The sequence below is a fragment of the Megalobrama amblycephala genome, linkage group LG4 (assembly GCF_018812025.1).
Source record: "Megalobrama amblycephala isolate DHTTF-2021 linkage group LG4, ASM1881202v1, whole genome shotgun sequence".
NCBI lineage: Eukaryota > Metazoa > Chordata > Actinopteri > Cypriniformes > Xenocyprididae > Megalobrama > Megalobrama amblycephala.
This window is the reverse complement of record NC_063047.1, coordinates 42,179,027-42,251,115: the sequence shown is the minus strand read 5'-3', so window position 1 is coordinate 42,251,115 and position 72,089 is coordinate 42,179,027. Positions and strand designations below refer to the sequence as shown.

The 72,089-nt window shown below is 39.2% G+C and overlaps 4 protein-coding genes and 1 pseudogene across 9 annotated transcripts in view; 4 read left to right on the top strand and 1 right to left on the bottom strand.

Annotated features, from left to right (window-relative positions):
* Positions 1 to 15,071: 15,071 nt before the first annotated feature.
* Positions 15,072 to 28,611, bottom strand: dnajc25 (DnaJ (Hsp40) homolog, subfamily C, member 25). Its single transcript, XM_048189483.1, has 4 exons — positions 28,286 to 28,611; positions 19,964 to 20,116; positions 16,146 to 16,616; positions 15,072 to 15,636 (listed from the first exon to the last, which is right to left on the bottom strand). The coding sequence occupies exons 1-4, from the start codon at positions 28,571 to 28,573 to the stop codon at positions 15,514 to 15,516; spliced, it is 1,035 nt and encodes a 344-aa protein (XP_048045440.1). The 5' UTR covers positions 28,574 to 28,611; the 3' UTR covers positions 15,072 to 15,513.
* A 1,285-nt stretch (positions 28,612 to 29,896) lies between these two features.
* LOC125267642 lies at positions 29,897 to 40,678 on the top strand (annotated as a pseudogene).
* A 2,378-nt stretch (positions 40,679 to 43,056) lies between these two features.
* On the top strand, positions 43,057 to 54,355 carry LOC125267641 (UDP-glucuronosyltransferase 2A1-like). Of its 3 annotated transcripts, none has more exons than XM_048189480.1 (7): positions 43,057 to 43,823; positions 46,807 to 47,430; positions 52,037 to 52,185; positions 52,410 to 52,541; positions 52,832 to 52,919; positions 53,003 to 53,222; positions 53,382 to 54,355. In XM_048189480.1, exons 1-7 carry the CDS (start codon positions 43,097 to 43,099, stop codon positions 53,677 to 53,679), a joined length of 2,238 nt encoding a protein of 745 aa, XP_048045437.1. In that variant the 5' UTR covers positions 43,057 to 43,096; the 3' UTR covers positions 53,680 to 54,355. The 3 variants fall into 3 exon arrangements, with proteins under 3 accessions (XP_048045437.1, XP_048045436.1, XP_048045438.1); XM_048189481.1 differs by lacking the exon at positions 43,057 to 43,823 and adding an exon at positions 51,380 to 51,893 and having other exon boundaries at positions 46,631 to 46,937; XM_048189479.1 differs by lacking the exon at positions 46,807 to 47,430 and having other exon boundaries at positions 43,059 to 43,823.
* Positions 54,356 to 58,715: 4,360 nt separating this feature from the next.
* On the top strand, positions 58,716 to 64,594 carry ugt2a5 (UDP glucuronosyltransferase 2 family, polypeptide A5). The gene is made up of 6 exons (XM_048189482.1): positions 58,716 to 59,511; positions 59,656 to 59,804; positions 60,727 to 60,858; positions 61,470 to 61,557; positions 63,940 to 64,159; positions 64,284 to 64,594. Exons 1-6 carry the CDS (start codon positions 58,809 to 58,811, stop codon positions 64,579 to 64,581), a joined length of 1,590 nt encoding a protein of 529 aa, XP_048045439.1. The 5' UTR covers positions 58,716 to 58,808; the 3' UTR covers positions 64,582 to 64,594.
* Positions 64,595 to 68,601: 4,007 nt separating this feature from the next.
* ythdc1 (YTH domain containing 1) overlaps positions 68,602 to 72,089 on the top strand; it is an 18,986-nt gene continuing 15,498 nt past the window's right edge. The window contains exons 1-3 of one of the 4 annotated variants that reach the window (XM_048189473.1): positions 68,602 to 68,811; positions 69,470 to 69,571; positions 70,067 to 70,359. In XM_048189473.1, coding sequence (XP_048045430.1) covers positions 68,784 to 68,811; positions 69,470 to 69,571; positions 70,067 to 70,359 — 423 coding nt within the window. In that variant the 5' untranslated portion in view covers positions 68,602 to 68,783. The remainder of the gene's footprint in view (positions 68,812 to 69,469; positions 69,572 to 70,066; positions 70,360 to 72,089) is intronic. The other 3 variants (XM_048189472.1, XM_048189474.1, XM_048189475.1) reach the window with 3 other exon arrangements.

Genomic DNA, 72,089 nt, shown 5'->3' with positions numbered 1-72,089 from the left:
TGACATCAGGAGTTGTTGAGTCCTGTTATCTCAAACACAGCCAGAGAAAATGTAATAAATACATTTTTAAAAAATAATAATAATTAAATAGCCTAAATATAATTTATATTCCAAATAATTCATCCAAGGGGGATAAAATGCAATGACAAAGACAATCTTCCACCTCACCAAAATAAAAGTGACGTTGATCTAAAGGCATATAAAGACTCACAGAGACACAGACGGATCCTCACCTGATCAGCGCTGATGTTCAGACAGATGTGGAATATTCCCTCAAACACTTTCAGCATGTGTTGCTGCTGCTGTTTGTCTGAGCGAACGCTACAGCGGGAGTGTGTGTGTGTGTGTGTGTGTGTGTGTGTGATTCTTGATGTTTGGCTTGTCTGACTCCCTCCCTTCCTCCATTCTCTCTCTCTCTCTCTCTCTCTCTCTCTCTCATGTTTAGTCCTGCCTACATTCTCTCGTTGCCTGTTTTTACATTACTTTAATACTCATCAAAATAATTTAAGCAATTTCAACTTTTTTAATAAGTTATAACTTCATTTTTCTTAAGTCAGTTTAATATAATTTAAGTTTAAATGACTTGTACAACAAAATTGATTTTATACTTAAAAATTTAAGGCAGCAAACTTGAGATTTTAAGTTAAAATTGGTGTAAATTTTTGACAGTGAAGCATTTCTGTGTCCTGTTATAGTTTAATTTCATTTTCAATTTGTCATTTCAGTTGATTTTATTCTGTTCTGTGTGATCCAGTGTTATTTTTGTTTTAGTTTTACTAATGTTTTGAATTAGATAATTAGTCATTTTGTTATGTCCTTTTGTTATTTTAAGAGTTGTTTTTTTTTTAATATTGTTATTATGTTTAATTTATTTTTATTTCAGCTTTAGTTTTAGTTTTCATTTATTACCAGATAATAATTTAGTGCTTCAACTTAGTTCAGTTTATTGCCAATGCAATATATATTTTTCATTTAATTTACGATTTTCAACTTATATATATATATATATATATATATATATTCAGCTTTATTTCAAATAACAGAAATGTTTCACTAGCATTAATAACCCTGGTGTGGACGTCTGCTCAAGCATCATGGTGACTGAGCAGAGTTTTCATTTTTGGATTTTGGATATTTTTAATGTTTTGTTTTGTGGCCGAAGGCAAGCGTGTGATGTTCTCTTGTGTTCAGTCACACAGATTCATGCTTCAGTCTGATTTATTCTGCAGCAAGTCAAACAGAAGAATGCTAACAAATATAACTGTCATGATCACCAGTGAGAGTGCCCTTTCAGCCACTAGAGGGCACTCCATCCCGGACTCTCTGTTCACCCATTTCATGGACTACATTTCCCATACACACTCCCTGGACTAATCACCATTCATCATTGCACTCAGCTGTTTTGTGTTTCATTATCAGTGTCTGTCTATTTAGTCTCAGTTGTTTCTGTCCTTGGTTGTGGTTTGTTATATTCTGTTATGTGCACATTTTGTACCGCTGGCTTTTGTTTTCTGTGGACTGTCACTCTGGATTTTGACCCATGCCTGTGCTGGATGTATGATTTTGGATTTCCCTTTTATTAAACTGCTGCACTTGGATCTTACCATCTTGTTTCTGTGTGCAACCGTGACAATAACCCCCTCTATTAATATACATCCAAAGAATTACATTTTGTTTTATTAAAATCAGTTATATGTAGGAGGATTAGAACTGGGAAACACAAAAAGCAAAAAAAGCAACAATGTTACCAGTGGAACCTAATCCCACACTCTCTATAAATACAAATAAATCTATGTGACGTATATCCACTGACCAAGAGAGTCCTGATAGTGGAAGATTTAAGGATTTGTTTTCATTTTAAACACTTCAGGAGGAATGAATCGTGAATCATTAGTGTATAACGATTTAATGACAACTAAAAAGAAATAGGCATTCAACAGAGTATTAAAATATAATTTCCATTATTCTTGTACATTTCTAATTCTAATTCACGAACCCCAACTTGTATTTATGCCTGTAAAATATGCTACAGCAATAAACCTCGTGATCAGAGCTTTTTTGTGCCAAACAGATTTGATCCCATGAACAAGGACAATAATCGTCTGTAAAAGCATCTTAACGGAGCGGACGGATATCTGCAGGCGGTGGAGGAGGGGAGAGAGAGAGAGAGAGAGGGATACGGACTGACAGATGTCAGCCTGAGACTGAGAGAAAACAGAAGATAATAGAAGAGAGGAAGAGGCAGGAGGTGAATGGAGAACTGCTGGAGTCTCTCTGTGATCCTCATATAATCTGCTAATTAGTAAATTAAGGCAATTAAATATTCATTCAGCCAGATGCAGGCTCCAACATAATCACTCTCAACCCACTCATTCACAGAAGAATATAACATTCATCATGTCAGTTTATTTATTCATCTTGTTTTTAAGGTTCATGCCCTGATTGTGTCACTGTAAATGTTATATGTCACACTTTCATTCATGCTATTTCTGTAAAAATGCATTAAAAAGTTATAAATAAAACAGATTATTTTACTATTTCACTTGAATTATTTTTAAAATATAGGCTATTTTTTATTATATTTTACTATAAAGAAAAAATAATTTCAATCTTACTTTCACATTTAATTCAGACCTTATTCGCCAGAGACACGAGCGCAGACATCTTCATGATTCTGAACTGGTAGATCTGTATATTTCCATCTCTGTCAAAGAGTAATTAGCTGGTGTAATTAGTGGATTTACTCACTGTAGAGTTAATGAAAGTTATCATGAGCATTGTAATGTCTGAAGCGGATGTCAGAACAAACATCGTTCATTCATAAATCTGTAAGATCTTCACATCATGCTGTGGAAATACAAACCAGAAGACAGAACAGACCAGAACAGAAGCTCTATACTTGTCATTTCTTTATAATTATTATTATTATTTTTATTCTCTTTAAAAGTCAAAAAGTCATACTGTTTTATAACAAATCACAAACACTTACAAATGTTTTGTTTCAAACTCACCAATGATCACATGATCTCATATAGACTTCCATCATCTAAGCTAGCATGTCCTTTTATCTTCTATTTATGATCCAGAGATTTTTAGTTTGAGGATATTAATGTAGTATTTGGTCACAGAGCCTTAGTAAGGACAGTGAATAAAAGGCTGTTCTATAGTTTGCACACCAGTTACTTTCAAAATATCCTCTCTCGAGTATAATTAAATGTTTTAATTTCACATTTAACATTATCATTTTCACACATTACCCATACTTCAGCTTAGGAACAAATTCTCTGTGCTTCTTCTACTCTTATTTCTGTTATCTGTGAGACTTCTTCTGAGAGTTTCTCACTGTTATCCAGATACACACAGTATACATCCATCCACAGAGATTCACATCAAACCATCATCCCATCATCGTTCAGAATCTGGCTTTCTTCTCTGGCTTTAGGCGAGAGCACAAACATGTCTTCATTATTCCACAGGTGTGAGTGACTTTATATAGTATTCTGATGGAAAGGAGCCTCGTTCACATTGTACAAAACCAGGAAAGTTGAAGAATTATGAGAAGTTTCCAGCCCTTGCCCCTCAAAGTCATAAATCTGATATGCAATAATAACTTTATGGAACAGTATAAGAAATCAACATCTTTATATAAAAACACGTTTGATGCCTCTAAAGATCAAGATCGGCCCTTAAAGTTGGAACATTTCAAAAGCAAGTAAAGAAAGCTTTTCTCCATGACAGACCGAGATGAGTTTTTCTGCTCCATGTTTTTCTTCTTTAGGGATTTGGTATTCTGTTCTTTTTCTGTGTTCAGTTTTAATATTCTTGATGGATTATTTTAGCCCCTTAAATTTACAACCCAATGTAGTTTTAATTGCATTAAAAGCACTGTCACGGTTCAACTAGGGATCCCGTCTGGAATTCGTTAAATGCCAAATTTTTCTTTTTATTTAGTTTTCTCCCAGGTGCAAAAACAGGTGCAAAGGGGAAAAACACTTCAGAAGCTCTGTGACAAGCACCAAACCGGAGCACAGCGCTGACATGCATGAAAATCTCAAACAGACTGTAATGCATGAGTTTAACACCTCAAGACATTGTTCAGATGTTGTATTTCAAGACATTTGTCGGGTTTTTGTCCTTAAAACGCTCGCGTGTGGGACTAATTTCTTACGCATCTCATCCCTGTAATGAACTGCTCCAAAACTTGAAGGTTGGGGATCCAAACGCAGTATTTATTTAGAAGGTAATCCACAATCGTAATCAAAAAGCCAGGCAAAGATCAAAACACAGGTGGACAATCCTAACAAAGATAAAGCCTCATGTATAAAACTTTCCCTAGAATCTGCACAAAATTCCTTTTATAAAACCCAGTCAGCAGAAGATTGTGCGTACATGAATCTCCACCCCGTCTCCTCCCTGAAATAACCATATATGGAGCTTACCACGCCCAGTTTTACTATGCATTACCTCATCTGCATATAATTTCCATACATATTCCCATCCATGTGACACCATGTTTAACGGTACAAGACATTAGGAAAATATGACAATAAATGGCATCACATTACATTGCTAAAAATAATTCACTATCCTTCTCTTTTTTTTAGAAATAAATAAATAAATAAATCAAACTTGTATAAAATACAGTTCAGAGAAAGTTTTGGTTACACTTTATTTTAAGGTGTCTTTGTTACATTGTTATTATACATTTAAGTACTGAGTAATATTAAATAAACTACATGTACTTACTATAGCTTTACGATTAGGTTTTGGTTTGGTTTAGGTTTAGTTGCATGTAATTATGCATAATTTATAGTTATTACAATAGTAACATATGTAACAATGACACTGTAAAATAAAGTGTTACCAGTTTTCAGTGAAGAGTTATTCTCATTCTTTTCCACTGGCCAAATAGTATTTTTATTTGTTTTAAGCAAATTAAATTTATGCAATTTTGCCTATAAGGTAAACATATATTTTAGGATGTTTATATTTGAATATGGAAACGGATAGGCCTTATTTTTGAATTGTAAATAATTGTCTGACTCAGCGCGTCGCTGACAAATCATTTTAAAAATAAAAAGTAGGGCCTATATATCTTAACGTTTCCTTCAAAAAAAAAATGAGTCAGTGTTCAGCAGCAGCGTCTCTACTGAGAGTGAAACTGTAAGTTTATCTGCTTCAAGAACAGTGCTGTTATTACCTCACCAGTGAGAAATCACATGAAGCTTTTAAGCTGTTGAACTATTTCACTGATAAACTTGTCAGAGCAGCGCTGACCACATGTTTCTGTGTGTGTGTGTGTGTGTGTGTGTGTGTGTGTGTGTGTGTGTGTGTGTGTGTGTGTGTGTGTGTGTGTGTGTGTGTGTGTGTTTGAGTGGGAGAGAGAGAGTATGTGCTTTCCATGCATAATAAAACCTAATTTTGTGGCAAAAACATGGAAATAATTTGTGATTTTTATCCCATTGTTTACTATATTTATCTGCGTGGTCAGTGTCGCTGTTGTTGTCGGCTGTGAGGACCTTTGAAATAAATAACAAAAAACTGAAATCGTTTGGTGAAGTGATACGGAACTGTAATCCGGTCAAGAAGATCTGCCTGGAACTACTTTATCCGTGTGTTTCCCTGAAAATAACTGCACACCTCAGGACGTTCCTCGACCAATCAGATTCAAGCATTCAACAGACCTGTACTATAATATGTTACAGTGTATTTCTCCACTTAGTACGAGATGGACATCTGTTTTACTGTGTGTATGTGTGTGTGTGTGTGTGTGTGTGTGTGTGTGTGTGTGTGTGTGTGTGTGTGTGTGTGTGTGTGTGTGATTATATTGTGTATATAATGCACTGCAATCTTATTAATGCAAAAAAATGCATGGCATTTTTCCAAACAAATTTGTATTAAAGTGCATGAAATGCTCAGAGCTTCAGCTTCAAGAATTGACAGACTCTGTGCCAGCTGTGGAATTAGAGCACAGTAAATGTGGCACAATTGGGGGAGGTGAAGGGGAAAACCCTGCAGTCTTCGCTTGTGTAATCTTCACACACACACACACACACACACACACACACACACACAGGTCAGGAGAGGTGGCTGCTCTCTGAGGCATTATGATGTCAGGCTCCGGTGCTTCGGCTGAGCGGGAGCCGATAGTATTCCCAGATTTCCATGACAAACAAGAGCAATGAACCCAGCAGAGCTGAAGCATCAGACATGTACTGTTGGATCGTTCCTCATTAAACATACAACAAACGCATAAAGAAAGCCAAATTTATACCTAATAATCGGCTAGTGTTGAATTTTATTTTTGCACAGACAGGCGCTGTATAAAGCATGAAAAGTGAAATGTCTGTTCATTTGACAAATATTGCATCTAATCCACTTGAGCCCAAATTAAACATCTAATCTTTAGGATTACAAAAAAAAAAAAAAAAAAAAAATAGAGGCATGTGAGTTAATTAAAGTTGGAGCTAAACTCTGCAGGACAGTTTTGAAGAACCTTGGATTAAAGGAAAATAAATTGGACTCCTTCCCAATCTCCCGAATGAATTATTTGTATTCGAGGCCCTCGGGGGAGATCGAGGAGACATAATGAGTTGTCTGGTCTGTTGTGGGAAATGATGTTTTTGTGAAACGTGTATATTTTTGGCTTGTAATGTATGTAGTGCCCTAAAGTATAGTGTGGGATCATGTAAGCAGAGCTTCAGCTGATCTGAATGAGGTACTGCATCATGTACCGCCAAATCAACATTACATTATTGATGAGGAGGTCTTTTGAAGCCTGTGATCTCTAACTGATAGCAGCATTAATGATTGATCGATTTTAAAGATAGAGGTTCCTAATTGCTTCCTAATAACTGCTCAATTTTTTAACAGACTTTAAAAAGAGGTGGGACAGTGAGCGTCGTGGGCGCACAAATTAATCTGTATTTGCATTTGAAAGCAACAAATTGCCGCATGATAAAATATCTGAAGATAATATAGCTCAGCCGTGAAAGCGTATAATTACAGTGGAGGATCTCTCTGAATTCCCAGATTGAGCATCAGAAATAATGATTTAAAGTTGACATGACAGACTGCAGTAAAGGGTTAAAAAGGAAAGATGGAGCAAGATATTCAATTTTGATGAAGAATTAAGAAAGGAAATAGGGTCAATTTTGATTTAATCTCTAAGATAATATTTATGAACCAGAGATAATGAACTGCAGAAACTAAATTAATAACATGACATTGCTGGAAGAGCTGAAATTTAAAAGCTTGAAGGGAACTTTTTTATTCATTAACGCATTAATCCAGAGAACGTAGTAAAATCAAGCTCGACTCATTAAAAAAATGTCTGCTGTTGCTAAAAATGTTTGATTCTCCAGCATTTAACCTCATAGTGACATCAAATGATGATTTATTAACAGTGTGAATTGGGGAGAAATTGCTGGAACTCTTGCAACACGGAGCCGTTTGGAGCAACAGACCAACACGACTGACCATTTCATTCACTGTCACTGCGTCTGACAATAAAGAGGTAAACGCTGAACGCACCTGTTCTGAGGCATGCGTCAGCCTGAATTTAAACTGCTGTCACATCAATACTGTAAGTATTTTAAATGCCAATGGAGTACATTAGTGGGAAAATACACCCTGAACCAATACTGTCTTGCTCTGCTTTTGCCTTTAAGATTTGTATGTAGAAGTCGCCACACAAATGCATATATACATTATAACTTGATTGTACAGCTCAAATAAGAATGTTAACCAGGGCTGGATTGGTATTATCCATCATATCGGGCATTTTAAGTTGTTTGTTTGTTTTTTGGGACAGCATCCCATTTGTTTGTGTAATATATAATATATGTGTGCATGCTAGTGTCATCAAAAATATAGATATTTTGTTATGTATTGATACCAAGCGGCAACCTTCTGTTCTCTCTCTTGAATCCAATACGGAAGTGACTTAAACTGCAATTCATTGACTGGCCACTAGAGACAGGCTCCAAAAGGGAGTCTATCCCATGTTAAAATGCCCAACTTTACAGCAGAAAAAAACATGTTTACAGCCTGGTACAAAAAATGGTTTTGGTCTATACTGCTAATTTTGCCCTTCATGACAACTGTGAGGGGGGTGAATTTTTTTAGAACTCATCCATTTAAATTATATTAAGCCTTAAAGTTCTGCATAATTAAGGGTGTGGTCACTTGAGTGACAGGTGGATTGCGCTGCTGTCTGTGAGCCGTCACCTCAGCTAATTCCAGCCGCTGGACTTGGCATCTCTGCCGTGTTTGTGCTTTTTTCAGGATTATTTCATACAGTTATCACATAATATGGCTTGTTATGCGGTTAATTGTACTAACAGACCGTCCGAGAAGTCTGAGCTCCATTTTTTCCGGTGAGTGAAATTCAAATTTATTTAAAATTATTTATTATTTTATTTAAAACGTTGCTACACTCCAGAATCTGTCAGACTGTGATTAGCTGTAGACAGCTGAAACGTTGTCATATAATGTTACGCCTGCATTTCATAAATAGCGTAACATTTACTAACGCAGATTATATTGGAAGTATTTGTTTTAATTGTTGACATGTCCTCAAAAATATGTGTAGGAAATAGGCCTGTACTTACTCAAGAACAGACAGTGCAACAGAACAGAATGAGGACTGTGATGTCCACCACCTTTTTTTAAGCTAAAATACATTTATTTTGACCTTTTGGACACTATAGAAATTTAAGTTGTATTGTTTGCATGTAAAGTAGACTGTGAAGTAGCATATAGCATTAGCTCCTTAGCCTGAGCTAACTTGGTCACAGCGAGCTAAGTGGGCGTGGTTTCAGCAATCAGGCACCTCAGCTCCACCCACGTCCCGCCTCTTTGCCCATTTTTGGTTATCAAACGGCTAACTAGTACCAAATTTAGTTCTTTTTCATGGCTTACTGCACTTAAATGGTCAAATACACACAAAATTATGTCAAAATGCCCATCTTGGCAAGTATTCAGGTAAACACAGTCCATTTTGGCATATACAGTTGTGGTCAGAATTATTAGCCCCCTTCATAAACATGATCAAAGATGACTCTAAAAATAAATCTGCATTGTTTATCCTTTTGATCTTTAATTCATAAAATTAGCAAAAATCTAACCTTTCATTGAAGGAAAAGAATTGAAAGTGGGGGGAAAATAACATTAAGAAATAAATGTTTTTCTCCAAAACATGTTGCCCACAATTATTAGCACCCCTAGAATTTTTTATGAGTAAAATATCTCTGAAGTATATTCCCATTCATATTTAATTTTTTTTAGCTCACCAGGGTGATCATGAACATGAAATTGTCCAGCCATGACTTCCTGTTCCACAGGAGTATAAACATGAGGAAATACAAAGGCCAAATTCCCTTAATCATTCATCACAATGAGAAAAACCAAAGAATATAGTTCTGATGTGCAGCAAAAGATCGTCAAGCTTCACAAAATAGAAAGTGGCTGTAAGAAAATAGCTAAAGCATTGAAAATCCCCATTTCCACCATCAGGGCAATAATTAAGAAGTTCCAATAAACTAAAGATGTTACAAATCTGCCTGGAAGAGGACGCGTGTCTAAATCGTCCTAATGCACAGTGAGGAGGAAAGTTTGAGTGGACAAAGACTCTCCAAGGATCACAGCTGGAGAATTGCAGAGATTAGTTGAGTCTTGAATCTCAGAAAGCCTAAAATTTTTTTTATCAAAATCACCTACATCCCCACAAGTTGTTCGGGAGGGTTTCAAGAAAAATCCTCTGCTCTCATCCAGAAACAATCTCCAGCATATTCAGTTGTCAGACACGGCTGGAACTTCAAACGGGACGAGCTTCTATGGTCAGATGAAACTAAAAAAAGAGCTTCTTGGCAGCAAACCCACCAGATGGGTTTGGTGCACACATGGATAAAAAGTGCCCCATGCCCACGGTTAAATATACTGCTGGATCTTTAATGTTGTGGGCCTATTTTTGTGCTGGAGGTCCTGGACAACTTGTTCAGATATATGGTATCATGGATTCTATCAAATACCAACAGATAAAAAATAAAAACCTGACCACTTCTGCTAGAAATCTTATAATGGGCTGTGGGTGGATCATCCGTCAGGACAATGATCCAAAACAAACATCAAAACCAACAAAAAAATGTGTCACTGAGCCCAAAATGAAGCTTCTGCCATGGCCATCCCAGTCCTCTGACCTGAACCCTAAAGAGAATGAGTGGAGTGAACTGAAGAGAAGAAGCACCAACATGGAGCAGGAATCTGAAGGATCTGGAGAGATTCTGTATGAAGGAATTGTCTCTGATCTCTTCTCAGGTGTTCTCCAAACTCATCAGACCTTATAGATAAAGACTCAGAGCTGTTCTCTTGGCAAAAGGAGGTTGCAAAAAGTATTGAATAAAAGGGTGCTAATAATTGTGGGCAACGTGTTTTGGAGAAAAACATTTATTTCATAATGTTATTTACCCCCCACTTTCAATTCTTTTCCTTCAATGAAAGGTTAGATTTTTGCTAATTTTATAAATTAAAGATCAAAAGGATAATCAATGCAGATTTATTTTTAGAGTCATCTTTGATCATATTTATGAAGGGGGCTAATAATTTTGGCCACAACTGTAAACAGCTGAGAAAGAAATCGCACGCTGTGTAACAGTATACTGGATCTGTGCATTCGCTCTTAAAGTGACAGCAGCCTAATATTCCTGCTGCTCATGTCAATCAAAGAACAAAAGACACTGAGGAATCACTCACTGCTTTTGACTGAATAACTTTATATATATATGGATGGTGTCCAAAAATGCCAGGGCTGATTTTGTTGTCCCAGTCCAGCTCTGAAATTAACCCAGGGTTTAGGAATGTACCCAGGGTTAATAATTAATTGTGAGCAATATGAAACGTGACGCAAGATAACCCAGGATTCTGTTTACCCGGAGTTTAGAAAGACCCAGGGTTAACTAGTTCAAGTGTGAAAATCCCTAATGTGAATGAACACTAGGCTACAGGACAAACTGATAAAGGATTCTTCATTTCATCTTGGGTACAATAATGTACAATAAGGAACAATTCTGTATTATCAGTGACGGATGACATCCCCATCCTGGACATCTCTACAAATAATGCAATTATTCACATTGAGATTTACCTCATTTCTTTTAAGTACACTCAAGCTGTTTTAATGAAGGAAGCGTATGTATTTGGACATATGGTCAAATCTCAGCTGTCCACTGACGAGAAGAAGGATCTGGTGATTTTGTTCAACACCTAAGATATCCACCAAACATGCTCGTTAGTATAAGCAGTAAATGATGATTTCACAGTTAATGTATTTTTACAACCAGTTGCATGTTTAAATTACATTTAGCACAGTTGGTTTCCCTTTTGTATGAGAACAGACTTGCGACCCTCCATATATTTTATTTGTTATACAAAAATATTTTAAATATCAGTTACCTACCAATATTGCAATACCAAAATTTTGTTAATATGCTAAATTACGTTTTGAAATTGCTCAATCATGTTCAGTGCTTATTAAAGAAACAGAGATTATGTATGTTGTTTTCATCAGACTGATGTTTGTGTGGTACACTGACCCGCCAGTGACCGGAATTACAGTAGAAGAGAGAGAGACTTTAATCCTGATTACACACACACTCCATCATTCAATCCTCAAGATGGAAAACACTGAACCATCAACAATAATCTCAGATCTTCCATCTGACGGACACATAGCCGACTTTAATAACAGCATATACAAAAAATACGGGTGAGTTTCATTATCCAGAGCTTAAAAATTAAATATGATTTTGAGACAGAAGCGTGTGTGGCACTACACATACAGCACAGAATATGTTTGTATCATCTCTGCTCCACGACAATATCTGCATCACATGCAAATTATTTTTTAGGAATTCACAATAAACTTGCAGTTTAAGTTCAAATCAGTCTCACAGGCTTTGCAGTCGTGTGATTATGAGTTATTATGAGTCTCAGTAAACACAAAGTGAAACACGACAACAATGTACTAAGAACAGAAACGTTTTTTCTTTGCGTTTTTCGCGTACGGACAACAACATTGTCAAAATAATCCCCGTTCACAAGGATCCGCGAAAACAACTAAAAACGCTGTATTCTGCTGCCAGGCCAGTAGATGGCGATGTCACTTTGTAAAGAAACACTACATGCCTATAGACTGAACATGTAATACACATGCGGATGATGTCACCGTTTTGACAGATACACAAGGAGGCGATAACGTTACTGTTTTCAAAAACTTGCACTTTGAAACCCGTTTTCAAAAGTTTATGTTTTCAGGCTCCTAAAACACAGTTGTTGTGTAAATGAACAGGCAAAATGCACACAAAGTTTTCAGTTTTTCATTGAAAATGTTGTCGTGTAAACAGCCCCAAAGTGCACGTTTTTGAAAACGATACCGTTGTTGTCTCCGTGTGTAAACTACACAAACCCACACTGGTGACATCATGCGTATTACGTGTTCGGTCTACAGGTGTGTAGAGTTTCTTTACAAAGTGATATCGCCATCTACTGGCCTGGAGGCAGAATACAGCATTTTTAGTCGTTTTCATGGATCCGTGTGAACGGGGACCGTTTTGACAACGTTGTACGCGAAAAGCACAATGGAAGAACTTTTCCATTTTTAGTACATCGCCATTGTTGTGTAAATGTACCCTAAGAAATGAACACTGAATTCTTCTAAATTCTGTGATTCGTGAGATTGATTTCTATTTAACAATGACTTTTGAAGATTATCATGAATTCTGCCAACCTCTGCCATCTGAAACGTTGCCATGTGATCTGAATATTCCTAAATCTCTTTCACAAGCATCAGTCATGAAATATTTCTGTGTGGATTCTGCAATGTGTGTTCAGACGCATATACTGGGGTTTTGCCTCGAGACACTCAATGGTCTCCGTCTCCCCTTCATTCAGTTGATTGTCTGATAATTGCAATAGTGACCTCAAGTGGTGATCTGGGTGCACAGCAGACCAACACTCTCTCAACTGTGCACTCATATTCTGGGTTCAACTGTCCATTACTACAATTTATAATAAAAGATCATGTTTCCTTTTTCAAAGATATATCAGCAGGATTTGTGGGCTGCGTTCACTACAGAACACAGACTCGCTGCTCAAACAGAACCGTGTTCACAGTAATGCACTTGCATTGGAAGTCTGTTGGGAAAGCAGTCTGACTCTGGGAGGCTTTAAAGCAGAAATGCGTCATGTCGTCGCCGACGGTGTTGTGGTGAAATGCAAGAGTCTTAGAACCTTTTATTTTGCTCACTCTTTTATCCAAAGCGACATATAAATTACATTTATTTATTTCAGAGTTCAGCTCCAACCCCAGTTAAACACACCTGAACCAGCTAATCAAGGTTTGGACACCCCTGTGTTACGGCTACACTTTAAAGTGCCCCTATTATGCTATTTTAAAGGCTCCTAATCTGTTTTGGAGTCTCCTAGAATGTTTACATGCATTCAAGGTCAAAAAACACTAAGTTTCACATCCTCTGCAGCTCTTTTCTCAGCACACAAAACATATGGACAGTAACGATGGCGTTGTTTTTACCGCATCATTTCAAGCGTGAGTCTCATCTTTTAGAAGTGCATCAAAGTGGATTTGCTTTCGCAGCAGAGAAAACAGTGTCTTCGACATGAACAACACAAGCCAAACTTAAACTACCATGTTTGAGGGCGGAGCAAAGCAGACGCTGATCACGTGATCAGCACGACATGTGTGTGTGATACTGACGCAGGAGCCAGCCAATCCGGAGTCACGTTCTGACGTAGAACCTGGAAGTGCTGAGCTGTCTATACAACGTAAACAGCGTAGGAGACTAACAGAGAAAAGAAGAAATTGTTGAATAAAGTCGTGATTTTTGAATAAAGTCACTATTTTAATGACGTTTTTACAACTTTTCTGGATCTTGAATGTGGTAATTACATTGCTTTCTATGGAGGACAAATAAAAACTCTCAGATTTCATCAAAAATATCTTAATCTGTGTTCTGAAGATGAACAAAGATCTTACGGGTGTGGAACGACATGAGGGCGAGTCATTAATGACAGAATTTTTCCTTTCCTTCCTTCAATGAAATTAAGAATAGATTAACTTTCAAATCAATAAATGCATCTGAAATCTATTTAATGTGTCAAAGATCTACGCTATATCTCCTCTGGAAAGTGTTCCCGACCGACTGAACCAGGGTAACAACCATTAGACTCATGAATTTAGGTGGGCTTTTGAACGAGATAATATGCAAACAATCACTTTTTGTGATCTCTTCTCTCACACCTCAGTCCTGTTTTTGTTCTGAACTGCATGAAATACTAAAATTGTATGGAAAAAAGACGAACCAAGATATACTTCAAAATTTCTTTTTGTGCTCCTTTTTTAAAAAATTGTGGAACTGAATGCAAAATGCATTTATTTCATACTAAGTATACTACAAATCTATTAACATATTTACTGACATATCGCTTGACACAAACTGATATAATTATTATAATAAAACATTATTTGGAGTACTTCTATATTGCACAATGCAAATTTCTTAATATTAAGCCTAAAACGTGTTTTAATATCACTATTATTAAGGATGGTATGATCATTGTCTATAAATGCAAAACATTACCTAAAGTATACTTGCAATAGTTCCATTTTAGCACAATCAAATACACTTCTTTACATCTTTAGTTGGACCTCAGCACTACTTCTGGATAACTAAAGTGCATTAAATAAAAAAAATTAGTTGTTCCAATTTAGTTGTATACCAATTTAGTATACCAAAAGTAGAATTGCAGTGTATTTATATTAAGTGTATAGTATACTTAGCATAAAATAAATGAATTTCAAATACATTTTGGTATATTTATTTTTCACCAGGGTTTATAGAAGGCATATATGACAAGTCTTTGGATGAGAGATCGCTTTATGTGCATCTGTGTTTATGCACTGAGAACTATATAATAAATTAAATAATAAACATATTGATCTACTGTATGGCAGCCTTTCTTTATAGTGACATCAACAAAGTCTTCCTAACCAAACCTTGAACTATAAAACTTTATTGAAGTACCATGTAACGAAACAATTAGATATGACTTCATATATGCAAAATAAAAGAGGAATAGAGAGATAAAAACAGCACTGGATGACGTGACATTTATGTAGAAAGAAACAGAGACAGAAACTTCAGTGATTGAAATGAGGCATTCCTGGGTTTCTACAGCCTGTGATCACATTCCTCCAGTTATTTTTCTTTACGTTTCCAAAACAGTCTCAACTGATCCTCTTAAACAGACTGACAAATCACATGATCCTCCATAGGTACAATCAAAACGCCTTTATCGTCTTATATCATATGAGAAAAGGCAGCAGGTGCACATCGTCAGTCCTTTGTAAACGAGGCGCAGAGAGCCGAGTGTAATCACACACCAACGAGCTCAGGCCGTTTGGACGTGCATCTGGGACGGCACCGTGTGCGCGTGAGGTCAATCGTCAGCAAAAGTGATGCGTCCGGGACCCTCGCTCCTCATCCAGCGCCTGTAGCGTTTCCATCGCGAGTCTGTGGCCATCTTCATCTTCATCTCCTCCTCCTGCTCCTCTCGGTAGGCCTTTCACAAACACACAGTATGATCAGTCTGTCTGTCGTCCTAAACACACCACACACTCACGATTAAAATGATGAAGAAACAGCTTTCTATACTGGGCCGAGGGAATCTGATTATTAATCATGTTTTAAATTATTTACAGAAAAACGACTGTGCAAATATATATATAAGTAGTGGTCAGAATTATTGGCAAATATGATCAGTGAAAATAAATCTACAATGTTATCCTTTTGATATTTCATTTAAAAAAATGCACAAAAAATCTAAACTTTCATTGAAGTAAAACAAATTAAAGTGTGGGGGGGGGTCTCTTTATGATATAAATGTTTTTCTCTGATACACATTGGTCAGAATTATTGGCACCCCCCATAAAATATCAGAACTATGGTTTTTAAAAATAAGTTTTAAATGTATGTGTTAACTTTCAGAGCGCTAGAAAACTGTGACAAATACTCATCCGTTTTTTGAGACCGTGTGTAGCATTTCGTGTATGAAAGAAATCTTGTCCAAACCTCATAGTTCTCTTTGATCCAGAGCTGCTGCTTCAGGAAAGTGTCTCTCAGGCCGTGGTCCAGACTGTCAAACTGAGCCTGTGACATCTTCATGTACCTGCGGATGATGTAAAGTCTCTCCTCGTCCCCATACTCCTCCCCGCGGACGGTGAAGCGGTAAAACCACGAGCAGTGCCACGCCACGTAGGTGCACAGATGGTACGGGAACAGAATGATTTTACAGAGCAGGATGTCTGATATATTGGGCTTCTGATAGCCGCCCTTGATGTCGATCTTGTTCTTGATGATGTCTCTGATGATCTGCTCCTCCTCCTCGCGGATCTCCTCTTTGGATCGCCGGTTCTTGCCCTTCTCTTTGGTTCTGTTCAGCAGTCCTTGCTGCTTGGCCAGTTGGGTAGCCTGGATGCGATATTTGGGAACGGTCATCAGGTAGTTGATGGCTTCTGTGTAGCTGCTCCACCAGCTGTAATACTGCAAACACATAAAAACATCTGCTTGTTAAAAGGACAGCTCTTGCTCTAACCGCTGACGGTGTGAGCCATATTCTACATATTAACGTGCCGACTGTCATCAATCTACGGCTCTTCAGCACCGGTCCTGGAGGTCCTACAGCATTTAGCTCTAATCTTAGTCAAACAGAAGGTTCAGGTTTGGAGAAGACAGATGTCCTTCAGGAGCAATGACCTGCAGTGGATGAAATATATTCCTTAGTGAATTATTAAAGCGGATGAAGAGTTTGGTCCCAAAACACGATAAACAGCAAGATATTTTTTTTTTTTATTGAGTTTCCACCAAAATCAGTATTGTATTATTAATTTTGCACTTAATGCGATATCCATCGTGTTATTCTGTCATGTTTTCTCCCTTTCTTTCCAAAACGAGACAAACGTCAGTCTAACTTCTCTGCAGAACGCGATATATCCGCTCAACCAATCACAGCGCTCCATTCCACACACTAAACAGTAATGGCGGCGCTCTGAATACACCCGGCATCCTAGTTTTCCTCATCTGCTTTGTGCTTTTTGATCAACAAAAACAGAAAAATGAATAATTTTGACTGCATTGATGAACCTGTGGTGGTTTCTGCGGTGGGGAAGAAACGCGAGTCGTGGAAATGTAATCATTTACGTGAGGAGATTCAGAAAATTGCCATTAACAGATTACTTTGTTGTGTATTTTCAATATGAAAAATAACTTATATATTGATGGATTAATTGCATTTTGAAAGAAAAAAAAAAAAGTGTCATGGATTTATTGCATTTGGGGGAAAAAAATAATCCGTTTTTATAATAAACCTTTTAAAATCAAAATGTAGATTTGAATTTTTAATGTTTTTATAACCAAAATATGCTATGTGAAAGTTTGAAACAGAAAATTGTTTTCATCTTGCCGCAAGCATTTTTACTCGAATTAATCAAAATGGATTTATCGCGTTTTGGAACCAAACTCTTCATATCTTCATTGAGCATTATCAATCAGTTTCTTGTCTTCGTCGATTGCCCTTGTTCGCAAATGTAAATGTCATTTGGCTGTTAAGAATTTTCCTCCACTAACACACAAGTAACGACATGAGGGTAAGTAAATGACAACATTTACATTTTTGGGTGAAATATCCCTTTAAGGTGAGTGTTTAATTACAAAAGATTGAAAAGACAAATAAAATTAAACTAGAGCTGGTCTTGTAGTCACTCATTAAAAGACCACAATCTCAATTCAAACACCCACACAATCTTATTCCTAAATGTTCTTATCCTGAACATTCAGATCTGATCCAGAGAGAGTCGCTGTCACGTATAGATATGAAACAGCTTTAACCTCACAGTATCATTATTTCTGTCTTACAATCATTCAAATTATCACAGAAGTTCTGGGATAAAAGTTTATAGTTCAGATATAAACACTGATGTCTACAGTAGTGATCAAAATAGAGGAAATCACCTTTTGAAAGAAACTTGATGCTTCGAATAACAATTGTATCAATTACATCGTTACACCAGTAGGTGGCGACAAGTGACTGTTAAAAAAATGTGTCATTAAAGGGTTAATTCAGCCAAAAATGAAATTTCTGTCATTAATTACTCACGCTCACGTCCTTCCAAACACGTAACTTTCGACTTTCATTCATCTTCAGAACACAAATTAAGATATTTTTGATGAAATCCGAGAGCTTTGTGACCTCTGATAGAATGCAACGTTATCATCACTTTTAAGGCCCAGAAAGGTAGTAAAGACATCGTTAAAATAGTCAATGTGACTGCAGTGGTTCAACCTTAATGTTATGAAGAGACGAGAATACTTTTTGTGCGCAAAAACAAAACAAAAATAACAACTTTATTCAACAATGTCTTCTCTTCCCTGTCAGTCTCCATGTTTTCCGTCAGAACGCGACTCTGTTTTGGGCGGCTCCTGCGTCATCACACACACACACGCCTTGTGCTGATCACATGAACAGCCCATACCGAGTCATGTCCTGAAGCGCTGCACTGTCTATACAATGTAAACAGCGTAAGAGTCTTTATGAATGAGTCGTTGAATCATTCATTCAACCAGATTTCTTAAATATTTTAAATTACTTATAATTTTTTTACTCATAATCTTTATTTTGAAGTGAACAAAAAAAATCATGATTCTTAATTTATTCAGAATCTTGCAGCTCTACCTTAAACCAAGGATACAATGATATTGGATCTTTGGCCCCGTTTTGGTCGATCGGGTCACAAGTGGGCGAGGAAGACACGTATCCGTTTACACCTGGTACTTTAATTGATCTCTTTTGTCCACTTTCAACTGCTTCTGTCCTGATTTCTTCGAGGGGAGGGTTTATGGGGGGGTAAATGTATGGGGTTTTTTTTTTTTTTTTTTTCAAATCTTTCGATCTAATGAACAAAATAAGCTCATGCAATTTACACATGAACATGTCCGGAGGTAACGGAAAAACATACGGAGAGCAGCAGCTTTCGTTTCCGCCCTGACAGCCGCAAGATCGGCCGAACGCTGTGAGCGTGTGTTAGAAATCAGGAACGGTGAGAGAACATGGTGCTTGGTACATTTTTCATTTTCAAACCAAACGGGTCCTTCAGCAGACCAAGTTTAAATCCGTCTGGCTAGCGCGCTCTTACCTAACGCATTAGGCCAGTAGGTGGAGAGCGTTTTCAACTCCCTCTGGAAGTGGTCGAAAGTGGACAAGCTCAAAACGTTTTACACCTGTATTAGCGTCATCCACTTGTGATCCAATTACCAGGTGGAAACAGGGCCTTTAACTCTGTGACTTGAGGTTCAGAAGTTATAGCCCACAATGCATTTGCTTTTTCAAGGAGAGTCTATCCGAGCAGTGGGTAATAACACTTCAAATCCCACCAGGTTTCAAAGTCTCTATAGGCCTTACAGTTTGGGATCCACAACAATTTTAGCAAAGAACAGCCTTTGTACTGCGTGTGTTGCTGTGAACCCAATTAGTGCAATTTAAAATTTGGTGTACATCTGGTGTAGTTCTGAAGGACAGTCAGAAGACGCAGTTCAAATAGTCAAAATGGTTGACGATTGTATTGCCTCCTATCTGATGAACCAAATTCTTTTGGCATTTTGTCATGAGGGTCTGTAAACGATTGAGATTTACAGAATCTTATTTAGAGCAGAAAAATAAACTCATCTGAAGCTACGTTTACACGGACACCTTTTGTTTGTGATGAATCCGATACAATCAGATTATTAGGGTCCATGTAAATGCAGCTAGTATGTTGGCCAATGGCAATGAATGAAGTGAGTGAGCCGTAAGTGATCAGGATATAAGGAGCATTTTGTGATTGCGGTGAACTTACCTGAAACAGTGAGATTGCACAAATCGTTACGAGAATCACTATCCTAACGTCTACTTTGGGAGCGAGTCTTCTCCTGTAGTAGGTGTAGTAGTGGCTGTAATATTCCTCCGGGTGGTCCAGCATGTAGTCATAGTCCTTGCGTAACTCTTCATCCTGAAAATCACAGAAAATTACAGATCTTACAGTCTATGTAAATGACTAGGAAGCACACCATGAGTTATATTAGCAACACTTCAAAGTTCCAGCAGATCTCCATTATTTTTTAATTAATTTTACAAAACAAAAAGCTTAAAGTTTGAATAGCTCTGCTCCCAAACACTAGAATATGGGAATAACTTCCACTGTACCTTCTGATTACACTGGAAAAAAAATTATGTTCTTTTTCAGTAGTTTTGTCTTGTTTTCCAGTGCAAATACCCAAACGATTCGTAAATCAAGAAACTTTTACTTGAGAAGCCAAATGACATAAGATAAGAAATCTTGTGAAATCTTGATAAAGTGTTTTTATGATTAAAACGAGAACAAATATCTGCCAGTGGGTTCAGAAAAATCAACTTAATTCAATTGAAAAAGCCCACTGATTTTAAGAATATTTTTAAGCATATACTTGCTTAATTTTGTTCCTTGGAAACAAGACTTAATTTCTTCATTCTGCATCTCAAGTAAATGTATCTTGATTTTAGGGTGTTTATATATTTGAACTGAAGAACTAAAATCCTGAGAAAGTTTTTTTTTGCAATTTAATTTTGAAATTTAATTCAGGGCCCTATGAAATCCATTTTATTTTATATTTATAGTTTTAATGGTTAAATTAAATTGTATTAGTCAAAAAGTCTAATTAGTCTAATTAATTAATCATGAAATATATACAATTTAACAGCAATTTAAAGGTTTAACCAAAACAAATAGATATTTAGGGCCTTAAGAAATAAGTTTAATTTTTCCTAAAATTCCGTTTTATTTTTTACCAAATTCTGTTTTCTGTTTTTGGGTGAACTATTTCCTCACATGAGGGTGAGTAAATGATGACAGAATTTTAATTTTTGGGTGAACGATCCCTTTAAGTGTACTGTCCTGCTTTTGATTTATTCATCTAAAAGTTGACAAATTCCACGACATTTCGTATCATACAGTAAATTCCATTTTTATGAATGGATTCTGCGATTCTATACGTTTTCCATACTTATAGACTTTCAATTAAGAGACAGAAATCTCTCCATTGAATTTCTCTCTTGAACAAAATCCAGTCGTTTCAATAGCAATGCACGTTCAGGAATTTCTCATGAGGGAAAAAGATTTCCACATGCAAATTTCACATCGGGTTGAAGTTGGTCACATGATTTTTCCAGCTGAAATTAGCTATTGTGAACAACTTTACTAGGACTTTGCCCATTTGACTCTGCTGATGTCAGAAATTACTATGTTCATGCGATGGAGAAGAATGTATTCTTTGGGCTTAAAGGTAGGGTAGGCAATTGTTTTTATACAAAACAATTGGGTATTGGCAATTTTCACAATTCGATTCGATTACTATTCACATACTTTTGATTCGATTATGATTTCGATTCGATTATTTTGGATGCAGTATTTCAGTTTCAGCACATGGCAAATTTTCTTGAGGAAAAAAAAAAATCTCTCCACTAATGCTGTAAACTACACATGAGAGTCAGTCGGTACTACTATAATAATACTGAAGGTTAAATTAACTTATTTATATACAAACACTTAAATAACACTCAATGATGTTTTTATTATAAATAAAGTTTAGAATTATATAATCATATTTCTACTCCAATTCGTTTTTTTTTAAATATAAACATTTAAATCGTGGCTGTCATAACTGATTTATTCAAACATGCATTAAATATTGAAGAACATTAAAAATTATAATGAATATGTAACGGTGCATAGCTATATTTATCATTCTAGAGTTCACTTTTCTAGCTGACTAATGAGTTTATGGTCACTGAATGTGTTTTTCTGAGGTAAATGTGACGTCACGTGACATTGTTCGCAAGCTGTTTTATTGACGTCTTTCCGAGGTTGAAGCACTGATTGAGCGATTACACGAGACATGATACGGATTTCAGTAAGTTGTACTGTATATTTTAACATACCTTCAGATGTTCATGTTTATTTCGCTGTAACTGGTATTAAAGCGGAGGAGAGGATGATCACATGCTTCTCTTTAACTGAGGCGCTAAAGCGATCCGTCACGCCACATTAAACAGCGCCAAAACGGTATTTATTTTTTGAGTCTCATAATAAGATGGACGTCATTTGAAATCTGAGACTTTGCTTCATATCAAAAGTAACAAGGCACAAAGATTATTGCGATTTATTGGATGGGAGGCGCTACATATTCTGCTCATTCATCAACTGAAAACAGACTAGACTAATCGATTCTTGGGATTTAAGAATCGATAACGGTTCGTAAAAATGAGAATCGATTAAAATCGAGACATCAATATTTTTTACCCAGCCCTAATAGTAATAATAATAATAATAATAGAAGGGGTCTAAATATTAAAACATGTACTTATATCTTCTGTGGAAGTCTCAGGACCAAAAAACGTACATCCAATCAATGCATTCGGTCCGAATATAGCACAGACATCACACATCATCAGCGCGTTCTGTGAGGCGATGCAGAGTACAGTCACTAAACAGCAGCGCCTTTTACTGCTCCTCCTGAACCAAAACAACCAGCTTATGCTGCGTTCACGCCTTAACTACCGTAATTAACTACCTAGTAGGGCTGAAAAGATTAGTCGACATTATCGACAACGTCGACAATAAAAAATTGTCGACAAATATTTGTGTTGTCGACAGGGGCGTCGGACTGGGGGGGTAAAGGGTACCGAGTACCCAGGGCCCGAGGCAGGGGGGGCCCCCTTAGAAGTCAGTTTTCTATACATGCATATACATACACTAACATTTGTATAGCATTTATGTACAAATAAAAAAGCTCCTGTGCAAAACTAAACTTGTAGTTAGACACTGGTTTGGTATAAAAAAAAATCATTTTCATGCTGTGCAGGGCCCCACCACCCCTCTCGAATCAATGTAAATGGTACGACCCGCAAGTCAGGTGCTTCTGCTGCGGACCTGCGGTGAATCAGTTAATGAGACAGGAGCTAGAGTTAGCCGTGATATGAACTAGGAAGACAGGGGAAGAGTCATGTCTTTCCTTAAGAAAGGAAAATCAGGGGCTCAAAAACGAAAAGAAAAGAAGATTAAAGAGAGAAAGGCAAATGAGGGCAAGCAGTTGCTCACTCAGTTTTTTGAAAAGAAAGGTGAGCTCCAAATGCATCAGAGCATTGACATTGTTTTAACATAAATATCTACTCCAGGTAGAATAGCATACATTTATGTTCGTACTCTATTTGAATAATATACCAATACTTTATAGTATCACACCCTACATGGCGAGCAAACAATATTTCTGAGTAAATAACGGAGTGAGAAGCAGACGGAGGCGGAGCTGGGAGCTCAACACACAGCCACTCCAGGCAGCTGAGCAGCTTGTCTCCTCTTCTGCTGCAGTTCTCCCCAGAGTCAGAAGTTTACATGAAAACACTGCATATTTCCCTCCATTGTCAAAATCTAACACCCGCGAAAACACAGATCGTTAGCGCCTATTTTACTGCATTGTTATGCAAATTAGCTCGCGCACGCTCTTACATTAAGTACAGGATTGTTCTCAGTTTAATGCACATCTTAATGATTGAAAATGACTTATTTTAAAAAGTAATTCAAAGACTGAATGTTTAGTTTGGCGGTTAGTGTACCCTGTGATTCTATAGTCTGCATTTATTTTAAACAGACAAATAATCAGCTATTAACTTGTACTTAGCCTACACTTTAAAAAAGGTATTGTGACAATAAAGGATATTTTAGCAACCATTTAAAGCCATATATTTCAGTTTCAGACAAAAAATATATTAATCAGAGTGTGGCTTATTTTGTTTACATTTTAAAGGTGCCCTAGAATCAAAAATTGAATTTACCTTGGCATAGTTGAATAACAAGAGTTCAGTAGCCTACATGGAAAAGACATACATTGAGTTTCAAACCCCATTGCTTCCTCTTTCTTATGTAAATCTCATTTGTTTAAAAGACTTCCGGAAAACACACGGATCTCAACATAACACCGACTGTTACGTAACAGTCGGGATCATTAATATGTACGCCCCCAATATTTCCATATATGCCAGCCCATGTTCGAGCGTTAGACAAGGAAAGGCAGTATTGACGTCTGGATCTGTGCACAGACAAGGTAAGCAAGCAAGAACAACAGCGAAAAATGGCAGATAGAGCAATAATAACTGACATGATCCATGATAGGATGATATTTTTAGTGATATTTGTAAATTGTCTTTCTAAATGTTTCGTTAGCATGTTGCTAATGTACTGTTAAATGTGGTTAAAGTTACCATCGTTTCTTACTGAATTCACGGAGACAAGAGCCGTCGCTATTTTCATTATTAAACACTTGCAGTCTGTATAATGCATAAACACAACTTCATTCTTTATAAATCTCTCCAACAGTGTAGCATTAGCCGTTAGCCACAAAGCATAGCCTCAAACTCAGAGAATCAAATGTAAACATCAAAATAAATACTTTACTCACATGATTCGATGTATGCACACAGCATGCATGATGAACATCTTGTAAAGATCCATTTGAGGGTTATATTAGCTGTGTGAACTTTGTAAATGTGCTGTAATATAGTGGAGAGCTCGTGTGGCAGGGAGCACGCGATTTAAAGGGGCGGCGCGCTGAAAAAATCAGTGTATAGTTAATGATGCCCCAAAATAGGCAGTTAAAAAAATTAATTTAAAAAAATCTATGGGGTATTTTGAGCTGAAACTTAACAGACACATTCAGGAGACACCTTAGACTTATATTACATCTTGTAAAAAAGCATTCTTGGGCACCTTTAAGTGTTATTATGATAAAAATGCAATACCCCTCCCATTGGTATCACTATGGTATTTGGTACGGGGGCCCAGCAAGATGGTTTGTACCCAGGGCCCAAAATTTGGTGCTACGCCCCTGGTTGTCGAATAGTCTCTTGATCTCATACGACCTATTTGAAGGGCCTGCAATAACGCGGTGTAACCAGTGGGGCGCTGTAGCGCAATACTGTAATGCAGCCCTCCGGGATCCAATCCAATAAAAGAAGTCAGTGCTTTGGAGAGCATAGTGCAAACGACGTCGAACCCGTGAAATGTGGGAGATTAACATAGCATAAACATAACAAACATAACGTTTAGCATAACTACAGAATACTGTCATGCAGGGCCACCAACTCTCATTCAAACTCACTGTTCTCACGCCACACGTTCATTTTCTCACACAGTGAAAGATGCATCGCAGAGCAAAGAGGACACAGACAACGGCAACGCACCGACAGATCAGGTTACTTTTGATATAAAACTAAGTCTAAGCTTTTAAATTCAGTCAATATTACTACGGAATTCAAACAATACTTGTGGTGGTGACTCTGTTTAACGTTGTGTGGCAGATCGCTGTAACATCTCGGTTCAAGCGGCATGTGAACCTATTCCTCTCTATTACAGCGCGAAATAAACATGAATGAACATCAAAAAGTACTTACTGAACTTACTGAAATGAATCCATCTCTATTGTAATCACTTAATCGGAGTTTTAACCGCAGAAAGAAGTCAATAAAACTTGCAAACAAATATATCACACAAAATGTAACATTTACCTCAGGAAAGCCATTCAATGACCATAAACTCGATAGTTTGTGTGTGTGTGTGTGTGTGTGTGTATATATATATTATATATATATATATCAGTGGCGTAGCCACGGGGGGGCCTAACCCCCCCAGATTTCTGAGCGATTTTTTATTTTTTATGTTGATTTGTTACACTGATGCATATGGTGCGCGGTAAATGCAACAGCTGTTTTTAGACTTATTGATTTGATTATTTCACGTGTTGCTCGTAGCTTCTGCTGTTATTATCTTTGCGCGTGAGAGTTCGTTATTATGCGGTGTGTGACAATGTGAAGCGACACCTGAGGCTTCCCGTTTCCAGGACGCGCATCTCAATGCAGTGAAATCCGGTGGGTGCTCGGGCTCCTAACTCTCCATTCATTTTAACCAATAAAAAGTCGTTTTTCAAGAGAATCAAGAACCTCTGACTGCAGCGCACACAACTTTCTTCTCGTCATTATAGTTAATTTGAGGCAGTTTCCGTGGCGTTATTTGCTCTCGCCCAGATATTGCGTGCGCGGCTGTGCGCGCTCAAACTTTGTTATATGTAAATCAAACATGCTTTTTCTCTAGAATTGTCTTCTCTCCTGGATTTAATGTTGCAAGAAGCTATTAACCATCAAACTTACATGACTGTTAAAACAACACCTATAAATTGTAAAAAATTAAGTATCTTTTTATATAATAACTCCATGTACAAATGATATCATTTTCAAATCTAGCCTACTTTAGTCAGCCAGCTATCAAGATATTTTTATTAGGCTATCTATTTAATATATATTTTTAAAGTTATATATTAAAAGTTAAGTGCTTATTGTAGCCTAAATGCTTATTGAATAATTATATTTAGCGAACCACTACTGATCATCAAATGGTACAATATCAGCATGAGTGTAATCAAAATGGTTTTTATCCCTGGTGGGGATAAAAAATATATCCCTCCCGGGTGATGCTACTCCACAAACCACCAACAGAGCATATAAAATACCAAAAATATTGGCAAAAACATTGCCAAGTAAAACGCTTCGTTTATATAGAACTGTCTCTTTACGACCACAACAAACGGGACACTTTTCAGAGGCGCATTCCGACTTCGCCTCAGCGCCAGGCGCGTCAAACGAGCGCGGAAAAGGTGCAGGTGACAACGAGAGAGCTTCACTTGAACAACAGTGAACTGCGGTCAGATGAGATGATGTCAGGCTATGTCGGTAAAACTCAGAAAAAATAACACGACTGTCCAATCAGTTATTATACTGTGCTCGTGGCGCGCACTCAAGAATTGCATGCGCAAATGCGCCGGCGCGCGCTGCATAATTACTTTATTATAGCTTAAATAAAGCGCAATAGATACTACGAGCAATGACCGTCGCTTGAAAATGAAATTGCCAAACATGCGATTAAAGCTGCCTCAAAACTGTGCATGCATGCATGTATTTGTTGACATGGTTTTAAAGCTATTGTTATCCAATTTGTTGGTCTTATAACGTCTTAAAAATGCACATATGTACACCAGGGAAATCTAAATTTTCTCGGGGGAGCATGCCCTCCTAGCAAACTACATTTTATGACCTCGGTAATTATGAAACCCTGTGTACATGTTCTATAAATGCTATCTAATGAAATCTGAGGTAAATGTCTATTTCTACAAATGTGCGCACTTTGAGAGTAAAAGTTTGTATATGTAGTATGCACTGTGATCAAAAATAAATGGGACCAAACGCGATTGAATGTAAAGGTTTGTGTCTCGTTATTCTATTAATAACTACCGATTGATTTTGCATTTCTTTTATAAAATAAGAATTATTAGTGTCATTGTAGTCATTATTAGTGTCATATATATATTTCCTTGATTTCCTTGTTTTATTTACTAGTTAAAGTACAGTATAACTCAATATTTTAACTAATTGCTAAAGTAGAATAATCGAACAAAGCCTACTGATTAATCAGTGCAATAATCGATGATTAGTCGATTAATCGTTCTAATAATCGACAGATTAATCGATTATCAAAATAATCGTTTGTTGCAGCCCTACTACCTAGAGCTGTTCACGTCCTCAGACTCGGATTAATGCGTTTCTATGTCAACACTATATCAACGCTGACCTGAATCTGCAGCAGTCAGGTGGTACAACTAGAGCTCTGTAAATTATGTTCATTATTACTGTAACGTTATGTGCTTTGAGACATGAGCTAGTTTAATGCCGTGTCTCGTGACGCTTTGCCGACTCTGCTCAGGCTGTGCGCGTTCATGCGTTCTGAAGGAGGCGTGGCTTTGGAGACACTCTGAAGGGAGGGAGGGGCTCAAAGCTAGCCTCTCCGAAATTGCCTACGCTACCTTTAATTAAACAGGAAAACTTATGTGATAATTAAGAAATAGCAACTGTTCCACTGACTTCTTAGTGTCAGAAAAATAAGAATGACAACATACATTTACATTAACTGTCAAAACATAAAGACTCTATATTCATTCTGTCAGACAGAAACATCACAGTAACACAAATCAGAGGAGCACCAGGGTCTGCATATAGTCTGATGGATTCAGCCTGTAATCTGCAGGAAGAGTGAAGACATTACCTTGAGCGTCTCGTAAGCAGTGGCGACGAGCAGAAACTTCTGCTGCGCGCTCTCGCGGGTGTCGCCGGTCTCCCCGGGCTGATATCGGTCCGGATGGTATCTTCGGGCCAGCTGGCGGTACGCGCGTCCGATCTCCGCTTTACTGGCGTCGCGCGGAACTCCAAGCACGTCATAGCAGCTCTGAGTCCCGCAGTACAGACCCTCGATGAGCGCGGCGACCGAAGAAAACCCCGAAATAAAAACAAAACAGATCCCTAAAGTGAGTCTCAGCTCCATGGACGCGGCCATGTCAGCGTTCTCATGCTGCGGTCGCGCTCTGATGACGCAACGGCGGTCGTACACGTGTTGAACCGTAGACTTTTGACTATCTTTCTTTTTGAGCCTTTGAAAGTTATCAAGAGCATTACTTTCACCAGGAGTCATCAAGATGCACAATTTCTGAAAATGTCATTTTTTTAAATGATTAACACAAAATGAACACTTATTTTTCTGATACTGTATGAGACAAGTGCTATTTCATATATTTCTTGTTGCATAAATATAAAAATGCAATGTTAATTTCATATCTGAGTTGTCATGTGATCTCAGTTTATGTCATTGAGGCAATTTATGTCAACGGGGCAATTGACAAATGTGTGGGGGGAAAAGACAGTAATATAAGATTTATATAACATATTCACATAGTTATTGATATAGTTACAATGTTCCAAACTTGTATCTAATAATGAACAGATATGTGACATATTTGTGCAAACGTTATAAGCAAAATGAGCTTTCTTTTTCATGACCAGCAGGTGGCGCTATCCTCAAACTGCTATACCACCAGGTTATATACCTTTATTATTTTCCCCCTGTTTTATTATTTATGGTTATTTTGTTTATTAATTTAATAACATTTATGGAAAATGTACACCTTAGCATACTTTTAAAAATGACTAATTATAATGGAAATATACTTCAGTGCAAACTAAATGATTTTTGACAACGGCATGTTACTGTATTAGAGTTTAAACTTATAATAAAATGCAGTTAGCTGAACTTTAGAGTGATTTTTAACACACTTAAGTATGACTTAAGTACATCTTTATGTGATTTCATAATCACTTCTATTGTTATTGTTGAGATATGATTAGCATTTATGTAAACTTAAATATACTTTATATAACTCATTTCTATTGAATCTTGTATGTCATGTATTGAAATTTATTTGTATTTACACATTTTATTGTAATGATGAAGTTGCAATTCAGTACATTTAAAATATATTAACTTTAAATGTAATATTCAATAACACACTTCTGTTAAAATTATAATCAATTAGGCTACTTTACATGTGCTTTAGTGTGTCAGTCGACACTCAAAATAAATGTAGGCTACTTCTTTAAAGCATGACAAAAGAGTTTTAAAACAAAAAAGTACAAGTTTGAAGTGCACATTCATTACAATCAAGCAACCTTCTTTTCACAAGAGGATGATAGTTTATGTAAATCTGGGAGTGTTTCCTGACTCTTTACTCGTGACGTGACTTTATACCAAACTTCTTCCCTGGACACACGCCTATCTTATTTATCTCAGTGCAAAGAGAGAAGAGTGTTTGTCTGCCGCGTCTTCACGAGTGCTTCTGCCATGCAGTTCTTGGGAAAATCATGCACGCTTCTCATATTCTTCTTCTTGACTGGCACGAGCTTTACGCACGGTGGAAACGTGCTCGTGCTGCCGGGAGAGTACAGCCACTGGCTCAACATGCGCAACATCGTGGAAGAACTGCTGAACCGCAATCACAGCGTGACACTTCTGGTGAGCTCAGCCTCGCCGACCGTGGACTTCACAGCGCAGGAGAGGTTTGAGTTCCTGGTGTTTGATGTGCCTCTGAAGGTGCATGAGGTGCACAGCATGACCGAACAGATGCTCAACATCTGGATGCAGCACCCCACACCAAGCAGGTTCACAATTGGTCTCCACATGATGGAGCTGACGGGGATAATTAACAAAATACACCGCACCGTGTGCGGCACCATGCTGCGTAATGACGCGCTGATAGCTCGCTTGAGGGATCTTGAAGTTTGATGTGCTCCTCTATGATCCCATGATGGTGTGCAGTGACCTGTTGGCAGAGATTCTGGAGCTACCGTTCGTCCTCTCTCTGCGGTTTTCTCTGGGGTTCTCCATGGAGAGGATGTGTGGACAGGTGCCCACGCCGCCCTCTTATATGCCGGTTCCTCCGACGGTGATGACGGATCACATGAGCTTCATGGAGAGAGTGAAAAATATGATTATGTATGTTGTTTATTCCTTCGCGTTTCGGATGGTCTCGAAAAATTGTGGATAATTTCTACAGTGAAGTGTTAGGTAAGGTCCTCGCGAATGGTCACCTTGATTTTGCCAAGTAAGACATTCCAGTCTGAAAATTTAGTTTTAACCCTATTCCTACCTCTAAACCTAATCCTACCCATAACTTATCCCTAAAATCAGAGGGGAAAGATAGGTGAATAACATTGATGTGGAAGCACCTAACCCTGGTTGCAAGCCTAAACTTGACATAAATGGTAAACTTGACCCTCAAATCTGATTGTTGATCCTGGAACAACATTCCAATCAACCAAAGTCTTACTTGGCAAAATCACGGTGACCCCTCGCGAATATAAGTTTATATATATATATATATATATATATATATCCCTTAAAGGGATAGTTCACCAAAAAAATGAACATTCTGTCATCATTTATTCTCCCTCGTTGTATGAGTATGACTCAAATGTCATTGTGAAAAGAAAAAAAACAAAAAAAACAATGACTGTTGTAAGTAACAGTACGTAAATCAGACCTTTCTGTATAGCCTAACGCTAATAAGCTTAAACGAAAATAACTAAATAATTGTGTAGTGAAGTATTTTTTGTACACAGTGCCGCGAACAATCAATCACTCCTTTACGCGTGCATCACTGTCCTGGTTGCAGGACGACTCAACCTCCCAGACAGTTTTTAAAATTTATCAGACAATAACTACTCAAGATTTTGCTTTAGTATAATTTTCGGGACAATTAGGGCCAGATTCGGGACAACAGTTTAGATTTCGGGACTGTCCCGAATTTTTCTGGACATCTGGTCACCCTAGCTGATAACAAAAGAAGATATTTTGAAGATTTTGGGTAAACAAATAGTTCATGGACCCCAGTGACTTCCATAGTTGGCCTATGGGGAAAAAAATACTGTGGATGTCAACAGGGTCCATCAACTGTTTGGTTACCGACATTCTTCAAAATATCTTCATTTGTGTTCAGCTCAAGAAAAAAACTCATACAGGTTTGGAACAACTTAAGAGTGAGTAAATGATGGCAGAATTTCCATTTTTGGGTGAACTATCCCTTTAAGTCCATCCCTCTGATGGGACTTGTTGATTATTCAGAATTTGGCCAAAACAGTTCAGCTGCAGACTGTATGGATGCAACAACTGGGATGTGCGAAATTCTCTCAGACTGATGAGGCATTTATTATTAACATCGTAAAACTAGCAAAGTTATATTTTCTTTAAAAAAAACAACACTATATTTATATTACATTGGCATTACATTACAGAAAACAGGTTAACGCTGCTGTGCGGAGTGTTTCTCTTCTGATGTCTGTAATCAATCAATAATAAATTTACTAATGCGTCTTTGTTAATATTATTTAATAGACTTCAGCTAACACTAACAGTTGTATTTTTTATTAACAAAGTTTATTAAATATTGTAACAAATGTATTGGTCATTGTTAGCTAATGACCAATAACATACTAACTAACCTTATAATTGCTGTTTGCAGCTATATTTCTCATTTTTGATATTCCTCATTGAATTAATTAGTTATTACTTAGAAATGATAGCAATAGTGAGCTTGTTTTTGGCTGGTAATCTTTAACCACTTACTGGACAGTTAAGCTATTGTAAATTAACTAGAACTAGGTTATAATAAACTATAATAAACCTCTGTCAAGGTTGAAAGCCCCTGGTATAAAAGGACATCTGAGAATTGCACTTACATTTTCTAAAAACAAAGGCACACTAGGTACAGATTTTAAAGGTACACTATGTAACTTTTTTTGTTTAAAATTAACAAAATTTTAACAAAAAGTCAATACATCATCAATCCTTCCAAAACATGTTTTTGTCCTCCCCCGATTCACTATGGTAAGTCTATTATAAGTGTTTATAGTTTAGAGCTTTTTGGGATGGTTTTCGAGGGAAGTTGCATACGTCACTCACCCCTGTGAGTCTCGTCATATCCATAAATAGAGTAAAGTTGGTTTAGGTTTATTGTCATAGATTAGTTGTCACAATGAGTGAGAAAGGTGAGTTTGAGGTCTCTGCAGAACAAAAGTGGGCATTCTTAAATTTGTGGGTGTTTCTAAATCATGCAGTGAAAATGATGCCCTTATCTAAACACAACCGTCACTGTCACGTGAACAGTTCAGATAACACGCTCGTTACGGCCTCGCCTGCTGATCTGGTGACTCCCATTACTCTCCTGCAGAGACGAGAGCTCTGAGACACCCACTATAACCTCATTCACTATTCCCTACATTACTCCACTAATATAGTCCACTTGAGGGAGTGAATGAAAACGAGTGAATTCAGTGCAAACTGGCAGCTCCAGTAGTAATGAAAAGATTTGTTCTGAACTCTGTCATTGAAACTATGTATAAACCTTAATTAAACAATTTAATAATCAATTAAAAAGGAATTTATACTTGTATGATATTATGCTGTACCCACATTGGAATGTCCGGTTCGGAAAAGTTATGGATGATTCAGCTGCAGGCACCATCTTCTGGTCAGATGCGGGAATTAATTCGGCACAACCCTCACAGTGCATTATGGGTATTCTTTAGCCACTGAGTGTACTTCATTTATTATAGGATAACCTCAACTATAGTTTCAGACACCACTACAAATGGCTGTCCCATCAAATAGGTCCCTATTTAAGGGTATAGGGGGCGATTTCGTACACAGCTCTATACTTGAGAAAGGTTGACGTGGAGCATGCGAAATCTCGGAACTCCAAGGAAAAGCCGAACAGAGGAGTCTGCTGGCAGAAAGAGAACACGACAGAGCATGACTCAAAGGTCAAAATGGGCTTTTATTCAATCAAAAAGTAAAAAAAATAAAAAATAAAAAAACCTATCCCATGTGGGGAAAACAACCACCAACTGATGATGAACTTGCACAGGACTGCAAACCCAAGTAGAAAAATAGTAGAGGAAATTAGGAGGGTAATGAGGGAGAGCAGATAGGACAAATGAATCAATGATCATGCACTCCAGTTCAAATTGTTTTTTAGGGAAATGAAAGGGATTTCCATCTTTAGCCTATGAATGCTATATGAATTCAACACAAAAACATAATGCAATTAAAAAGTATGTAATAAATGCAGTGGCGTATTCTACAGTTGGTTGCTTAATCAACTTTTGTGATTGGCCATAATAGGGCAGGTGAGCAGGGTGATGCCGGCAGTGCAGGGAGCCAGGAAGGATCGGTCTCTGTGGCCTTGCTATGGGAGCTTGTTTTGGCCACTAAGGTTGGGGACGTATATAACAAAAACATGTTCTTGGGAGGAGCTATGGAGTTGTGAACTAGAGCGGACATTGGGGCTGGCTCATAGGCTGGAGTGGAATCTGGACTGTGCTAACACTGGAATAGACTCAGGGGCTGGAACAGACACTTGAGCGGACTCAGGGGCTGGAGCTGACACTGGAGCGGACTTGGGCTGGAACAAACACTGGAGCAGACTCAGGGGCTGAAACAGAAACTGGAGCGGACTCAGGAGCTGGAGCCAACACTGGAGCAGACTCAGGGGATGGAACAGACACTAGAGCAGACTCAGGAGCTGGAACAGACACTGGGGCAGATTCAGGAGCTGGAACAGACACTGGAGCAGACTCAGGGGCTGGAGCCAACACTGGAGTGGACTCAGGGGCTGGAGCCAACACTGGAGTGGACTCAGGGGCTGGAACAGACACTGGAGCAGACTCAGGGGCTGGAGCCGACACAGGAGCAGACTCCGGGACTGGACTCAGGGGCTGGAACAGACACTGGAGCAGACTCAGGGGCTGGAGCCAACACTGGAGTGGACTCAGGGGCTGGAGCTGACACTGGAGCAGACTCAGGGGCTGGAGCCGACACTGGAGCGGACTCAGGAGCTGGAACAGACACTGGAGCAGATTCAGGAGCTGGAACAGACACTGGAGCAGACTCAGGGGCTGGAGCCAACACTGGAGTGGACTCAGGGGCTGGAGCCAAAACTGGAGTGGACTTAGGGGCTGGAACAGACACTGGAGCAGACTCAGGGACTGGAGCCGACACAGGAGCAGACTCCGGGACTGGACTCAGGGGCTGGAGCCAACACTGGAGTGGACTCAGGAGCTGGAACAGACACTGGAGCAGATTCAGGAGCTGGAACAGACACTGGAGCAGACTCAGGGGCTGGAGCCAACACTGGAGTGGACTCAGGGGCTGGAGCCAACACTGGAGTGGACTCAGGGGCTGGAACAGACACTGGAGCAGACTCAGGGGCTGGAGCCGACACAGGAGCAGACTCCGGGACTGGACTCAGGGGCTGGAGCCAACACTGGAGTGGACTCAGGGGCTGGAGCCGACACAGGAGCAGACTCCGGGGCTGGACTCAGGGGCTGGAGCCAACACTGGAGCGGACTCAGGAGCTGGAACAGACACTGGAGCAGACTCCGGGGCTGGACTCAGGGGCTGGAGCGGACACTGAAGCGGACTCAGGGGATGAATCTATGGCCCAGACACACACACTGCCAGAGCCATTATAGACAGTGCAATGCTTCCTGGGCTGAGCTCTGGGGCTGAAGCAGACACTGGAGAGCATTCTGGAGCTGCCTCTTGGGAACATTCTGGAGCTGACTCTGGAGAACATACTGGAGCGGACTTTGGAGAACATACAAGAGTGGACTCTGGAGAACATACTGGAACGGACTGGACTGAACTCAGGGGCTGGAGCCATAGCTGGACTCTGGTTAGGGGCCAGTGCCAAAGAGGATAGTCTTCTTCTGAAGATTCTCGAAATCTTCTCAGAAGATTTAGCAGTTTCAGGACTCGGCTGACACTCTGGAGCGGACTCATGGGTTGGCACGGACTCAGGAATTGTTGTTTTAGGAGCGGGCACTGGGCTGAATGCTGGAGCAGAATCTGGGGCTGAAGTGGACTCTGGAGTGGATGAAATTGTCCCAATGTTCAGGGATATGGAGGGTTTGGTTGCAGGCTCGGGATGATCTGGAGCACCCAAATGTTTTCTGGATGGGACTGGATGAGGGTTGTTAATGTCCTCTGATCTTCAGCCATTTCCAGACGCTGCACTTTAACAAACTCTTCCTAGAGATTTAATCAGATCAATGTCATATTTGGTCAGTCTAATCTAAAGGACTTTTAGACGTTATATTGCAAAGATCTAGAGTTTTCACTGAAGGGCGTGTCCGTGGCAGCCTGACAAATTTCGATGTTTCGTCCCTGAAACAGGAAGTTGTTGTAACTCAGACAAATAATGTCCGATCTGCCCCAAACTTCACATGTTTTATTAGAGTCCTGGCCTGAAGACATCTTCATAACAATATTCAGTTACAGTCATAGCGCCACCTGCAGGCAACAGGAAATTACATGTATTTGTCACAATCACTAGTGAGAGTGCCCTAATCAGCCACTAGAGGGCACTCCATCCTGGACTCTTGTTTTCACCCCATGAACTACATTACCCATAACACACTTCCCGGACTGATTATCCCACGTCATTGCACCCAGCTGTTTTGTGTTTGTTCATTAGTGTCTGTCTATTTATACCTGGTTTGTCTCTGCCTTTGTTATGGTGTTTTAATGTATGGTTCCCGGTTTCGTTGTGTGTTCTCTTGTTTTTCTTGTTCTTGTTTTGTACGGATGGCTTTTCTGGATTTTTGACCTTTTGCCTGTTTTTGGACTCACGATTGTTGGATTATCCTTATTAAACAACCCCTGCAAATGGATCTTACCTGTTTGTCTCTGTGCATTTCGTGACAGAAAACACCATCACGTAAAGGATCCAGCAGGATGGGAATCCAGATCACTCCCCCGGCTACTATAAAGGAGCAGTTGGATCGCCTAGAAAATTTGCCCCAGCCAGTGAGTCCGCTCCAGAGTCCGCTCCAGTCAGTGAGTCCGCTCCAGAGCCCGCTCCAGTCAGTGAGTCTGCTCCAGCCAGTGAGTCCACTCCAGAGTCTGCTCCAGCCAGTGAGTCCACTTTGGTGCCTACAGATGAAGTAGGCACAGAGCCACCGCCTCACCCTCATAAGCGGAGGAGAAGGAGGAGAAGGGCTTCCTCCGTCCTTCAAGGCCTGGAGACCACTCTAGAGGTTGTTTGTTGTTTTCCCAAACTCCTTGCCCTGCCGGCGCCAACGAAGCGCCTTGCCCTGCCGGCGCCAACGAAGCGCCTTGCCCTGCCGCCGCCGCCGCCAGAGCAGCCCGTGCCCGCTGCCGTCCCAGAGCAGCCCGTGCCCACGGCCGTCCCAGGGCAGCCCGTGCCCACTGCCGTCCCAGGGCAGCCCGAGCCCGCTGCTGTCCCAGAGCAGCCCGCTCTCCCTGATACGGCCACGGAGGCCGTCACCGAGCTGCCCGCTCTCCCTGATACTGCCACAGAGGCCGTCACCGAGCTGCCCTCTCTTCCTGATACGGCCACGGAGGCCGTCACCGAGCTGCCCGCTCTCCTTGATACGGCCACAGAGCACCCTTGGTCGGCCCTGCCCCCGCCGCCCAAGCTGTCTGCCCTGCTGCCATCACCCAGGCCGTCTGCCCTGCTGCCGCCGTCCAAGCCTTCTGCCCTGCCGCCACCGTCCAAGCCTTCTGCCTGGCCGCCTCTGCCCAGGTCGCCTGAACCGTTGAGACCCGCCTGGTCTGTTCCTCCAGCACCGCCCTGGCACTCAGCCAGGAATCCAGGTCTGCCAGTGCCCACCTGGTCAGTTCCTCCAGTGCCGCCCTGGCGTTCAGCCAGGACTCCAGGCCTGCTGGCGCCCGCCTGGTCAGTTCCTCCAGCACCGCCCTGGCCTTCAGTTGGGGACCCTGGATCTGGCCCGCCATCCCTCCCCCTGATCCTCCTCCTGTCCTCCTCCCTCCTGGGTTTTTGTGTTTTTGTTTTTTTTTGTCTGGTGGAGCGTCTGGTAGCCGCTCCTTTGAGGGGGGGTAATGTCACGATCACTAGTGAGAGTGCCCTAATCAGCCACTAGAGGGCACTCCATCCTGGACTCTTGTTTTCACCCCATGAACTACATTACCCATAACACACTTCCCGGACTGATTATCCCACGTCATTGCACCCAGCTGTTTTGTGTTTGTTCATTAGTGTCTGTCTATTTATACCTGGTTTGTCTCTGCCTTTGTTATGGTGTTTTAATGTATGGTTCCCGGTTTCGTTGTGTGTTCTCTTGTTTTTCTTGTTCTTGTTTTGTACGGATGGCTTTTCTGGATTTTTGACCTTTTGCCTGTTTTTGGACTCACGATTGTTGGATTACCCTTATTAAACAACCCCTGCTAATGGATCTTACCTGTTTGTCTCTGTGCATTTCGTGACAGTATTACACTGTGATTAACTCCTCATAGAGATTTGACTAGATCAACATCAAATTATCAGTCTAATCTTAAGACTTTAACAATGATAAATATCAGAGATCTTGAGTTTTCGCTGAAGGGCGTGTCTGTGGCGGCCTGACAAAGTCTGATGTTTCGCCATGAAAGAGGAAGCTGTTGTAACTGAGGCATACTATGTCTGATCTGCTCCAAACTTCACATGTGTGATAAGAGTCCTGGCCTAAAGATATCTATATGACAATATTCAGTTAGCAATAGCGCCACCTGCTGGCAACAGGAAATGGCATGCTTTACACTGTAATTCACTACCAGATTCATATTTCATTATGCCACGAAGTACCAAACATGATAGAAACACGTTAAATGGGCATGTCGCCCACTGTTCACTGTTTTCCTAAGGCCAACGGGTGGTGGTGAGCCCGGGTGCGAGGGCCCTTTCATCGCTGCTTGCAGCTTTCATTTTTAATTATAACTTCCAACACAAGAAACAGGAGAATAACATGGAGAAACACAACCTTGTAATCTAAACATAAACAATACAAGACAAGGAACAGACTGAAACTGAGGACTTAAATATATAGGGCAAACAAAGGAGCTAAAGAGTTAATTAATGAAGGACAGGTGTACTGTTTCTGATACTTTGTGACTTGATCTACTGTGCATCAGCATACTATATCTCTCCTTATGTCACAGGCAAACCTACAACAATGTGTGAGACCATGGGAAAAGCTGACATCTGGTTGATTAGAACTTACTGGGATTTTGAGTATCCACACCCACTCCTGCCTAACTTTAAATTTGTTGGAGGACTACACTGCAAACCTGCCAAACCTCTGTCAAAGGTAATGACTTTGTCATATATTATTTTGAAATATCTGCTCTTCTGAAATATTTTGATGCCTTTACATTTGTGAAAAATAAGGAATTCCGGTCTCAAATAGATCAAGTAACTTTATATCAGTGGATGTGTGTATAGAGAGGGATTTGGCTCTGTTGAGGATTAAGGATTTGCAGTATTATCTCATTTTGTAAACTGCATGTGGCACACTTTGACATGACATTTCTGATGGAAAATAAGTTGTTTAGGTCACTAATTAAAAGCTGGATAAAGGGAGAAAACACGTATCTGGGCAAAAATTAGATTTTTCAATTTTTACATTACTTTTGTAACTCAGCACAATAATACTTTTTGAGCCAAACAACAGATCTGCTCATTCTGTGAGATTAATTATTTACTGATGACACCAAAAGAATGTGGTTCCAAGCTTTTCAAATATTCTTTGCAGTGCATTAAATATAACAGATGTGGAAGAATATAATGTAATTAAATGTTTACAATCCTTTCAAACCTTATATGGGGCAGTTAGAACGTATCTTGTTTTCTGTTTTTGTGTGACAGCATGTGCTCATTTGTGTCTTTTAGGAACTGGATAAGTTTGTTCAGAGCTCAGGAGATCATGGCATTGTTGTTTTCTCATTGGGTTCCATAATCAAGAATCTGACAATGGAAAGAGCAAACACTATTGCTTCTGCTCTTGGTCAGATCCCACAAAAGGTGTGCAACTTTTTTTGAGCATATCAAATATGGTAAATTGGAGCTCAGCTGTACGTGCAAGACACGTGAGAACAAACCTCAATGGTTCTTGCATATCAAGCAAGCACATTTAAGCGTCTGTTTACCATATTTGATGTATGTGTGTTGATCAGTGTTTATATGTGATTAAGAGCCTAATTTAATCTGTTCATCACAGAATGTAATTGTGTACTATTGACAACCTCAGAGATCTGTAGATGTGTCTTAAAGGTTTACTAGTATACATTATCAGTAAAAATACATTTCTCAGTAGGAAAAACAAATAAAAAGTTTACAGAACCCAACTTTTCTGTTACTCAGGTGTTCATATGCTCAGTACTGTCTCCACAGGTTGTTTGGCGTTACAGTGGAAAAACACCAGAAACCCTCGCCCCTAATACTAAACTCTACGACTGGATCCCACAGAATGATTTGCTCGGTAAGGAAAGTGTTGTCATGTGTGCTCGTTACACACAAAGAACAATAATTAGTGTCAAATACTAACTTCATTTTATCTGACAGGACATCCAAAAACAAAGGCCTTCATTACCCATGGCGGGACAAATGGACTGTATGAGGCTATTTATCATGGTGTCCCAATGGTGGGTTTGCCACTGTTTGCTGATCAGCCTGATAACATGATGCACATGAAAACCAAAGGAGCTGCTGTTGTTCTTGATATCAACACAATGGAGTCCAAAGACCTGGCGGACGCTCTCAAGACTGTCTTAAATAATCCCTCGTTAGTTAAGTCTTTCATAAATTTGAAATAATCCATTACCAAAGGCCTCGACCAGTTATTTTCAGTAGTTTAGAAACAACCCTAAAATGGTGTTTTTCAGTTGCACTTCTGTAGAGCTTGTCATGTGTTAATCAGCGCTTCTTTTTCTTCTCTAATCAGGTACAAAGAAAGCATCATGAGACTGTCCAGAATCCACCATGATCAGCCAATGAAGCCTCTGGACCAGGCAGTTTTCTGGATCGAGTTTGTGATGCGGAATAAAGGAGCTAAACATCTACGAGTTCAGGCACATGACCTGAGCTGGTATCAGTACCACTGCCTGGACGTAGTGGCCTTCTTACTCTCAGTTGTTGCTCTGATCACATTCCTCTTTATTAAAACATGCAGTTTCTTTTTCCGTAAATGTTTCAGAAATTCTCGTCCTGATGGCAAAGCACAAAAGAATAAGAAAGTGTGAATGTATAGTTGCATTGCCCTCAATACTTCTGGACAGAGATTCGGCACACTTGTGTGACAGCCAGTGTGCATTTTGTGTATATTGCAAATGTACTTAAAGTCCCCCTGTAATCAATTATTTTATCCCTTAAAACTCATCTTTGATCACCAAAATGACATATTTTTTTAAAAATTCAAGTGAAAAAAAAATCTTCATGCCTTAAAATAGCGATACACCTTTGCCTCATTTAATATACACGGATCAATGAATATGCAAATTAGCCCCGCCTCCACTCGCGCGGCAGCTCTGAGAGTCTGGTGTTGCTATAGTGACTTGTGGATATTTAAGAAAAAAGCTTGCTTCGCTTTGTATATTCAGTTTAACAGCTAAATGCATCCTTGAATGAGTGCAGATTTCCAGCGTATTTACTTGAACTCATCAGGTAGGCTAATATCTATGGTTTGATTCGTTCCAGAGGCGGCAAAATCAGAATTATAATGGACTGAATAGCTCTCTCAGAACTTGACATGTGATTCCACACTGACTGAATATGCACATGAATCACGGTCACACGCTCAGAGCAATATTGTTTTAGCTATGTTTTATAGTATTAAAGTATTTCGAAGGACAAAAACATGAACTTTATTAACTTTACTTCAAGTCAGCTGTCGCTTTACTTTGGCGTACTTTCGTTTACTGCAGTTTTAAACATAAAATACTCAGCAATGGTGCTGACTTATGAATTTGCACATGGTTTGTCTTAAAGCATATTAAAAACACTACATAGACATATAAACAACATTAAAAACTTAATTTTCACCACAGGGGGTCTTTAAAGTATGTTATATTGACTGCTAGCTGCTGAATTAGTTACTGCAATCCAAAGTCAAAATATTGGAGAGAGTTGTTTCCCTGCTCCTCCTCAGACTCCACGCTCACACGGGTTGCCAGATTGAGGACTTAACTGTGATCAATGACCCAGTTAATTTCTGACAAAATATGCTGTGTTTTCCACCAACTGGCAACCTGGGGTGTCGAAATACTATTGGGTAAATTGGCAGTGGGCGGGATCACAGATCAAAACGAAAACAGACATTCTGACCCAGAACAAAAGAATAACTGGCTAAAGCATTGTTTCCAAGTATTTGTACTTTGTATGTTTCCTAAATCTCTGCAAACATTTTTATGGTTTTCTGCTGTCAAAAATTTCATAAAGCACTTTTAATGAAACAAATACATGTGAATGTTCACGTAAAATAAACATATTACTTGATTTTCCATGCTGCTGGTCCTGTGTATGTAGAGAAACAGGTTACATGTAAACTGGTAGAATAATGCTCATTTAAAAGAAAACATGTACATCCTGCAAATTACATAACATTATCAGGAGTGAGTCATTAGAAGATTATATAGGCCATTCTTACCATTTGATGCCTTATGCCCTTTGAAATCTTTCTTTTTGAACTTTTGAAAGTTATTAAGAGCATCACTTTCACCAGGAGTCATCAAGATATTTCTTGATTCCTTATAAAAAGACAAGTGCTATTTCATATGTTTATCGCATTAAAAAAAATGCAATAGATAGATAGATAGATAGATGTATAGATTGATTGATTGATAGATTGCCATTTTTAGGAAAGTTAGAAAAGATGTAGCAACTCGGTCAGAACAGTCTGAAGGTCTAGTCTGAGTTTGGTGGTTGTAGGAGGTTTGTCCTCTAGGAGGAGTTAGAGTTGATCATTTAGAGTCAGAAGAAGAAGAAGAAGTTTAAATAGCATAACAGTGAGTTGGCTTTTTCAAGCCACCTTAATGACAGTATTTCACCCAGTTGCTTCATTTGTCATCTATGAAGAAACAATTGCTTATTTTAGAATTGTGTTTATTGTGTTTATAAAAGTATTTTGGATTGACTTTTCTAATTTTGTAAAAAGGAATTATTATAGCCTTTTTTTTCAAAGAAAAAAACTTTTTAAATAAGTGGTGTAATACTTATAATATAATACACTTATATATACACTATAGCTATAGCGAAATTGAGAAGAATTTATAATATTTACAAAAGCAAATTTAGGAATCAAATGCGTGTATTGCTTTTAAAAATAAAACCAAAACCATTCTAATAACTAAAGTTTAATTTCCTTATTAATGCTCTGATAGTGATTCCTGCTTTCTTATTTCTATACGTCTTCAAATGTATGTAATTAATTAAGTTACAAGCAGAAATAAAACCCTAAAGATTAAGCCGACGTGATGAAAGTAACCTTGCAGAGAATACGTAGATGATCAGAATGGTGCAGTTATCTGCTTAAATAACCAGTCTGTCATGACTATTTCTTTAAAAGTAAAGATCGTTTAAGACCTTCCCCTATATCTGATTGCATAACTGAAACTCCTCCTCCACAAGTCCACATGTTAGTACAAGCTCACTGAGCGTAGAGGTTGTTCACGGCTGTCATGAGTCCCAGAGGAAGCTCCGGTGTTTTCCTGCTAGTGCTGCTGATCCTGAACCTGCGGAGTGTGTCGGGAGGAAAGGTCCTCGTCTGGCCCTCTGAATTCAGCCACTGGCTCAATGTAAAAGTCATCCTAGACACGCTGATCGAGAGAGGACACAACATCACTGTGGTGACCCACACAGCCACACCGTCGGTCAGAACCAGCCCGTCCGCGGGATACAATGTGGAGATTCTACAGGTGCCTCACACAAAGCAGGACATCCTGGAGAACATGGAAAGGATGCTGAAATACTGGACTCACGATCTGCCGAATGACAACATCATCACGGCTTCCATGAAGATCAAGGAGATGATTGACACAGGCACCGAGCAGAACCAGGCCGTGTGTAATGAGCTCTTTGCCAGAGAAGACCTCCTTGAGAAGTGGAGGAAGGAGAAGTTTGACGTCTTACTGGCCGACCCTATATTCATGTGTGGGGAGCTGCTGGCACAGAAGCTGGACGTGCCTTTCATTCTCAGTCTCAGGTTCTCCTTTGGGAACACCGTTGAGAGACTCTGCGGCCAGCTGCCGGCTCCTCCATCCTACGTCCCCTCCATCGGCTTGGAGAACACGGATGAGATGAACTTCCTGCAGAGGCTGAAGAACTTTCTGTTCTATGGCTCACAGGACGTCCTGTTTTATCTGGTCACCAAAGCAAAGTGGGATCACTTATATACGGACGTCATGGGTAAGTGTGATTTATAATGGTGGCTAATGTTGGTCAAGGCTTGTCTTGAAAAAAAAAATGGAAAAATGAAGACGATGTGTGTGGAGCAAGCGGTGGATTGTTGCTGACACACTAATTGCATCATCAGGTTCTGCGCTCCTATTGGTTCATGATTTGACGGTTGTTGTAGAAGAATCTTCTGACACTGCCGGAATTTCATCAGAGGTAAAAATCTGATCACAGCGGTCATTAATCGTCTGTTAACGAACATGTCAAACGAGCGATCAAAGACTTCAGATTTTAGCCTATAGGATCAGTGGAATCCTTTAGGATTTGCAAAAATGTCTCAGGCCACAAAATCAAGTCCCGTCCAACATGTCTTCTTGTTCAAAAAACCAAAAAAAGTTTCGCAATTCACAAAAGTGCAGGAACCGCAGGAAACATAAGATTTTCATAACATACGGTTTTCAGAAATATTCACATAGTTATTAAGGATCTAAAACTGGCACTAAACACATTGAACTGAACTCAAAGAAACAAAAGTACACAGATCATATATGACACTATTCTTCATTTCATTTCAAAACTTTAATCAACCAAGATTATTTATAAAAAGAAAAAAAAAGTGTTATTTTGTGATTGTTAGACTATATATGATCTGAGATCAAAGTTATTGTTACACAGTTCTCCATGTGAAAAGTTGTGAAACACAGGTTTTTCCTTTTTTTGAGCCACACCTCTTCTGAATCAGTATCATGTGATGCTTGAGCAAATAACCAGATAATACAGAGTTCACAAAAGGTCTTAAACAATTTAACAAATTTTGGATGACCGATTAAACTTACATCTCTGGCAAGAACTTTCAGCAGTATTTTAGGAGGTTCTACAAACTAGTCAAAGACAGTTCTGGCCAATAAGCCGCTGAAAACACAAGTTCTTCTATAACTAAAACCTCATTGTCATTCTGAATAGCCTCGACCTTTCCCAACAATACAAGAAACATAAAACCACTGATAATGTGCACTTTGTCACGCAGTAATTCAACCTCAAGTGCACTGAGCAGTACACACTGCAAATAAAGAGTTGTTTTTGCCCAATAAAGTGAGTCATTAGAAGATTAATATGGGCCAAGGGTAGGCAAGTTCAGTCCTAGAGAGCCGCTGTCCTGCAGAGTTTAGCTCCAACCTTAATCAAACTCACCTGAACAAGCTAATCGAGCTCTTCAGGATTACAGGCTATAAGCAGGTGAGGGTTTTTTTAGGGTTGGAGCTGAACTCTGCAGGACAGCGGCTCTCTAGGACCGAACTTGCCTACCCCTGATATGGGCCATTCCTACCATTTGATGCCCTTTGAAATCTTTCTTTTTGAACTGTTGAAAGTTATCAAGAGCATTACTTTCACCAGGAGTCATCAAGATGCACAATTTCTGAAATGCTTGTGAGGAGTGTGAGGAGTCGCCTGTCAATGGCGTCATACCCGCGTTACCCTCGGTTATTTTGTAGAAACCGTGGAAACACCAAAGACACTTTAATATTTGTTTTAATAGACAAGGGAACAACTGTTTTGATATATTTATAGACAGAAAATGAATTGTTTTATATAGCTCAACACGTTTAGTCTTATTGTTTAAATCTAATCTTCTTGATTTTTTGCGAGTACCATGCTTTACCATGCCTCAGAGAAAAACACTATTTTGTCAAGTAGCTAACATAGCATAATCAGATGCAGCTTTATTTTTAGTAACAGTAATACAGCATTTTCTCCATCATACAATATGTTTTAAAATTAATTGCATGCCATTTATCAACACAATCATCCAGCATTTAATATGATATTGTAAAATCGATCTATCTTACTGCAGTGTGTAACAGTGTCTCACAGCAGCCGCCGAGCGAACGCACAGAGTAACGTTATAACATCATTTTCAACACTCTCAAATGTATCTAATATGATAAACAGAGCTGCGTTTCCTCATACTCATGACCGGAAAAGCGGAAGCGGCGCCGGCGACTGTGTCATAATAAAAGTCCCGCTGCTCGTGAGGCGTGTGTTGATCAATCGCTCCAGCTCCTCGTTCAGCTCCACAACACTCACTCCTGCTCTGCTTCATACTACAGTAACGTTAATAATCACATCCATGAACATGATTTCTTCTCGAGTCCAATCCCTATTCTTTTGCACCGTCCGTTGAGGTGGAGACCACATGTCCCAAGATTCCACGCTCAAACTTGCCGTCATCAAACTATGCTTTTGTTTTGAATAGGCTTCTAGCGACCTCAAGCGAACAAAATTATTACATATTGTACCTTTAAGTACATCTTTATATGTAATTTAATAATTAATGCTATTGTTATTGTTGAGATATGGTTAAAGTGTACTGCTGACTGTACAGACAAGCATTTATGGTAAACTGAAATATTCTTTAAACTAATTTCTATTGAAACTTGCATGTCATGTATTGAAATGTATTTGTATTTACATTTTTTTTGTAATGATGAAGTTGTAATTCAGTACATTTAAAATATATTAACTTTAAATGTAATACTGAATAACACACTTCTGTTAAAATTAGGCCTAAAATCAAGTGTGCTTTAGTATGTTAGTCCACACTCAAAATAAATGTAGGCTACTTCTTTAAAGCATGACAAAAGATTTTTAAAACAAATATTTGAAGTTCAAGTTTGAAGTGCACATTCATTACAATCAAGCAACCTTTTTTCACAAGAGGATGTTGGTTTATGTAAATCTGGGAGTGTTTCCTGACTCTTTACTCGTGACGTCACGTGACATGACTCCAAAGTCCTGCGGCCCCGCCCTTTATACCAAACTTCTTCCCTGGACACTTGTTTATCTCAGTGCAAAGAAGGAAGCGTGTTTGTCTGCCGCGTCTTCACGAGTGCTTCTGCCATGCAGTTCTTGGGAAAATCATGCACGCTTCTCATAATCTTCCTCTTGACTGGCACGAGCTTTACGCACGGTGGAAACGTGCTCGTGCTGCCGGGAGAGTACAGCCACTGGCTCAACATGCGCAACATCGTGGAAGAACTGCTGAACCGCAATCACAGCGTGACACTTCTGGTGAGCTCAGCCTCGCCGACCGTGAACTTCACAGCGCAGGAGAGGTTTGAGTTCCTGGTGTTTGATGTGCCTCTGAAGGCTCATGAGGTGCACAGCCTGAGCGAAGAGATGCTCAACATCTGGATGCAGCACCCCACACCAAGCAGGGTCACAATTGGTCTCCAGATAATGGAGCTGACGGGGAAAATTAACGAAATGCACCGCGTCATGTGCGGCACCATGCTGCGTAATGACGCGCTGATAGCTCGCTTGAGGGATCTGAAGTTTGATGTGCTCTTCTATGATCCCATGATGGTGTGCAGTGACCTGCTGGCAGAGATTCTGGAGCTGCCGTTCGTCCTCTCTCTGCGGTTTTCTCTGGGGTTCTCCATGGAGAGGATGTGTGGACAGATGCCCACGCCGCCCTCTTATGTTCCGGTTCCTCCGACGGTGATGACGGATCACATGAGCTTCATGGAGAGAGTGAAAAATATGATTATGTATGTTGTTTATTCCTTCGCGTTTCGGATGGCCTCGAAAAATTTGGATAATTTATACAGTGAAGTGTTAGGTAAGGTCCTCGCGAATGTAAAAGGTTTTTCCTTTCAGGAACATCTATGTTGTGCACAAATTTAGCTAGAATAAGCTTGCAATGAAAGCTTACGCCAGTGAATGAAAATAATAGAGGTACTTGAGACTTTTTATCTCACAATTAAGACTTATTTCTCGCACTCACTTTTTTTGTGAGAATATGAATGCGCATTTGCCAGAAAAAAATAGTCAAATTCGCAATTACCTTTATTTATTTATTTATTTTTATTTTGTTATTCCGTTCAGATTTCCGAAAAATAAATCAGAGTTGCAATCTACAAACTCAGAATTCTAAGGTAAATCTAGTAAAGTTATATTTTCTGTTAAAAAAATTTACATTTTTAACACTATATTTTATATTACATTGGCATTACGCTGCTGTGCTGAGTGTTTCTAATGGCAAATTTGGCATCTTTTTCTCTTCTGATGTCTGTAATCAATCGGTAATCAATTTACTAATGGATCATTAAAATCTAAATTTTTCTTTGTTAATATTATTTAATAGAGTTCAGCTAACACTAACAGTTGTAATTTTTATTAACAAAGATTATTAAATTGTAGCAAATGTATTGGTCATTGTAAGCTAATGACAAACTACCTACTAACATTTAAATTTAAATACATCACATGAAAGCTGAATAAATAAGCTAATCCATCGATGTATGGTTTGTTAGGATATAGGACAATATTTGGCCAAGATACAACTATTTGAAAATCTGGAATCTGAGGGTGCAAAAAAAACCAAAATATTGAGAAAATTGCCTTTAAAGTCATCTAAATGAAGTCCTACAATGCATATCAACTCACAAAAATCATTTTTTGATATATTTACAGTAGGAAATGTACTAAATATTTTCATGAAACATGATCTTAATATCCTAATGATTTTTGGCATAAAAGAAAAAAATTGACCCATACAATGTATTGTTGGCTATTGCTACAAATATACCCGTGCGACTTATGACTGGTTTTGTGGTCCAGGGTCACATTTGGTAAAAAAAAAAAAATTGAATTGATTAGACTTATATTCACATTAACTTAGTATTAAAAAATAGACCTACCATATTTATTGTTTGTTTTTTTTGTTTGAATGGAAAACTAAAGGGCCCTTATAATTGCTGTTTCCAGCTATATTTATCATTTTTGTTATTCATCATTGAATTAATTAATTATTACTTAAAAGTGAGCTTGTTTTTGTTCTGTTGATCTTTAATCACTTGCTGGAGAGTTAAGCTATTGCAAATGAACTAGAACTGGCTATAATAAACCCAAGTCTATCAAGTTTGAAAGCCCCTGTTATAAAAGGACATCTGACAAAACAAGAGTACACACATTTTGAAAGGTACGCTATGTATATTTTTTTGTTTAAAATTAACAGAATTTTAACAAAAAGTCAATACATCATCAATCCTTCCAAAACATGTTTTTGTCCTCCCCTGATTCACTATGGTAAACCTATTATAAGTGTTTATATTTTAGACCTGTTGGGATGGTTTTCGAGGGAAACCCGTTTGGAAAATTTATGGATGATTCAGCTGCAAGCACCATCTTCTGGTCAGATACGGGAATTAATTCAGCACAGCCCTCACAGTGCATTATGGGTATTCTTTAGCCGCTAAGTGTACATCAGTTATTATAGGATAACCTCTACTCTAGTTTCAGACACCACTACAAATGGCTGTCCCATCAAATAGGTCCCTATTTAAGGGTATAGGGGGTGATTTCGGACACAGCTCTATACTTGAGAAAGGTTGACGTGGAGCATGCTAAATCTTGAACCTCTGGGGAATCAAAAAAAAAAAAAAAAAAAGTTGAACAGAGGAGTCTGCTGGCAGAAAGAGAACACGACAGAGCTCGACTCAGATCCAAATGGGCTTTTATGTAATCAAAAAAAAAAAAAAAAAAAAAAAAACCTATCCCATGTGGGGAAAACAACCACCGACTGGACAGGGGCTGGAACAGACACTGGAGCAGACTCAGAGGCTGGAGCAGACACTGGAGCGGACTCAGAGGCTGGAGCAAACACTGGAGTAGACACTGGAGTGGACTGGAGCTGAAGCCGACATTGGAGCATATTCAGAGGCTGGAGTGAATTCAGGGGCTGAAACAGACAGTGGAGCTGACTCGGGCTGGAGCCGACACTGGAATGGACTCAGGGGCTGGAGCTGACTCAGAGGCTGGAGCAGACACTGGAGTGGACTGGAGCTGGGGCTGACACTGGAGTGGAATCGGGCTGGAGCAGACACTGGAGTGACTGGAGCTGGAGCTGACACTGGAGCAGATTCAGAGGCTGGAGCGGATTCAGGGGCTGAAACAGACAGCGGAACTGACTCGGGCTGGAGCCAACACTGGAGCTGACTCAGGGGCTGGAGCGGACTCAGAGGCTGGAGCAAACACTGGAGTGGACTGGAGCTGGAGTCGACACTGGAGCAGATTCAGAAGCTGGAGCTGACACTGGAGCGGATTCAGAGGCTGGAGTGGATTCAGGGGCTGAAACAGACAGTGGAGCTGACTCGGGCTGGAGCCGGCACTGGAGCGGACTCGGGCTGGAGCCAACACTGGAGCGGACTCGGGCTGGAGCCGACACTGGAGTGGACTGGAGCTGACACTGGAGTGGACTCAGGGGCTGGAGGCGACACTGGAGCGGACTCAGGGGATGCGTGTATGACCCAGACACACACACTGCCAGAGCCATTATGGACAGTGCAAAGCTTCCTGGACTGAGCTCTGGGGCTTAAGCAGACACTGGAGAGCATTCTGGAGCTGACTTTGGAGAACATACAAGAGTGGACTCTGGAGAACATACTGGAGTGGACTGGACTGAACTCAGGGGCTGGAGCCATAACTGGACTCTGGTCAGGGGCCAGTGCCAAAGAGGATAGTCTTCTTCCTCAGCCTCCTCCTTTTGGCTGAAGATTTAGTAGTTTCAGGACTCTGCCGACACTCTGGAGCAGACTCATGGGTTGGCACGGACTTATTGATTTATTGAGGAATTATTGTTTTAGGAGCGGGCACTGGACTGAATGCTGGAGCAGAATCTGGGGCTGAAGTGGATTCTTGAGTGGATGAAATTGTTCCAATGTTCAGGAATATGGAGGGTTTGGTTGCAGGCTCGGGATGATCTGGAGCGCCTAAATGCTTTCTGGATGGGACTGGATGAGGGTTGTTAATGTCCTCTGATCTTCAGCCATTTCGGTTCTTATGTTCTGTATTCTGTAATGGTTTGTTGCTATAGAGAAGCTCACAATGAGGAATAAACAAAAAACCCACACAAAACACAACCTTGTAACCTAAACATTAGCAATACAAGACAAGGAACAGACTGAAACTGAGGACTTAAATACATAGGGCAAACATAGGAGCTAAAGAGTTAATTAATGAGGGACAGGTGAATAAGATGAACCAATGAGACAAAGGGGAAAACTGGGTCAAAGGAAAACTTATACAAGAGACAAAAATCCAAATAAACAAAGGCCAAACAAAACATAACCCTGAAAGACTCAGAATTGCATTTACATTATAACAGTGTTGTTCCTGGTAAAATTTGCATTTAGAGGGGGAGTTGAGTAAACATGCAAGACAAAGATATTAACCTTTGGCCAAATTTCAAAACACACCTATACCCTCCATAATGCAATACGACCTTTGCCCAAATCCTGTTGAGCTCATAGCATACTGTATTTAGGTCATTGTTCCCCAGATCACACTGCACTTATCCAAAGGCACAAACACTTCAGCATGATATCTGGGACTGTGTTTGTGTTCGCACTGCTGTGTGGAGTAGAGGCTGGCAGGGTTTTGGTGTTGCCAGGAGAGTACAGCCACTGGCACAACATGCGTGTGATCGTAGACGCGTTAGTTGAGAAGAACCACAGCGTGACGGTTCTGATCAGTTCTTCATCGCTACTGTACAGTACACACGGAAGGAGCGGTTCGACTTCAATGTGTTTAAAGTCAAGATGAAGAAAGAAGAGGCCACTGCAGTCTGGAGTGACTTTGTTCATCTCTGGATGAATGACACAGCCACCACATACGAGACAATCTCAACAATCTGGCGAGTGATGTCAAACTTCATGGCACTTTCTACTGATACATGCAAGGGCATGTTTCACAATGAGAATCTTTTACACACGCTTCAGGAATCTCATTATGATGTGCTTTTTTCGGATCCAATGATGCCATGTGCTGACTTGATGGCAGAGAAGCTGAAGATCCCACACATCATCTCACTGCGCTCAACGTTCGCATATAATTTCGAGCAGATTTGCGGACAGATCCCCGCGCCACCGTCCTATGTTCCTGCGGTCGCTGTGCAGGGTCACCTAACTGACCACATGAGCTTCACAGAGAGAGTTGAAAACATGCTCCTCTACATCATATATACAACCATGTTTCATCTGAACATGAGGTTTACTTTTGATCGGCTTTACACTGAAATGTGGGGTAATTGTTTTTTGTTTTTTTGATTTGGGTCAACTTTTCTGCTTGAATTGTGCAATAGGCTAATCTTTCAGATACTGTTTCTGATACTTTGTGACTTGACCTACTGTACATCAGCTGAGTAGAATTATTTCTTCATGTCACAGGCAAACCTACAACAATGTGTGAGACCATGGGAAAAGCTGACATCTGGTTGATTAGAACTTACTGGGATTTTGAGTATCCACGCCCACTCCTGCCTAACTTTAAATTTGTTGGAGGACTACACTGCAAACCTGCCAAACCTCTGTCAAAGGTAATGACTTTGTCATATATTATTTTGAAATATCTGCTCTTCTTTTGATGCCTTTACATTTATGAAAAATAAGGAATCCTGACTCGAATAGATCAAGTAACTTTATATCAGTGGATGTGTGTATAGAGAGGGATTTGGCTCTGTTGAGGATTAAGGATTTGCTGTTAGAACGTATCTTGTTTTCTGTTTTTGTGTGACAGCATGTGATCATTTGTGTTTTTTAGGAACTGGAGAAGTTTGTTCAGAGCTCAGGAGATCATGGCATTGTTGTTTTCTCATTGGGTTCCATGATCAACAACCTGACAATGGAAAGAGCAAACACTATTGCTTCTGCTCTTGGTCAGATCCCACAAAAGGTGTGTAACATTTTTTTTGAGCGCATCAAATATGGTAAATTGGAGCTCAGCTGTACGTGCAAGACACGTGAGAACAAACCTCAATGGTTCTCGCATATCAAGCAAGCACATTTAAGCGTCTGTTTACCATATTTGATGTATGTGCGTTGTATGTGTGATGTGTCTTAAAGGTTTACTAGTATACATTATCAGAAAAAATACATTTCTCAGTAGGAAAAATAAATAAAATGTTTACAGAACCCAACTTTTCTGTTGCTCAGGTGTTCATATGCTCAGTACTGTCTCCACAGGTTGTTTGGCGTTACAGTGGAAAAACACCAGAAACCCTCGCCCCCAATACTAAACTCTACGACTGGATCCCACAGAATGATTTGCTCGGTAAGGAAAGTGTTGTCATGTGTGCTCGTTACACACAAAGAACAATAATTAGTGTCAAATACTAACTTCATTTTATCTGACAGGACATCCAAAAACAAAAGCCTTCATTACCCATGGCGGGACAAATGGACTGTATGAGGCTATTTATCATGGTGTCCCAATGGTGGGTTTGCCACTGTTTGCTGATCAGCCTGATAACATGATGCACATGAAAACCAAAGGAGCTGCTGTTGTTCTTGATATCAACACAATGGAGTCCAAAGACCTGGCGGACGCTCTCAAGACTGTCTTAAATAATCCCTCGTGAGTTAAATCTTACATAAATTTGAAATAATCCATTACCAAAGGCCTCGACCAGTTATTTTCAGTAGTTTAGAAACAACCCTAAAATGGTGTTTTTCAGTTGCACTTCTGTAGAGTTTGTCATGTGTTAATCAGCGCTTCTTTTTCTTCTCTAATCAGGTACAAAGAAAGCATCATGAGACTGTCCAGAATCCACCATGATCAGCCAATGAAGCCTCTGGACCAGGCAGTTTTCTGGATTGAGTTTGTGATGCGGAATAAAGGAGCTAAACATCTACGAGTTCAGGCACATGACCTGAGCTGGTATCAGTACCACTGCCTGGACGTAGTGGCCTTCTTACTCTCAGTTGTTGCTCTGATCACATTCCTCTTTATTAAAACATGCAGTTTCTTTTTCCGTAAATGTTTCAGAAAGACTCGTCCTGATGGCAAAGCACAAAAGAATAAGAAAGAGTGAATGTATAGTTGCATTGCCCTCAATACTTCTGGACAGAGATTCAGTACACTTGTCCTCTCATGTGTGACGGCCAGTGTGTGTTTTGTGTATTTTGCAAATGCTCTTAAAGGTGCAGTATGTTATATTGACTGCTAGCTGCTGAATTAGTTTCTGCAATCCAAAGTCAAAATATTGGAGAGAGCTGTTTCCCTGCTCCTCCTCAGACTCCACGCTCACACGGGTTGCCAGATTGAGGACTTATCTGTGATCAAAGACCCAGTTAGTTTTTAACAAAATATGCTGTGTTTTCCACCAACTGGCAACCTGGGGTGTCGAAATACTATTGGGTAAATTGGCAGTGGGCGGGATCACAGATCAAAACAAAAACAGACATTCTGACCCCTAATGCACATTTCAAAGGAGAATAACTGGCTATAGCATTGTTTTTCTAAGTATTTGTACTTTGTATGTTTCCTAAATCTCTGCAAACATATGGCATTTTTATGGTTTACTACAGTCAAAAATTACATAAAGCACTTTTAATGAAACAAATACATGTGAATGTTCATGAAAAATAAACATATTACTTGATTTTCCATGCTGCTGGTGAGTCATCAAGATACACAATTTTCTGAAATGTACTATCATTTTTTGGATGACTAACACAAAATAAAGACTTATATTAGATGTTCTCTGATATCGTACTAGTAATTCCTTATGGAAAGACAAGTGCTATTTCATATGTTTTTTGCTTAAAAAAATGCAATGTTAACAATTTCATATCTGAGTTGTCATGTGATCTCATAATGCACTCATGTCATTGAGGAGAATGGGGCAATTGACAAAAGTGTGGGAACCCCAGGAAAAAAACAGACCCGAACTGTCAGTGACAGAAGATGTACATAACATATTCACATAGGTATCAACATAGATAGTGCCCTATTTAAGGGTATAGGGGGCGATTTCGGACACAGCCCTATACTTGAGAAAGGTTGGCATGGAGAATGCTAAATCCCGAACCTCCGGGGAATCACCCGTTAAAAAGCCGAACACAGCAGTCTGCTGGCAATAAGAGAACGCGACAGAGCTCATAATAAAATTAGAATCACATTGGCTTGGCTTTGCTGATGTTAGGTGTCAGGGAAGGGATGAGGTAAGGACTCAGAGGTCAAAATGGGCTTTTACTGAATCAAATAGTAAAATTAAACAAAAACTGGCAGCTGGGCTGGACAGGACAGGAACATATGATGACAAACTTGCACTGGACTGCAAACACAAGAAGAAGAAATGAGGATGGTAATGAGAGAGCAGATAGGACAAATGAACCAATGATCAGGTAACTGTCACAACCCTCATTCACCATCACCAGTCGCACTACATTTCCCACAATCCCTCTTGACTCACACCTGCACACTTAGTCAGCCATCATCACACCTGCTTCAGATAATCACTCATCACGCACACACCGACTCATTATCTCCCTATACAAGCAAACACTAAACACTCATTCTTTGTCTGGACTTCAGAGATGATAGGAAGGCGATTGCTGGATGGTTGGAGGAAAAGGAAAGTTATAATATTACAACAGGGGAAAGGGAGGCTTTAAGGAGATTGAGCATGGATTCCCCTCCGGTAATAAAACCAGCAGATATGGACAGAGAGGAATACGTTAGAGAAGCAAATAGACAGTTGGAAGACCAGGAATTTTCAAGCCTCCAACTAACTAAACCAATTTTTATGGATTCAGTGGAGGAGATCAAACAAGAGATGGACACTTTACAAAAAGAAGGCCATCTTACAAAACCACAAGTGGAATACATAAGAGGACAGGGTACACCAAGAGGGATTTTTACCCAAAATTCTGCATGGCCTTTTCTCAATATGCCCCCGGACAGACCTATAGTTTCTGACTGTGTAGCAGAATTCATAGACTTTTATCTCAAACCATTATCTACCAAGCATGATAGCAATATTGAAGATACTTTTATGATGATTTTTTAGAGAAGGTAAGGAACTTGACACTGAATCCAGAAGAGAGATTATTTTCTATGGATGTTGAAAGTTTATATACAAACATAGAGACGGACAAAGGATTAAGAGCTGTGAGGGAAGGGTTTAGGAAGTACCCGGATCCTAACAGACTGGAAGCATCGATTTTGAAGTTTTTGGAGTTGAGTTTTACAAAAAATGACTTTGAGTTCAACAGAAAATATTATTTGCAGGTTAAAGGGACTGCAATGTGCAAACGATTCACCCCGGCATATTCAGACATTTATATGGCGGAATGGGAAGAGTCAGTGTGGGAGATGACCTGAGCTGGTATCAGTACCACTGCCTGGATGTAGTGGCCTTTTTACTCTCAGTTGTTGCACTGATCACATTCCTCTTTATTAAAACATGTAGTTTCTTTTTCTGTAAATGTTTCAGAAAGACTGATGGCAAAGCACAAAAGAATAAAAAAAAAGAATAGATTTAGTAATATAGCTGTCATGTTTATGGTCTTTTTTTCCATCAGTTTCTTTGTTCTTAATTTGTCTGTCTTGACCTAGTTTGATTAATCATTTCTCAAGTCTTTTTGGATTCTAAGACAGAATGACCAACCTAACCAGAAGTTTAAAGATGGACCTACCAGTCTTGCAGAGGCTCATCCCCTGCAAGAACAAGGCACTGGTGGTATACTGGTGATGGAGGGTACAGCAGGGCGATTCACCCTATAACATCAGTGAGGCAGAGAAAGAGCCAGAACCAGGTTCCTGGGCCTTCCCTGAGCTGAAACAAGCTGTCTAGTCCATCTCAGAGCCAGGAGCGGACCACTGTCTGATAGATCTGTGGTCCACGGATCCAGTTCCCTCCCGAGTCCACACTCTTGAGTCTTCGCCTTCAACTCAGGTCCCGTCCGGCCATCTGGATGCTCCGATTCCATCCAGAAATCTTCCTCCTCCGATGTCCCCACCAGACTTCCTGGTCCCCACTTGCTCCATGCAGCTCTTTGGCTCCGCATCAGCCAGCTCGACGTGATGTTGAGCCCCCAGTTTTACATCTGTCAGCCCTTTGGCTCTGCACTCCTTCAACTACGCCATGGTCTCCTCCGGGCTCTCTTGTCCATCCGGATCAGCCTCGGTCAGTCATCGCTCTACCCCCGTCGTGAACTTCTGGGTCTCCGGCTGAGCCTTGACCCTCCACCCCTTTGGCTCCACCAGACACCTTGGCAGAGAGGCTGACAGACCAGGGTGACCAGGGTGACATCCACGGCCCGGAAGCTGGCCGTGGATGTCACCCTGGTCTGTCAGCCTCTCTGCTGTGCTGGATACTCCATGCACCCTGCAAGATTTTTACGATTTTATGATGAACTATATGTCTTTCTCCACTGATATTCTGAGTTGTTTAAAGCAATTCTATGGATACAGATAGTTAGAAGGCAGCTGTCTGACTCTGAGATAGTGAATGGGAACATGGTTAGTGTAACATTAACAACACATTATTAGCAGCTGTTTGATAATATAGTCAAGCAAAAGGCTAATCATATATCATATTAATTACTGTTATGTGTCCGACATTGTTATGTGTCTAACAAAAAACAATATCATTGTGCAGCGTTTACCTCAGTAAGTTGACCGAGTGGATGTCTCTCATAAAACTATGTTTTAAAATGCTCACAATCAGATTACAGTTACTTTTAATGGATTACATATTATTCACACAATGGCAGTCAATTTTTACAATTCTCCCTAATTCTAAATTCTATTAAAATTAATTCTAAATAAATTTTCCTTCTTAAAAATGCTACTGTGTGTCATGCTATTTAGCTTTAAATACTGTATATATTCACACAGAATGGCCATTTAAATGTCATTAATTTTCAATCTATGCGTCTGAATTTGGAGACAAAAGTACTTAAATCTAGACAATATATGAGATGAATAATTATGCAGGTTACTAAACAATGATGTTAAATAGTCTTTATCATATCCAGTGACCTTCACTAATTGATAAGTCTGGACAAATATTATATAAAACTTGTAAGACTATGGCCATGTAATATCATTGCTGTTTTCATGTTTATTAATATTAGGTCATGTAATGCAGGGATTCCTAAACATTTTTGTCCTAAAATATTTACTTGAAGTTTACTTGAACTATACGTAAGTCATCCGCCATATTGGAACAGTCAAAATACCGGTCCACGAACAATCGAGAGCAAGTTGATTGTGCATCTGCAAGTTAGACACATGTATGAATATCTATATCTATATCAGCAGATGATTTTGCTAAACTAACACAATACAACAAGACGAATGCGTCAGCTGACGCAACACTTAAAAGTTACCATAGTTTAAAACCCTGTAATAGTGAGTTAATACACATAAAAACACAAACCAACACATTCTCACCATGAAAGATTATCCCATTTCTTCAGGAATTTACATCTTGGTGGTTTTTACTACCAGAAGCTGTGCAATGTTGTGGTATCATTGATTCTTACTGTGAGTGACGACGTGTTGACTGTTCCAAGATGGCGGCATGCCGACATGTCTACAGTGGTCGAATGTGGCATCTACGTACTATACATATCTATGTTTGCAAACCACTCCCTGCTTCTTATTTTATTGAATAAACCTTTAACAAACCTGTAATAATTTTACATTTCACTGTTTATGCTGCTTGTCCATTGACCCATTGTGCAGTGAGCTGACGATCATCTTTCAGTCTCTCTGAAAATCATAAAGATAACGGTCATAAAACATTATTGAAGCCCTCAGTTCTAATGGGATTATTGAAACCACAATGAACATACAAGATTAAGAACATAAACAACTCTTGAACCAATGTAACATTAGTCTAAAATATGTTAACAACGCAGGTAAGGCTAGTTGACCACACTAATCCTCAAATACTGGCAGATAATTTATCTTTTAAAAACAACATTGATGTAACTACATACTACATAAACACGTCAGTGTGTTATATATTCTAGATCAATGCATTTACTGAAGCAGTTCTGTCTCGATAACTCTGTATTCATATTGCCCGCCATGAACTTCCTGAAGCTGAAGTCCACATTAATCACGTGACGATCAAGAGTTCAGTCTGATCTACTCTGTTTACTGAAGGGCTCTGCCTGTCTGGATCAACTGCACAAACACTTCAGCATGATATCTGGGACTGTGTTTGTGTTCGCACTGCTGTGTGGAGCAGAGGCTGGCAGGGTTTTGGTGTTGCCGGGCGAGTTCAGCCACTGGCACAACATGCGTTTGGTTTTAGACGCGCTGGTCGATAAGAACCACAGTGTGACGGTTCTGGTCAGCTCTTCATCGCCTACTGTAGATTACACACGGAAGGAGCGGTTCAACTTCAAAGTGTTTAAAGTCAATGTGGAAAAGGAAGAGGCCAGTGCTGTACTGCATGAGGCGATTCATCCCTGGACGGATGACCCGGGCACCACATACGAGAGAGTGCTCAAATTCTGGCGACTAATGTCCAAGTTCGTGGAGTTCTTTAATGAATTTTACAAGGGCCTGTTTCACAATGAGGATCTTTTACACACGCTTCAGGAATCTCATTATGATGTGCTTTTTTCTGATCCGATGATGCCATTCTCTGACCTGATGGCAGAGAAGCTGAAGATCCCGCACGTCGTCTCACTGCGCGCAATATTTGCGTATCTTTTAGAGCGGAATTGTGGTCAGATTCCCACTCCACCGTCCTATGTTCCTGCGATGGCTGTGCAGGGTCACCTCACTGACCACATGAGCTTCATAGAGAGAGTTGAAAACACGCTCCTCTACACCATTTTTTCGACTGCATTTCAACTGATGCCATGGTTTATGGATCCGCTTTACACTGAAGTATTGGGTATGTTTTTATTATTTCATATTGTTTGATTGGGAACTTTTACGCATGTGCTTTAATTGTGCAGTAGTCTCATTCTAGACACTGTTTAATCTTGTGACTTGATCTAATGTACATCAGCAGACTATATCTCTCCATATGTCACAGGAAAACCTTCATCAATGTGTGAGACCATAGGAAAAATTGACATCTGGTTGATTAGAACTTACTGGGATTTTGAGTATCCACGCCCACTCCTGCCTAACTTTAAATTTGTTGGAGGACTACACTGCAAACCTGCCAAACCTCTGTCAAAGGTAATGACTTTGCTTTGCCATATTTTATTTTGAAATACATGCTTTTCAGATTTTTTTTATGTTTTTACATTTTGTTTTAGTTTGCATTATAATAAGCATCATATGTAAATTAAGGAATTCTAACCTGAATAGATCAAGTAACATTGTAATTTATGCCATATCCATTTCTGATGGAAAATAATTCAGTTTAAGTTACTAATGAAAAGCTGGCTGAAGGAAAAAAAAATACATGTCAGTGCAATTACCAACTCTGCATTTGTTCTCAAAACGTTTCTTGGGGGAAACTTGTGAATTTTTGTTTTTTCCATCACCATGTCTCTTTGGGGACTCCTTAACAATTTAATGGAATGATTGACATTTTTAATATTGCTTGCAGTAAATGTCATCTTGTCAAAATACACAAATACTTTTAGAACAGGGCTGGGCAAACTTGGTCCTGGAGGGGCACTGTCCTGCAGAGTTTAGCTGCAACCTTGATAAAACTCACCTGTGTGTAATCCTGAAGATCTTGATTAGCTGGTTCAGGTGTGTTTGATTAGGGTTGGAGCAAAACTCTGCAAGGACAGCGGCCCTCCAGGACCGAGTTTGCCCAGCCCTGCTTTAGAAGAACAGTTGGGGGGAAATGTTTTTTTGACCCAGCTGGTGTAATTATGCCATCTTCTAGCAGGGGCAAAATGGGCCATGCAGACCATCTGAATCTTGACCCCTTGGTAGAAAAATGGGGCGTTTAGATTGCATTGTTTTTTGTGGGTTCAGAACCAGAATGAACACTTTCAAGAGAGCAATACATTACTTGTACCCACAAATGCTATTTCCTGTATAAATACATTTGTTATATTAAGTAGTTTTTATGGTAAATATGGTGCATCAAATCTTGTTTTCTGTTTTTGTGTGACAGCATGTGATCATTTGTGTTTTTTAGGAACTGGAGAAGTTTGTTCAGAGCTCAGGAGATCATGGCATTGTTGTTTTCTCATTGGGTTCCATGATCAACAACCTGACGATGGAAAAAGCAAACACTATTGCTTCTGCTCTTGGTCAGATCCCACAAAAGGTGTGTAATTCTGTCATCAATCACTCATCCTCATGCAGTTTCAAACCCATAAGACTTTTCTTTCATCTTTGACACACTTTTCAATGAAACCTGAGATATTTCTGTCCCTCTATTCAAAGTCCATTCATACCACCAAAACTTTCAAGCTTCAAAAAGTTCATAAAGAAAAGCAAATCATATTAATCGAATGCTTTAATCCAAGTCCTCTGAAGAGAGTCAATCACCTAATATGATGAACAGGTTTAATTTAGCTTTTATTCACATAAAGCACATCAAACATGGTCAATGGCAGCTCAGCTGTACTTGTGTGACACGTGAGAACAGACCTTGTGTCAATCAAGCACGTTTAAGCTTCTCAGTTTGCCATATTTGATGTGATCCATGTATGTGTGCTGATCAATGTCTATATGTGCATGAAAGCCCAAACTAAATCTGTTCATCACAGAATGTAATTGTGTACTATTGACAACCTCAGATCTGTAGATGTGTCTTAAACTTTTACTAGTATACATTATCATTAAAAATACATTTCTCAGTAGGAAAAATAAATAAAACGTTTACAGAACTTTTCTGTTGCTCAGGTGTTCATATGCTCAGTACTGTCTCCACAGGTTGTTTGGCGTTACAGTGGAAAAACACCAGAAACCCTCGCCCCCAATACTAAACTCTACGACTGGATCCCACAGAATGATTTGCTCGGTAAGGAAAGTGTTGTCATCTGTGCTCGTTATACACAAAGAACAATAATTGATATCAAATAAACTGATCAGCACGACATTATGAGCACTGACAGGTGATTACAGTGGTGTGAAGAAGCGCTTGCCCCCTTCCGTTTTTTTTTTTTTTTTTTTTTTTGCATGTTTGTCACACTTTAATGTTTCAGATCATCAAACAAATTTAAATATGAATCAAAGATAACACAACATGCAGTTTTTAAATGAAGGTTTTTATTGTGAAGGGAAAACAAAATCCAAACCCACATGGCCCTGTGTGGAAAAAGTACTGTTAAAACATAACTGTGGTTTATCACACATGAGTTCAGTTTCTCTAGCCACACCTGTTCGCAATCAAGAAATCACTTAAATAGGACCTGCCTGACAAAGTGAAGTAGACCAAAAGATCCTCAAAAGCTACACATCATGTTGAGATCCAAAGAAATTCAGGAACAAATGAGAAAGAAAGTAATTGAGAACTATCAGTCTGGAAAAGGTTATAAAGCCATTTCTAAAGCTTTGGGACTCCACCGAACCACAGTGAGAGCCATTATCCACAAATGGCGAAAACATTGAACAGTGGTGAACCTTCCCAGGAGTGGCCGGCAGACCAAAATTACCTCGAGCGCAGCGACGACTCCTCCAAGAGTTCACAAAAGACCCCACAACTACATCCAAAGAACTGCAGGCCTCACTTGCCTCAGTTAAGGTCAGTGTTCATGACTCAAAAATGGCCTGCATGGCAGAGTTCCAAGAGGAAAACCACTGCTGAGCAAAAAGAACATAAAGGCTCGTCTCAGTTTTGCCAGAAAACATCTTGATGATCCCCAAGACTTTTGGGAAAATACTGTGGACAGACGAGACAAAAGTTGAACATTTTGGAAGGTGTGTGTCCCATTAAATCTAGCGTAAAAGTAACACAGCATTTCAGAAAAAGAACATCATACCAACAGTAAAATATGGTGGTGGTAGTGTGATGGTCTGGGGCTGTTTTGCTGCTTCAGGACCTGGAAGACTTGCTGTGATAAATGGAACCATGAATTCTGCTGTCTACCAAAAAATCCTGAAGGACAACGTCTGGCCATCTGTTCGTGACCTCAGGCTGAAGCGAACTTGGGTTCTGCAGCAGGACAATGATCCTGAAGAAATGGCTGAAGAAAAACAAAATGAAGACTTTGGAGTGGCCTAGTCAAAGTCCTGACCTCAATCCTATTGAGATGCTGTGGCATGACCTTAAAAAGGCAGTTCATGCTCGAAACCCCTCCAGTGTGGCTGAATTACAACAATTCTGCAAAGACGAGTGGGCCAAAACTCCTCCACAGCGCTGTAACAGACTCACTGCAAGTTATCACAAATGCTTGATTGCAGTTGTTGCTGCTGAGGGTGGCCCAACCTGTTATTAGGTTTAGGGGGCAAGCACTTTTTCACACAGGGCCATGTGGGTTTGGATTTTGTTTGCCCTTCATAATAAAAACCTTCATTTAAAACTGCATGTTGTGTTTACTTGTGTTATCTTTGATTAATATTTAAATTTGTTTGATGATCTGAAACATTAAAGTGTGACAAACATACAAAAAAATTAAAAATCAGGAAGGGGGCAAGCGCTTCTTCACACCACACCACTTCATCACGGCACCTGTGGGTGGATATATTAGGCAGCAAGTGAACATTTTGTCCTCAAAGTTGATGTGTTAGAAGCAGGAAAAATGGGCAAGCGTAAGGATTTGAGCGAGTTTGACAAGGACCAGATTGTGATGGCTAGACGACTGGGTCAGAGCATCTCCAAAACTGCAGCTCTTGTGGGGTGTTCCCGGTCTGCAGTGGTCAGTATCTATCAAAAGTGATCCAAGGAAGGAACAGTGGTGAACCGGCGACAGGGTCATGAATGGCCAAGACTCACTGATGCACATGGGAGCGAAGGCTGGCCCGTGTGGTCCGATCCTACAGATGAGCTCCTGTAGCTCAAACATCTCCAGAAGTTAATGCTGGTTCTGATAGAAAGGTGTCAGAATGCATCAGTCTGTTGCGTATGGAGCTGCATAGCTGCAGACCAGTCAGGGTGCCCATGCTGACCCCTGTCCACCGCCCAAAGAGCCAACAGTGAGTATCAGAACTGGACCACGGAGCAATGAAGAAGGTGGCCTGGTCTGATGAATTACATTTTCTTTTACATCACGTGGATGGCGGGGTGCGTTTGCGTTGCTTACCTGCTAACATCTTGGTGCACACCTTCAGGGGTCTAGAGGAGTCCATGCCTCGACGGGTCAGGGCTGTTTTGTCAGCAAAAGGGGGACCAACACAATATTAGGAAGGTGGTCATAATGTTATGCCGGATCAGTGTAGATACTGACTTTATTTTATCTGACAGGACATCCAAAAGCAAAAGCCTTCATTACCCATGGCGGGACAAATGGACTGTATGAGGCTATTTATCATGGTGTCCCAATGGTGGGTTTGCCACTGTTTGGTGATCAGTCTGATAACATGATGCACATGAAAACCAAAGGAGCTGCTGTTGTTCTTGATATCAACACAATGGAGTCCAAAGACCTGGCGGACGCTCTCAAGACTGTCATAAATAATCCCTCGTGAGTTAAGTCTTTCTAAGTTTGAAATAATCCATTAGAAAGAACCCTAAAATGGTGTTTTTCAGTTGTACGTCTGTAGAGCTTATCATGTGTTAATCAGCACTTCTTTTTCTTCTCTAATCAGGTACAAAGAAAGCATCATGAGACTGTCCAGAATCCACCATGATCAGCCAATGAAGCCTCTGGACCAGGCAGTTTTCTGGATTGAGTTTGTGATGCGGAATAAAGGAGCTAAACATCTACGAGTTCAGGCGCATGACCTGAGCTGGTATCAGTACCACTGCCTGGACGTAGTGGCCTTCTTACTCTCAGTTGCTGCTCTGATCACATTCCTCTTTATTAAAACATGCAGTTTCTTTTTCCGTAAATGTTTCAGAAAGACTCGTCCTGATGGCAAAGCACAAAAGAATAAAAAAGAGTGAATGTATAGTTGTATAGGTACACGTGTCCTCATGTGTGTGACGGCCAGTGTGTGTTTTGTGTATTTTGCAAATGCTCTTAAAGGTGCAGTATGTTATATTGACTGCTAGCTGCTGAATTAGTTTCTGCAATCCAAAGTCAAAATATTGGAGAGAGTTGTTTCCCTGCTCCTCCTCAGACTCCACGCTCACACGGGTTGCCAGATTGAGGACTTATCTGTGATCAATGACCCAGTTCGTTTCTGACAAAATATGCTGTGTTTTCCACCAACTGGCAACCTGGGGTGTCGAAATACTATTGGGTAAATTGGCAGTGGGCGGGATCACAGATCAAAACAAAAACAGACATTCTGACCCCTAATGCACATTTCAAAGGAGAATAACTGGCTATAGCATTGAGAAACAAGTACTTGAACTTTGTTTCCTAAATCAGAATCAGAATCAGAAAGAGCTTTATTGCCAGGTATGTTGTTTACACATACTAGGAATTTGTTTTAGTGACAGAAGCTCCACAGTGCAACAGAGTAACAGTGACAAGACAAGACACATAAAGAGAATAAAAATAATAATATACAAATTTACAAGATAGACAAAGTGCAAAAAAAGCAAAAAACAATATCTGCAAATCTCTGCAAACATATCATGGTATTTTTATGCTTCAGTCAAAAAATTGCACATTGCAATTAAATAAATAAATGTAATTAAACAAATAAATGTGAATGTTGATGTAAAATAAACATACTAGACTACTTGATTTTCCCATGCTTGTCCTGTGTAAGTAGTAACTGATTACATGTTATCTGAATTACGTAATTAGATTTCAAACATAAAGTATTTGTAATTTCATATTAAAATGCTCATAATCAGATTACAGTTACTTATTTATGGATTACATGATCACACATTCATACAATGGCAGTAAATTATTCATAATTTGTTGATTCTATCAATTTTTTTTGTTTTTTTCTGCAATATAGAAAATATGTTTGTGATCCATGCTTCTGAATTTGTCAACCAAAGCACCTCTATATCAATTAGACCATGTATGAGATGAATAATTATCCAAGTTGCTGAACGATGATGCGAGGATGTAATAATTTGGAATAATTTACCTGTAGATATTAGATCCATTACATCATTTGGGCTGTTTAAACAATGTGTAACATCTTATTTTAAGAACGATTGTACATGTTACCCTTGAGACTGTCGCTGTGCTGTTTTTTTTGTGTTGTTGTTTTTTTTTTTTGTTGTTTTTTTTTTGTGTGTGTGTGTGTGCTGTTGTGTTTGTATTGTTAGTTATAATTTATGATGTTTGTATGTTAGGATTGTGTAATTTTGAATGTTGGGACCCCCTCGAAAACGAGATGTTACATCTCAAGGGGTTTATCCTAAATAAATAAATTCTGAAATGTGTTACTAAACAAATGATGTTAAATATCTCCATCATATCTAGTGACCTTTTACCTAAGAAGGCCATGTAATATTATTTCATGTTTGTTCATGTAATGCAGGGATTCTAAAATGTGTTTGTCAGCTGAGCACCAATAACCTAAAATATTTATTTGAAGTATCCCTGAGATTTTAAGTAATTTTTTTAATAACTGAACAACACATTTGCATGTTCACAATTCTCTTATGTTTGTTAATGGGTACGGCTCAAACAGCTTTCTTAGGCCTTTGAGCAGAAACAAAATAAAGCATGCCAGGATTGGCCGACAACCCAGCAGGGAATGTAGGGCTTTACTGTTTTGTAAGTTATTAAATTGTCACCAGAAAATCCTCTCAGAAAAATATGATTGGAGAGAAAGGGACAGTAATTTTGAGATGGGTAACTAAGCTTTTTAAGCTGACTACTAGGTAACTAATTTAGGCTACTTACACTAACTTGTTGATGCAAAAACTTGAGAAAATGAGATCCAAAAAATATTGATTCATTTCAATTAAATTTAGCCTCACACGCAAACTTTAATCGATAATAAAAAATATTTAATAAAACCAAAAGGTAACATAATAATCAGAAAGAAGTAATTAATAGTTAATAATAAAATTTAGAGTATTATAAAATCTAGAGTATTGTATCTAATAGATGAAGATCAGAGTATATAAAAGAAAAAACAATAATTAAGACATTTGCAGATAGGAGAGATGAAGCACAAGAGAAGGCGAGAGCAAAGGAAAGAGCCAAGGCGAAAAAGCCCATTTTATACCATAAGCATATAGGGAAATTTACATCCCACTCAAACTGATGTTTTTGTTCTAATAAGAAAAGGTTAAATGGTTTTACCCATTATGTCATAGACTGGTCCAGTGTCAAAAATAGTTGTAGGGGTTGTTTTGGCCCCTTAAGGGAATTTTGCAAATTTTACATTATCAAATGTCAGCAGAAATAAAAACAGACATATTAAGTTCAAATGAGCAACTAATTCTAAAAAACATCACTTCAGTACTTGGCAGGCGTCCAGTATCTAACCACAAACGTGTCGACGTGACCTGTCACACGGGAACACTTGAAGAACAGTTGAATATAACAAGCATACTCTTAAAGATAAAATAAGAATAACCATAAGGGTACAATAAAGTGTACATACTTGAAAATATCATGAGAATTAATATATATAGTAGGAGTACATATACATATATGAAATCAAAAGTAAAATTGATAAATCATAAGCCATAAATGATTAACATAAATATTAATAAAATGCATGAATATGAATATTGACCATTTTGGGTCCACCACTTGTCTTTATACTTTATTGGGGCAAATTAAAGGTGCAATATGTAATATTTTCTGTCCGCTAGAAGCCTATTCAAAACAAAGGCGTAGCTTGATGACGGCAAGTCTGAGCGTGGAATCTTGGGACATGTGGTCTCCAACTCACAGCTGGTGGAAACAATCAGGATTGGACTGGGGAAGAAATCATGTTCATGGATGTGATTATTAACGTTACTGTAGTATGAAGCAGAGCAGGAGCGAGTGTTGTGGAGCTGAACGAGGAGCTGGAGCGATTGATCAACACACGCCTCACGAGCAGCGGGACTTTTATTATGACACAGTCGCCGGCGCCACTTCTGCTTTTCCGGTCATGAGTATGAGGTAACGCAGCTCTGTTTATCATATTAGATACATTTGAGAGTGTTGAAAATGATGTTATAACGTTACTCTGTGCGTTCGCTCGGCGGCTGCTGTGAGACACTGTTACACACTGCAGTAAGATAGATCGATTTTACAATATCATATTAAATGCTGGATGATTGTGTTGATAAATGGCATGCAATTAATTTTAAAACATATTGTATGATGGAGAAAATGCTGTATTACTGTTACTAAAAATAAAGCTGCGTCTGATTATGCTATGTTAGCTACTTGACAAAATAGTGTTTTTCTCTGAGGCATGGTAAAGCATGGTATGCGCAAAAAATCAAGAAAATTAGATTTAAACAATACGACTAAACGTGTTGAGCTATATAAAACAATTAGTTTTCTGTCTATAAATATATCAAAACAGCTGTTCCCTTGTCTATTAAAACATGTAAATATATTAAAGCGTCTTTGGTGTTTCCATGGTTTCTACAAAATCAAATTGGAAACCGAGGGTAACACGGGTATGACGCCTTTGACAGGCGACTCCTCACACGTCCCGCAGCCTTGGTTAAATTTGCAATTTTCTCACGATTTACAAATAGTTAGAAATATTTGGGATATTGTAAGTACTCAAGTGAACAAAATATATAACACTGGCCTAGTGGTTTTTGGATATTTTACTGCAAAATTCTTACATATTGCACCTTTAAGACAAAACTGGGACAGGCATTTAGAGAGAAAACAAGAATAAATAAATTCCACACAATTGTTTAGATAAAAAAATGTAAAGTAGGCCTAAATATGTTATTATAGCTAGATCTCCGTAAGGGTCTGGAACAAGAAATAATTAAAATGTAAAGTCATTTGCATTTTCAAACTAGCGACAGTGAAGGATAAACATGTGTTCGTGCGCATAACAAAGGCGTGATAATCTCTGAATATTTGGCAACCCTGATTCACACCGCGATGCGGGAGGAAGAGATCCGCCATTTTACAGCAGACAAACACACTCAGAGCACAAAACATTCATGGGGTGTCATATTTTCTAAAACATCGACGAATTATCAGAGTTCTTAAGAACAAATCTAGAGAAAGGGGGGGCTTTAAAGTGTGTTTGAAGATGTCTGTCGACAGGAGAGATGAGAAAGGTAACGTTGCGTTCAACGATTTTCTTTACCTGTATTCGTCACAGATTTGTTAACAAAAATCGTCATCCGTGTTTTTCTTATTTCTGATTATAGAAACTATTAGCTGATGGTTATTAAGTTTTTACTTAAATTCATCCACATTCTTCCTAAAAATACGAACAGATAAACATTTGTTGAGGAAACATAACAGCGATTGTTAGCTTAGCATTATGCTAACGTATTATGCAGGTTTTGTTTATATGAATATAAGTTTGGTTTACTTGTCGTATATGACACATTTGCGGTTAAGTTATGCATCATAAATAGATCTGTTATGTTTTATATGTTATATAGAACACATGTTATGTAACTTCAATATCCGATGTCTCACAATGGATGAATTTCTGCTAGTTTTACATTAATATGTTCACGGGAAGAGTTTAATAATAATACACATTACTGTGGCAAATGTTTTTTTGCATTATTAATTTGAATTGAATGAATTTGAAGTTTGTTTTTTATCTGTAATATATAATATATAAAACGTATGACTCTATATTGTATGTAATACTGTATTCTATTGTTTCATGTTGGTGTGAGTGACCTAAAACATGCCAGTATATTAAAAACATGCCAGTATATTAAACTAAAATTCAACATTTGTGTGTTTCATTTCCAGACGGGGAGCTGAATGTGCTGGAAGACATTTTGACTGATGCTCCTGACCAGGATGATGAGCTCTACAATCCTGAGAGCGAACATGATGTTAATGAGAAAAAAGGTACTTGTGCAAATTTTAAAGCATTTTATTCACTCTGCATCCAATTTCGACACGCTATTCACAGTTGTAAACATTCAGATTTGTTTGATCCAAAATATTTACACTCAATCAAAATGGGCCATTTTTATGCAATATTGCAGTGTTTATTAAAAATGATTTATCTGTGTGCATAATTTTTTTTTAAATTGAATTTATGTTCCTCGTAATGTTTAATCAAATTAACTTCCTCCTTTTCTCTGATGACTTGTTTACTGGCACGAGGGCGGGGCAACCTGTCACTCACATGAGATCGACCAATAGCAAACCCAAACAATCCAATCATTTCCCAATGGACAATATCAAGTCCCGCCCCTACATTTTTTCTTGTTTGAGAAGCGTTTCACTCGGATATACAACACAATATGGAACAAAAGACTATTGCAATTTCCATTTCATGCCAAATTTTTATGTCTGGCTCTGTTCGCACATTAACTGATCGTTTACCTTATGCCTCAGGGTCTAAAAGGAAGCACGAACGAGGAGACAGCCAGGATGCGAAGCGGCTCAGAGCCTCAGGACACACCACCAGACAGCAATTAAAGAGAGCTGCCCCTTCTTCTGGATCAAACAGCAAAAAGACCAGCAATCCCAGAGGAAGACACGCACCAGAAGAGCTGTATGATGACAGAAAGAACCATGCTGGAAGAGGATCCCGAGCTGATCTACCTAAAGGATACAGTGAAAAAGGCCCGTCCCGCAGCCGAGACTCCCAGAGACGGATCAAACCCCTGCTGCCTGAGCTGGCTGAGGTAAGAGAGGACGGCTTCTGCATTAAGAGTACTTTTTGCTAACCATGGAAAAAAATAAAAAACCACGGTATAATTATTTATTGCTGGCCATCAGGTTGTTACGACACGTTTGATGCAGTGAATTTTTACAATTCTTGATATCAATTTTACAGCAAAAACTAATACTAGCCTAATTTAAGTAAAATAGAATCAGTTTTTGACAGTAAACGGTAATAAAAAAAATAAAGCACAGATATTTTCTAACGGTATTTAGAAATACTACAGAAGTTGAATAATGCGATCAAATGTAAAATAAACATTGCATAGTCGTCATCACCGTGGCCCGGTTTCACAGACAGGGCTTAGCCTAAGCCAGGATTAGGCCTTAGTTTACTTATTTAAGTAGCTTTTATAAACGGACACTTGAAAAACACATTACTGGTGTACGTCTTGAGACAAAACAATGACACTGACATATTTTAAGATGAATCAGAGCAAGTCACTTTCAGTTAAAACGGCTCAAACATGCATTTTAGTCTGGGACTAGCTTAAGCCTTGTCTGTGAAATGGGAGAATATGAATTAAATTTAAGCAGAGTTTAGGAAAAATATAGAATAGATTAAATAGGTTACACATTTTTGTTAAAATTTGAATAACATTAATTTGTAAAAGTTTTTTGCAATGAAATAGACTTTTTTTATTATTATTCAGTTAATTTAACCATGAAAACGGTAACACGGTTTGGGTAAAAAAATAAAAGCGTTTTCCTAGGGCCCTACGAAAGATGTTAATAGTGATCAGAAGAGAAGAAAAGTTTAAGAAAATTTGATAAATATTACATGTTGATGTAATGCTGTCTGATCCTATTTTCCTCCTCCTTTTGAGGTTGCACATGATTGCCTTTAATTGATAGTCTGATGTTCGGTTTGTAGACATGATTTGTTTTAGTTAAAGCAAATCGCTAATTAAGCAATTGCATATGAATTTTATTAAACTGTGATTGCTATTCTAACTTGTATTATGCTTGTATTATTAACTAGCGCTGTGTTAGGTGCAGTAATCGATTTCTGAGGATCGGAGTTAGTTGTGGCGTTTGGTCCGATCAGCCAATCAGCAGTAGGGGGCGTGTCCACTCATGATGGGGGAGGAGAGTGAGCAAGACGGAGATTTGAAGAAAGACTGTAGAAAGAGAGATTACTGAGAGACATTACAAAAAAAAGCTCAGAGAAAGACAACTGGAAACAGAACGGTTATGATCAGGCAAGAGCTTTAGGTTAATATTAGAAAAGCTTAAGCGACTTGAGCAGGGAGGCCTGGGATACCGTTGTTTCTGCTCCATGCGTGAGTAACGTTGGTTTAAAGCGTGTGCTGCTGGCGGCTAACGACTAGGTGACACACAGTGATGGCGCACGAGCGGTGAACCTTGCGTCTTCACTAAACTGTGTCAGTTGTATGCGTTTTAAGGTTTGCCAGTTTGGACATTCAAGCGACTTTAGACGATCGGATGTGTTGTATTGAATCGAGCTCTCGTGCTCGCGCAGCTGCATTGTGTCACGAACACTCATACAAACAGTAGCTGTGCAAAACGTAGATCGCGCGCACTGAGGAGCAGAAACTAGTTGTCAGCGCTGCCCTGTGATTTATCACTAAAGTAGCTTAGAAACTCAACTTATTATAGAATATATTTTTCTACTTTTGAAGGAACTATTTTCAACCCACAGCTTCACAATTAATAGACGGTATGACTAATT

Excerpts from the sequence above, each read along its gene's own strand:
- dnajc25 (XM_048189483.1), bottom strand. The coding sequence starts at position 28,573 with ATGGCCGCGTCCATGGAGCTGAGACTCACTTTAGGGATCTGTTTTGTT. Across the intron at positions 20,117-28,285 it reads CTGCTTACGAGACGCTCAAG|GATGAAGAGTTACGCAAGGA; the intron begins GTAATGTCTTCA and ends TGTGATTTTCAG. Across the intron at positions 16,617-19,963 it reads GTGCAATCTCACTGTTTCAG|TATTACAGCTGGTGGAGCAG; the intron begins GTAAGTTCACCG and ends ATGTGTTTGCAG.
- LOC125267641 (XM_048189480.1), top strand. The coding sequence starts at position 43,097 with ATGAGTCCCAGAGGAAGCTCCGGTGTTTTCCTGCTAGTGCTGCTGATC. Across the intron at positions 43,824-46,806 it reads CTTATATACGGACGTCATGG|AGTACAGCCACTGGCTCAAC; the intron begins GTAAGTGTGATT and ends TGCTGCCGGGAG. Across the intron at positions 52,542-52,831 it reads TTGGTCAGATCCCACAAAAG|GTTGTTTGGCGTTACAGTGG; the intron begins GTGTGTAACATT and ends CTGTCTCCACAG.
- ugt2a5 (XM_048189482.1), top strand. The coding sequence starts at position 58,809 with ATGATATCTGGGACTGTGTTTGTGTTCGCACTGCTGTGTGGAGCAGAG. Across the intron at positions 60,859-61,469 it reads TTGGTCAGATCCCACAAAAG|GTTGTTTGGCGTTACAGTGG; the intron begins GTGTGTAATTCT and ends CTGTCTCCACAG. Across the intron at positions 64,160-64,283 it reads ACTGTCATAAATAATCCCTC|GTACAAAGAAAGCATCATGA; the intron begins GTGAGTTAAGTC and ends TTCTCTAATCAG.